This window comes from Elephas maximus, chromosome 8, assembly GCF_024166365.1.
Source record: "Elephas maximus indicus isolate mEleMax1 chromosome 8, mEleMax1 primary haplotype, whole genome shotgun sequence".
NCBI classification, from domain to species: domain Eukaryota; kingdom Metazoa; phylum Chordata; class Mammalia; order Proboscidea; family Elephantidae; genus Elephas; species Elephas maximus.
Genome location: NC_064826.1, coordinates 38,413,348 through 38,485,436, shown reverse-complemented (window position 1 = coordinate 38,485,436; position 72,089 = coordinate 38,413,348).

The window sequence follows — 72,089 nt, the reverse complement described above, 5'->3', positions numbered from 1 at the left end:
CATAAAATTGAGTTACATATTGGTCAAGTTAAGTGAGGCTCTATCGTTGTTTATAAATTTTTTAGGATGTTTTCTCTTATCAAATAGTGCAATCACACCTAACCGATTTGTCATTTCGCCTTAGCTGTCAAGATTCTCTGATCTGAACTCAACGTCCAACTGCAATAATTAAACGGCACCACTAATTTTTCTGCTCTATTTAACAGAAACTTAATCATGTTGTCATCTTTTTTGGTCCTGTTTTTATCGTGTTTATTCTGAAAACCTTTCTCAAATCGTTTATGGAAATAAATGAGGTATAAATGTGAACAAACAAGTAAGAGATCTTATAGTAGTTTCAGAATGGTTCAGACAATGTAAATATTTTAATTTCTTTTCTCTGAAGCTAATAAATGGTTAATGGGAAAAGAAATTTCACAAGATAAATTCTGAACCTAATTTTTAGATATAAATTCATGCCTGCAGTGTTTCTTCAAGTTCTACTAAATGAACTATGCCAATTTTCTAGTAATGTTTTCCAGTTTTAATGAGCCATTTACTAGTCCCATTCATATTAAAACAGCAAAGACCCACAAAAGAAATTAATTTCAAAGTTTAATTGAGCTTCCATTTACAATTTACCTAAGAAATAAAATACCTATAAGATATAAAAGATGAAAAGTAAAATATTGTTCGATAACCAGTTAGAAGAGAAAACTTCAACTTGGAATTTTAAAACAAATCTAATGATGTTTCTGCATATTTCAGAGAAATACCTTTGAAATATCCAGATATAGAAGAAGGTAGATATAATCACAGGATGGTAAAGATGATTCACTATCAGAAAAGGTCTTTATCATTTCAGGGAATTCAAGAAAAGCATACGTTAACTTGAATATTCATGAAAAAAATATTTCACAAACAAGCAATAAAAGGAACCATTCATAACTAGATAGAGTATCTCTCAAGACCCTACAGAAAATACCATAATTAAACTAAAACTTTAGTCACATCATCAATAAAGCAAAAACAAGACAAAGAGAAAGAGAAAGACAGCAATTTCAGTGCTTCTATTGCACTGGAGATCCTAGTCAATGCCACAAGACTATAAAAAACTTAAAATTATATGAATTGTAAAGCATTATCTATATCTGTAGATGTTATGGCTGCCCAAAGAGAAAAATCTAATAGAATCTATAGCAAAGTACTGGGGCGAAGGGGTGTGGGAGACTTCAAAAAGTACTTAGTTGTAAAATTACAAAACAAAACGTACAGACTTCCTATATAAAAGTAATAAACAAGTCAGTGTATTTTTTTAAATAAAAATATTCTATACACAGTAACTACAACAACAAACATGGTATGTAATATATATAGGATATACGTTGTACCTAGGAACATATGTATACCTAGGAGCCAAATATATTCAATAATATTATGGAGAAAATTATAAAATATTAGATCTACATAAATAAAAACCTATTCCATATGCACAGATGGGAAAATATTATGAAGATAGCAAATCTATGAAAAATAATATATTATTTCAAAGTAATTCAAAAAAGTATACAAAAACGGTTTTTTTGTGGGACTTAATAATTAATTCCTGGAATTCATGTAGAAGTATAACAAAGATACCTTAGAAAGAAGTATGAGTTAGTAAGATTTTTACCACACGCTGAGACTATCATTATTGAAACAGCATGGCACTGGGTCAGAGACTGACCGGTAGACTAACAGGACAGAGTAGAGAGCACAGAAATGGATCCAGGCCACCACGGACACTTCAAATATGGCAGAGGTGGTGTTGCAGATTGGGGGGAAAAGCAAATCCTCCCTAACACCAATCAGAGAAATCAATTTCTGACTGATTAGATCTAAATGCAAAAAAGTAACATATGTAAAAATATCTTTATATTATGGGGTAATAAGAATCTCTTAAGCAAGAAAAATATCTTGTATCTTTAAAAAAAAAATTACATTCAAATCAGAATTTTTGTACAAGAAAACACATGAGCAAAAATAAAAGGTAAGCTACATACTACAATCTATTTTCAGCGCTTACAAGGAACAGATGATTACTACCCAGGATATAAAAGCACACCTACAAATTAAAAAATAATAATTAAAAAAAAGCTTAAGTAAATGGAAAGATGGAAATAGGATATAGGATATAAGATATAAACAAACATTTCACAGAGGGAAAATATAGCCAATAAACATATGAAAGACGCTCAATCTCAGCAATGATTGGGAGGATGTACAGTAAAAATCCCAGGAAAGGCCATTTGGATAGATTGAAATATACAATCTAACAATACCAATATAATCTGATAATACATTCATATAATACCTTTGAGAGTGTAAAATAGCAAAATCAGTTTTGAGAATAATTTGGCAATATTCAGTAAAGTTGAAGACACATATATCCCAGACCCAGCAATTCTACTTCTAGGTATATACCCTAGAGAAGATATATACAAGACGGTCTCGACACTGTTTCTCATAACAAGTGGGAACAACCTAAGGAGCCATCAATAATAGAATATAGAGCATACTCATTAATGGAATACTACACATTCTACAGGAGCCCTGGGAACACAACAGTTAAATGCTGGGCTGCTAACCAAAAGGTTGGCAGTTTGAATCTACCCAGTAAGTCCAAGGGGGAAAGACTTGGCCATCTACTCCTGTAAAGGTTATAACCCAGTAACTCAGTGCCGTATAGCCTAGAAAATCCTATGGGGTAATTCTACTCTATCATATTGGATCACTATGAGTCAAAATCGACTTGACAGCACCTAACAACATACATCCAATAGCAAGATCAGAGCTACATATGCTAATATGGAAAATCTCCAAAGCAATATTGAGGGGGGAAAAAAATTTCAAAATCATACAAAATGATCCCAAATATTATGAAGTTTAGAAACATGAAAAGGTACTACACATTTCGTTTAATGATACAAATATATGTATCAAAATATTTTTTAAAAATACACACACACGGAAAGGATGAACACTAAATTCAGAATAATAATTAACTCAGTGGGGGGAGACAACGAGCCCTGGGTGGCACAGCAGTTAAAGTGATCAGGACTAACCAAAAGGTCAGCGGTTTGATACCTGCAGCTTTCCGGGAGTAAGATATGGCAGTCTGCTTCTGCAGAGATTCACAGCCTTGGAAACCCTCTGGGGTCACTAAGAGTTGGAATCAACTAGACAACAGTCAACCCAAAAAACACCAGACAACAGTAGGTTTGGTTTTTTTGGTGCAGAGGTTGGGAGTGACAGGTAGAGCCTCAGGAGGAGGTATGCAGGGAGCTTTAATCACCTCTGTAATATTGTCTTTCTTTAAGAAAAGCAGCAAGTATGGCAAAAAGTTAAAGTATGATAAAACTGGGTGGTAGGTACACAGATATTTATTATTCTCTATAGTTGACATTGTTTTTAAAATATTTTCTAACAAAATTTTTTAAAAAAGATTTTAAAAAATCCAATTAAAAACAGTGAACTCTATGAAGTTCAGTTCAACCCTCTTACCCAAAAAGGAATACCAGAAAGAACTATAACAAACCAATGCTTAATTAATTTTTATAATATCCAAACACTCTTTGCTATTGTAAACTCTTCAAGATCCTTTTTCATTAATTCACACCATGTACTTCAGCCTTTTGTATTATTAATCCCAGCATATGATTATAGATTAGTCAGTCAACTTTGTTTCATAACATGCTTAGTTACCCAGCAAATCTCCATTCTCTGTATTGTTTTGCCTTATTTCTGGCTGTAGGGTTTATTTAAATTGTTTCCTGCAGTTCTACTTGCTGCTGAAAATTTCATACCTGGCTTGGCTGGTATTCATTAAGGCTAAAAAGGCATTAACTTTCACGGTTACAACAGAATTCTGAGCAACACAAGACCTCTGATGAGAGCGCAGCTCCTATGGGTAGTTGCCATTTCTTCAGTTGTACAGTATTTTTTACCTAAGTCAACAGCCTGTGCAGGCATCTTATGATACAAAATGATAACAGAAACCTGCTGCATACACTACGGAAAGCAATGTGAAATGTCTTTTACATCGTTACAAGAAAAGACATAATGCTCTACAGTGGAGGAAGCAAGGTAGAGAACAGAGCATTTCAGTTCTCTTCTGCCACTCACTCCCCATGTGGCCTTCGACAACCCACTTCCCTTCTCTCAACCTGATGGGGACACTGCCCTGCCAATCTCACAGGACTGGTGAGGGGCCTGAAGGAGATGATGCGTGTGGAAGTGCTGTGTGAATAAGGCACACAAAACCACAAAGAGGGACTGTCATTATTCTGATACTTTCTGGACTAAAGTGTATCTCTGCAAAATGAATACGCTAAAATTCTCAGAAACAATTACATTATGGAAGATTAATTTAGTGGCCTTAGCCAGCTACGGCTGTTCTGTTCGTGAGTGAATGTATCTATCACCGGAAAGCTTACATGAAAGGATAAGCAACTATTATATTAGTTCCCTAGGGCTGCTGTAACAGAACACCACAAAGCAAGTGGCTTTACAGAACATACATTTATTGTCTCACAGTTCTGGAGGCTGGAAGTCCAAATCCAACTGCTGGCCATATGGATTCCTTCTGAGGGCTCTGAGAGAGTAACTATTCCATGCCTTTCTCCTAGCTCCTGGTGGCTCCTGGTAATTCTTGGCATTCTGGGCTTGCAGTTGTGTCTGCCTCCATTATCACATGGCTGCTCTTCCTTTGTCTATTTCTGTCTCCCTGTTGGTTCTCTTTTATAAAACATCTCAGGAGTGATTAGGATCCACCCTGCCCAGGTATGATCTCACGTTAACTGATAACATCTTCAAAGACCCTATTTCCAAACAAGGTCACATTCACAAGGCTTAACATATATTTTGGGGGAACACAAATTCAGTCCATAACAACTGTTGATATTAAAAGTAGGGGACCCACGGAAGTTGAAAGAAAGCGTCTTTCAAAATTATGAAAGGATTAAGTTAAATGGTCATTACAATTTGTGGGCAAAAATTAAGGTGGACACTAGCTGAAAGTGGGTGACATGATGAAGAATACCAAGCATCACTGACCCCTTGGGTCCCTGAGAACCTTTCAGGAGTCTGTGAGGACAAAATGATTTTCAAAATAATACTAAGATATTATTGACCATTTTTGCTGTGTTGATATTTGCATAAATAGTACAAAAGTAATCTCAATTACTATGTGGAGAGAGGGGAAGTGGGTTGTCCAAGGCCACATGGGGAGTGAGAAAACTGCTGGTGCCTTAGCACAAATCAAGGCCATGGCACCCACTGCAGTAACAGTGATATTCTTCATTAGCACATACTTACAGTAAAACAAACAAAGCTTGTTTTATTTAAGAATGCCCTTCATGAAGCAGAAGAAATTCTTATTTTTATTATATCTCATCCCTCAAGCTCAATTTATTTTAATATTCTATGTGGCAAAATGGCAAATTCACATAAGCATTTACTGCACATTGAAGTACAAGGGTTGTTTCGAGACAAGCAGTTGTGTGGTTACTTTAGTCATAAGCTGCACTAGCCACATTTTTCATGGAACACCATTTTCACTTAAAGAAGCAGCTGACAGACTACAATTACTCAGAGCTGAGTTTTTGGCAGACATTTTCTCAAAAGTGAATTAAGTGAATCTGTCGCTTTGAGGAAGTATTCATTGTCAACGATAATGTTAAAGGTTTCAAACAAAAATTAGAAGTTTGAAAAACTTCTTTCTGCCACTGTGAGCTTAACAGCTTCCCAACATAATGATTTTTCTAATGAGCTCAGTGGTGATATTAAGAAACATGATTTTTTAATTCTGTATAATGAAATGCATTAAAATTTGAAAGATCTACACAACTCAGTGCAGTGCACCAATATTTTCCAAATAACACAGTACGACACAAAATTATGCAAGGGTAAAAGATTCATGCAAAGTACAAGAGAGAACAATGGCTTTTAAAGCAACAGAATACAAAAAGTTCATTGACGTAGATTCAAATTTGCCATTTAACTAATCTTTAAGTACCACTTGTTAAGTTTTTGTGTAGTATCAAAGAAGTCCACTACTATCCAAAAAGACTTTTAAAATACTTTTCCCCTTTCCAAATACATTATTTCCTTCTCCTTATATGCTTCAACCAAAATAAAATATTGCAATAGATTGAATATGGAAGCAAATATGAGAATTTAGCTGTCTTTTTTCTTTTTTATATATAGGGTCACTATGAGTCAGAATCAACTCAACTGTAGTGGGTTCAGTTTTTGGTTTGGTTCTGCTAAGTCAGACATTAAGTCCAAGCCAAAAATCCATTGCCATCAAGTCAATTCCAACTCAAAGGAAACCTACAGGACAGAGCCCCATAAGGTTTCCAAGGCTACAATATTTTCATAAGCTGACTGCCACATGTTTCTCCCTCAGGCCAACTGTTGAGTTAGAATCACCAATCTTTCAGTTAGCAGCCAAGTGCTGAAACACTGCGCTACTAGGGCTCCTCTAAAGAAATTTGCAAAAACATCACTCTTCACTATTTTTTTATTTTGGAGATTATAGTTACTTTTTTTTTTTTTTTTACATAAACTAATATTTATCTTGAAATAAATTGGAGTTATATTTTAAAAATTAATTACTTAATATTTTCATAACTTATCCATTCTAATTTCTAAATCAGGCAAATATCAATAGATATAACCCACATAAAGAAATGGTTCTTGTAGGTCTCAAAAATTTTTAAGAGTATAAAGTACATCCTGAAACCAAAAAGCTTGAGAAATTTTGCCTGAGAGCAACGTTTTTCAAACTTTTGGTCATGATCCAGCAGTGATCATGAAATCAATCTGTAGCCTATCAAAAATTTAAAAAAAAAAAGAATACATTGGAGTAGAGTGCAGTAGAAAAGGAAAGCAAATTATCTAATTTCATCACATGGTTCCTTCCTTAGCTAGACCAGTGCACAGGCTCCTGTGTCATTTTGCTTCCAACAGATAGCACCTGTAAGTCTTCTTCAGCAGACTGCCCTCAGGCTACTAGAGCCTCTTTCCCCACTTGTGGGGAGCATCCTTCTTTCCACAACCATCCCGCAGTCCTTAGTCAATGGCTGACAAGTATGGACGTATTAAAGTCCAGCTCATTTGACCTGGGTTGGGAAAGACTCATAATTCATACTCCAAAGCTCCCATGCAGAATTAACTTTATTAGACTGCCTAAAATCATACCTCTTTTTCCCCTTCTCTATCTTCACCCTTTCCATCACTCTCTAATTGGTTTCTCAATTTCTTAACAAATCCTTTACAAAAAATTCTCATCTCAGGGACTACTTCTGAGAAATTCAACCTAAGACAGCTAACAAAAGTTATTCAATTCCTTCAACATTGCCATTCTTTGGTTTTCTGGTAAATAATCAGTTTGATTATCATGGTAATGGGAGGAGCCCTGGTGGTGCAGTGGTTAAGAGCTACAGCTACAGCTGCTAACCAAAAGGACAGCAGCTCGAATCCACCAGCTGCTCCCTGGAAACCCTATGGGCAGTTCTACTCTGTCCTATAGACCCGCTATGAGTCGGAATCGACTTAACGGCATGGGGATTTCTTCGGGTAATGGGAGGGTTAATGTAAAACTTCATTTTATATCAACATAATCATAAATAATTTTGAAGTAGAGAAAGGAATACATTTTAATTCTGCCAACAACAACAAAATTTTAGTTATGAATCTTTGGTTCATTTTTCAGAAAGGGAATTATTAGGTGTAATTTTTTGACGATTTTAACATTCTTCTAGAAAACTAGGTAGAAGGAAAGGGATATAATGTAGCAATACTATGATAGGATGGAATGGAGAGAACTACATAGGAAGAAATGAGCAAGTTAATAGGTCGAGGTAATAATCAGAGGAGAAGAAAACCAAAAATGTCAGTAAAAGTAGGGGTAAGGGGGAATAACTGACGAATTTATATCTCAGATGAAATGGCAAGTAGCAGAATAAAAAATTAAGGCAATAGATGAAAGGGAGAATGGACACAAAGAAAATATTAAAGTTAAAAAAAAGAATGCAAGTTCACATTCAATGGTTCCAGACATTACTAGCCACATGGAGTACCTGGTAGCTCCACTAATGCCTAGATTCACCTTGCAAATGGCCATACAGTACTCCATTTAGACTGATAAGCATTCCTCTCACTATTCCGCTAGTTCTGCCTCTTTATCGCCTTCCCTTTATTGTACATTTCAGCTGTTCCCCAAATCATTACTTTAAGAGACCATAACTTCTGCCTCCAGCCGATACACATTCCCAAAATTCAATAAGCAAAGAAGAAAGTAGGCTATATTACTGAATTTCTACCTGTTTTCCTTTAGGCTTAGACTGTAAGGGCCAGTTATTTTTGTAGCACCCAAGAGGAAACACTCGTTACAAAAAAAACCTGCTCTATATGAAGCCGGAAACCCTGGTGGCATAATGGTTAAGTGCTACGGCTGCTAACCAAAAGGTCGGCAGTTCAAATTCACCAGGCGCTCCTTGGAAACTCTATGGGGCAGTTCCACTCTGTCCTACAGGGTTGATATGAATCAGAATCGACTCGACGGCACTGAGTGTTTTTTTTTTGGTTTTCTATATGAAGCCATAAAATACCTAAAACTGCCTTTGCCAGTTACAACTGATGATGTTAAAAAGGAATCCCAAGGCATATGTAGTGTCTACAAAAAGTCAGTCCCCTATAAAGACAAAAACTGATTTGAAATATTTAATCAATCTGCTGTTACAATTCTGTATGATAATCCAGGAAAAAACCACCTCCAGTACCACATCTGATGATCAGGACATATATTCTCAGTAGGTATCTCTTTTTACTTATAAAGAGTTACCAATAAGGCATTCTTAGAAATAGAATTCTAATGTCTACAAGAAAAAACAAAAATATATATATATATATATCACTTGGTAGCCCATTTTAAAGTTAATCCAAAGAGGTATTTATAGCACTTCAAGTAAATCAATACCTTGGAATGGTACTAGAAGTTTGTCTACTATTAGTTTGTTTTCTCATTTGTTGTTATTTATTACAGTTCATAACATGACAATGTTTAGTTTCAATAACAGGTAGATATTTCTGGACTTTTACCCCCCATTGAAACCTTGCTCCAGACCACAAAAATCTATAAAAAACCATGTCGGCATTGGCTTCAGATGGACTAACCAGGAGTCTCCTCAGTAAGGGATTATCTACTTTTGAAATATTTTTATCTCAGAGTTTAACAGGAAGTTTCTGGGACATAAAGTAATTCTCTTCCTCTAAGTTCAAGAGAAAATACTAGCTGTACGATGACAGTGTTATAAGTAGAAGTCATAGAATAGAAAGGCTGTAAAAGTGGGAATAGGAACACTTGAGAGGTGTGTGGAATACAACAGAGTACTTACCTTGATAGAGGCATTTCTATCAATAGTAAAAGGATCAGAGTAGGTTATCATTAAAAAAGAGAGACTCAAAAAGAAAAAATTTTTTTTCAAGTAAAAAAAAAAGGTCAAAAATCAAAAAGATCTCAAATATGGAAGTAACTTCTAAAAACCAGGAAGCACTGGACTCCAAGCATAAGAACTAAATTACACAGCTATCTGATAATCCTTGGAACCAGGTGGCCAAGATTAGTCTTATCCCACAGGTGAGCTCTCTCAAGAGTATATTGGAAGTGTAAGAGGACTGGGAAATAAACTGAAGTTCACAGGTGTATTCAATCCAGAAACTGACCATACCTCTGGTGAGTATGCTGAGGTTTATATAAAATATCCCATCTTGGGAAACACCAGCTAAGTTTTGTATGAAATGTACACATAGTTTAGAGTTATTTGCGAAAGGAAGAATTATGATTAAATAAAGCCTCTGTTCTTACGGATATCAATCTTTAAAAAGAGATGTAACGAAGGGCTTTAACCATCTCAGGTAAAAGGTATTTTAGTATGGTATAAAAAATTTAAGGAAAAAAAAAAAAGTCCATGGACACATGAGAACAAAAAGTAAAATAACATAGTTTTCAAAAAGGACCAAGAAATAACAGTAAACATTATGGTGCAAAAAAGGTAAATCAACAAGTGCTGGCGATGCTAGTTTTTTTAACCTCTTACTATTAATATCATTCTAAGCTGATTTTTATATCTGAAATACTAACAATTAGCCAACAACAAAACAGTTTACAAACCTTTCAATTCTTCTACTCAATTACATTTATTACAAAAAATAACTTCTCTCTACACTGATACAATTCAATTAAAACACTAATACTTAACAATTACATTTTATAATTCTTTTAAAAAATACAATAAATTAAACAATCCTTAATTTCCTTTTGAAAGGAAATACTGAGATCACTGAAAGCACTAAACCATGGGAGAGAAGCTGTTAGGCTAGCAGGTGATACACAAGCACCAGTTATGATTTTATCAACTCTAGGTATGAAAATCACAATCAGGTGATCAAGGTAACTGCTTTTTCTTAGGGTCAAAATCATCCTTGGTTTCTGCTAGGATGGGTACTGCTGAATGTGCTACCACTGCTCCATCCATCTTTTCCCAACTTTATAGGTTAATCTGTTGTTTAAGGGCTGAACTTCCCATTGGGCATGACCTCAACATGGAACAAAAGTGGACTTAGTGAAGAATTTCCAGGGTGTTTGACTGAAAGAGAAAATGAATTATTGCTTATGGTAAAATACTCCGTATCATTAGCACACACCAGGCTTTTCCATTTCAAAGGCAAAGTGTTGATAAGCTTCAATTAGAGAGTTTTTTTTTTACCATGAAAAACGATTCTAAATTCTGTCTAAATATGTGGAAAATGTTACATTAGAGAAATGTTCAGAAAAAGCCCAAGTGTAAAGAACTGAAGATTATGTAACCTTTGGTACAAATCTCTGTGCTACATTTTCTCAGCTCTTCGATGTAATTCCAAAAAAGACTCTGGACAGTGTGTATGGGCTAGCATATGGTTTATTTTGAGCTTTATGGAACAACAGGGATTTTCAAGCTTTAACAAATTCCCAACCATAACCACACAAGATCTCTTTGGACTTCATCAAATAGAAAACAAACAATAGTGAGTTTCTGGGGTGACAGAGACTTTATTTATGACAGCATAGAAAAAATGTGTACCTGGGGCATTTGTTTTAATCATGAAAGTGGGGCAGCTAGTGCTCAGCATTATTCATCACTGGATCATTTCTACAACCAATTTATAAATGTGAAGGACAGCTTCTTGTAAATAATTCATTTCTTCATTTCACAAGTACCTACCTAAGATTTGGTGTCAACTCTAACAACAGCTGGTCTTCCACACTCTACAGCGCACAACAGTTTGAGAAATAAAGAGATTTTTAAAGAGAAAGAAATGCAAAAGAAAGATCAATAAGATGAAGAACTAATTTTATTCCTATTTATAAGACAGTTTTGATATTACTGATGATATACCCATAAAAGTGATGATATACTCATATGCTCACATACAATGGTGTTTTTCAGAAAACATTAAATAATTAAACCTCTTAGTTTATATTAAAAAAAATAAAGGTAGAACAATTCTAGCTCTGTATCACAGTAATTTTTAGGTTGAGGTAGTATTTCACTGAATCACTCACTCAGTTTTTCCATCAAATATTTATTGACCACCACCCAGGTACCAGGCTCTGTGCCAAGCACAGAAGATATTATAATGCTGTGAAACTTGTTTTCATGAAGCTATCAGTTTGGTGAGGGGGTGAAAGACAAACATTAATCAAATACTCAAACTATTAACTGTCTGATTACAAACTGAGGTACGTTTTGAAGAAAGGAGCACAGATTTGGAGTATTTGTAACAAAAGGACCTGTCTGAGGCTTGAGCTTACTAAAGAAGGGTAATACAAGAAAGATTTCTTTGAAAAAGAAATGCTTGAGTTGAGAGCTAAAGAATAGGTGCAAGTTAAAAAGGGAGAGGTCTGACGAAGGCAACAAAATGTACAGAAGCCCTGTAATAGAAATGAACAAGGCATCATCAAAGCACAAAAACAAAAAATAAGTCAAGTTAGAATATAAACAGTGTAGTAAGCAGTAGTTCCAGATGAATCTGAAAAAGATTTCTACCTGAGATAACGTGGCTGACTAACAATCTTGGGAAGACCTTCAATGGTCACACAAGTAAATCCAGTACTAACAATTTTGGCTGCACTGTCGGGCTTGCAGCAAGTAAAAGATATTTCTATGCAGCAGAGAAGAGAAAGGAAAAGTTACAAGCTGAAGCCAAATCATGTGTATTGAGACGCACACAGAAAATGTGGGATTACCTTGGGGGCAGTTGGCAAGATCCATACTATAATCATGAGTCTAGGTCCCGGGTCATATGCAAGCAAAGTGGAGAAGTTTAGCCTGAGACTCCCAATTTAAGGGTGAAAACTCAGAAGGGCCTGATGGTGTCCCATATGAGTAGAAACTGGTTTGGTTTTAGGCTTTGGTTTATAAAATGATGTTTAAAAATAAAGAAAGGGATGGATTCAAATGATGAGCAAGCAGTGGTAGACTTAAAAAAAAATTGAAAAAACAGAACCTACAATAAGAATTATAATTGTTAAACAGAACAGACACAACAGAAAAGAGAATTAGTAAACTGAAAGATGTGAGGAAATTGCTAAAGAATGCAACATGAAGAGAAATAGGTTTAAAAATATAGAAGACAGAATGACATAATCCAACCAGAGTAGCAGAATAAGACGTAAGAAGAATAAGAAGAATAGATGGGTAATATTTAAGGGGGAATGACTGATAACTTTTAAAAACTGAAACAAAATCTCTCAAACCAAAAAATCTACATATTCAATAAAGATAAAGCATCCCAAACTGGATAAATAAAAACTCTGTGCTTAGACACGATTTACAGAAACTGTATGAATAACAAATCTTAAAGACAGCTAAAACAAAAAAATACAGATTACCTAGAAAGAAATGATTAATTACACTGACTGCAGATTCTCAGCAGCGACAATCAAAGCCAAAAAACAGTAGAATACCCTTATTGTGTTGAGAGCAAATAACCAGCAACTCAGAATTATATACCTAAGATCTCAGGAGAAATGAAAACACCTAGAAATGAATAAAAAATAAGAGTTTATTATCAACAGATTTCATACAGTAAGATGACTCCAGAAGGACTGTTTCAGATGAGGAAAATGGTAAGCAAATAAAATGGCAGACAGGTACATAAACCAAAGCAAAAATATATAAATTAATAATAATAACACCAAATTTGTGAAGTTTATAAAAATCAGGACTAAAAATATTAGATAATAATATTAATTGGAAATCCCTGAGTGGTGCAAGTGGTTAAGTGGTCAACTGCTAATCAAAAGTTTGGAGGTTCAAGTCCACCTAGAGGTGCCTAGGATGAAAGACCTTGTGATCTACTTCCAAAAACCAGCCAATGAAAACCCGATGGAGCACTATTATACTCTGGGGCCAGAAACAACTCAATGGTAACTGATAATAGTAACTGAGGGTGACATATGGTGATCCAAGTTAAAATTTTTAATGTCTTAGTATGTCTGATGAGGAGACCAGGATGCTGTTTAACTTTAGATATTATTAAATATATACAGTAAAATATCAAGAAACACATTAAGATAGAATCGGGTATAAAAAGTACACACATGTACTTGTATATATGATACACACACACATACACACACACAAATCAAGACAAATCAGAAAAAAAGTAACACTCTAGAAACAAATCTAAATCAAATGTATTGGTAATCAAAATAAAGACAAAAGAACTAAAAAGTTTTTTAAAAATTAATTTCCAATGAAATAAGGACCTGAATGTGAAAAGAAAATCATTAATAGCATTAACCATAGAAAATACTGAAAAGTTGAATGACATTAAAATTAAGAACTTCTTTCACTGAAATAGATGATTAAGAAAATAAAAATACAAGCCACATACAAGAATATTTCCCCAGAACATATACACAGAAGTTGTATATGTAAAAAACTACAAATCAAGCAGAAAAAGACTAACAACCCAAAAGATAAATAAGCATAAGACATAAACAGGCATTACAAACAAAAGGAAACACATCTACTTCATAAGCATATTTTTAGATGATGCTCAGCTCATTACTAATGACAGAAATGAAAATTAAAACCATAATATATAATTTTCTATCATTGTACTTACAAAATTAAGAAGTTTCACAATACCAAGTTTTGAATGAATGGGAACACAAACAATGTAAACTGTTGCAACCCCTGTGAAAAAAATTCATCCCTAAATTTGTGAGGATGAACAAATAAGCCAATAAGTCCACTTCCAGGTTCACACCGTAGATTGTACTTACACACCTGGAGGTGGACAAGAATATTTACATCAGTATGTCCATAAAAGCAAAAGAACCAGAAAGAAACTAAAGGCCCAGTGGCTGGACAATGATAAATACATTATAAAACATTCACACTGGAATATTTTAGAATGATAAAATGAATGAACTCACGCTGTACAGAAGAACATGAATTAATTGTAGAAAACAATGTTGAATGGAAAAAGCAATGCATAAATTATTTGCCCAATATGGTATCTTTTTTATAAAGTTCAAAAGCAAAAATCTAAATAATACATTTTTAAAGATACACAAATACACACATATGTGATAATATTAATTTTTTTCAAGTAAAGGTTTGAAAATACACAAACCTCAGTGGTTACATCTCAGCGAGAACAAGACAGTAAAGGAACACACAGGTAGACATGTTGCTGTTGTTGACTTCAAGTCTACTTTGACTCACAGCGACCCCATGTGTGCAGAGTAGAACTGTTCCACAGGGTTTTCAAGGCTGTGACCTTTTGGAAGCAGGTCACCACGTCTTACTTCTGAGGTGCCTCTTGATGGATGTGAACTGGCAACCCTTGGGTTAGTAGTCTAGCACTTAACCATCTGCGCTACCCACGGATACCTTACATGTGGATATTAAAAAAAAAGAAAAGTTGCTGTTGAGTGAATTGGGACTCATAGCAGCCCTATAGGACACAGTAGAACTGCCCTATCGGGTTTCCAAGGAGCAGTTGGTGGATTCAACCTGCCAACCTTTTGGTTAGCAGCCAAACGCTTAACCACTGTGCCACAGATTCATGGTGCTCAGTTTTCTTACTATGTTTTATAACTTTCATTTTTTTACACATGTAATTTTATTTCAAATACTACATGAACACAGGGAGAGGAGAGTAAGGCTGGAGAGGCAGGAAGGGACCAGATCTTACAGGACCATTTAGGTCACATCAATCATTTTGATCTTCATCTTAAGATCCATGAAGTCAATAAAGGCTTTTCACATGGGGGTGAATTTTAATTCTAAAAACATCACTTTAGATGCAGTATGGTAAAAAGCTAAGTGAAGCTGAGTCGATGAGGGGACACTGATTAATTGACGACTGCAGTAATCCTGGGCTAGGAGGTATCACTGGAGATGGATGGCAGTGGACGAAAATAAGATTGGACTTGGTGGTGGAATGAATATGAGGGGAGAGGCAGCAAGAGGTTTCAACAATGAACTTGAAACTTGCAAATCAGACAACTGCATGAATTGTGGTATCATTCACTCAGACTGGGAACATGGAAGGGTACCTGGTTCAGTTTTGAACAAGCTGAGTCTGAGGTATCCAAGTGAAGATGTGAAAGAGAAAAATTGAATGTTTAAGTCGGGACCTCAGAAGAGAGACCTGGTATAGCAATCAGAGAATGCGGCAGAATGATAAAAATATCGTTTTTAAAGATAATATCCTTTATAAAAGATAATATCCTTAACTGAAAATTATACTTAAGAAATATGAATTACATAATAAAAATTTAAGAAATATTTACGTATTTTAAATCTCTTAGGTCAACCCATAATAATATTCGATTGGACACTTTATCCCTTTGGTTTGTAACAATAAAAAAAAAACTACAGTGGAAAGCATTAGGATTAACCCAAACTCTTTCACCAGTTTATCAGATTAGTCAACTGGTCATTTATCTGAATTTGGAAGGAATGAAAGAGAAGGCATTTAAATTTTATTATGGGGAAAGAGTAAAAACATTTCTTAAAACTGGGCAGCAAGACTCTTGAGGGTGCACAATGATGAAGAACCCAGACAGGTTAGGAATGAACTTGAAACTGCAGTCACCTCCAGAGGTGGGTGGTGACAGGAAAGGGTACAGCACCATAGATCAAATGTGGATTTGCCCAGTGCCAATTTCCTGCTCAGTACAGCTCTATGCAGAAGTTAACTTAGGCCATATTAGTGGTTGTTAAGTGGCATCGAGTCACTTCCAACTCACAACAGCCTTTTATGTACAACAGAAGGAAGCACTGCCTGGTCCTGTGCCATCCTCACGATCTTTGTTATTCTTAAGCCCATGGTTGCAGCCACAGTGTCAATCCATCTGTTTGAGGGTCTTTCTCTTTTTCACTGACCCTCTACTTTACCAAGCATGATGTTCTTCTCTAAGGACTGGTTCTTCCTGATAACATGCCCAAAGTACGTGAGACAGTCACTCCATCCTTGCTTCTAATGAGCGTTCTGGCGGTACTTCTTCCAAAACAGATTTGTTTGTTCTTCTGGCAGTACATAGTATATTCAATATTCTACACCAACACCCTAATTGAAAGGCACCAATTTTTCTTCAGTCTTTCTTATTCATTGTACAGCTTTCACATGCATATGAGGCAACCGAAAACACCATGGCAGGGGTCAGGAGCACCTTAGTCCTTAAAGTGGTATCTTCGCTTTTTAACACTTTAAAGAGGACTTTTGCAGCGGATTAGCTTAGGCCGTACTGTCAATAAAACTGTATTTATTTTATTAGAGTCAGTTAACAAACAATTGTGGACAGATAGTGGAAAGAATAAAGTACCCAAGCAACACAGAATTTCAACTCGCCTTGAGGGACAAAAACATTCTCAATATAACACTCAGGACCATAAGGCAGAATTTCTATTGCATTGGTTTGACAAATGAATGCACCTAGAATAAAGTATAATAAAATAGGTTACAAATTTAGATAATGAAATAGAAATGGAATTACACAAGTTACAAGTAAAAAATATGCTTCCAGCAGCTCCTTCTGACTAGAATATCTAGGTCATTTCATTAGATCAAGGATCACGCTGTTCCCTGAAAGAATCACACTTGTGCACACACAAAAACCCATAGGTAAGCATATCTTTTGTTTCACTTTAGCAGAGTAGAACAAAAATCTTGAAAAAGACTATGGTTTTTCATTTTGCAAGAAGATAACTCAATAAAGGAAAAGTGGAAATTGACCCTGGCCTGGTTTATTAAAGACAACGTGGTAAATAAATATTGACATTAATAGAGATTATCCCAAAACAATTTAATCAACACAGGTAAGAATTCTTTAAAGAACTACAGCTAAGTAAATAAATGGTGTGTGCCTCTGTGCCTCAGATACGTGCATATACAAAATGAAAATATTTACAATACCGAAACCAAGAATTGTTTAACCTGTAAAAAAAAAACCCATTGCCGTTGAAGGGATTCTTATTCATAGCAACCTTTTAGGACAAAGTAGAACTGCTCCATAGGGTTTCCAAGTAGTGGCTGGTGAATTCAAACTGCCAACCTTTTAACCACTGTGCCACCAGGCAATCAGATTATTTGATCTATTTTTGCAATCATTTAATAGCTGACAACAAAACATAACACTAATTTGTCTCATTTTTCAAATGATTTTAGTGAATTATCCTGATCTCTTACACCATATATTTTCTACCACTTGTAACCAACATACGTACTTAAGAAACCTCACCTCATACTCTGAGAAAACAAAAATAGTCAAATAGCACAATCCCATATTGCACCACTTTTGCCTTCACTCTTAACCATCACATTGATATTTGACTCTTTTGAAAGTCAAGCTCTTTCCTTCCCCAGGGTACATACACACACTCTTCTCCCAAATCTTTACCAGGCTGAATAAATCTTCCACATCCATCAAATCTCTGCTGAATGTTACGTCCCCAGTGAGGCCCTCCCTTCTTGCTCATTCTAAAGTAGGTTGCTGTATTTGTACAAAGCAAGGTCATGTATATTCCATAGACACATCCAGACTCCCTGACGGACTGAATTGCTGGACTGAGGTCTGTGGGAACTATGATCTCGGGGAACATCTAGCTCAACTGGCATAACATAATTCATAAAGAAAATGTTCTACATTCTACTTTGGTGAGTAGCATCTGAGGTCTTAAAAGCTTGTGAGTGGACATCTAAGATACCTCACTGGTCTCACCCCTTCAGAAGCAAGAGAGAATGAAGAAAACTAAAGACACAAGGGAAAGATTAGCCCAAAGGACTAATGTACCACAATTACCATGGCCTCCACTAAGCTGACTCCAGTACAACTAGACGGTGCTCAGCTACCACCACTGACTGCTCTGACAGGAATACAAAAAAGGGTCCCAGACAGAGCTAGAGAAAACCGTAAAACAAAATTCTAACTTACAAAAAAAGACCAGACTTACTGGCCTGACAGAGACAGAAGAAACCTTGAACGTATGGCCCCTGGATACTCTTTTAGCTCAGTAATCAAGTCACTGCTGAAGTTCACACTTCAGCCAAGGATTAGACAGACCCATAAAACAAAATGAGACTAAGTACCAAACCAGGGACAAGGACTACAAAGCAGAAGGGGACAGGAAAGCTGGTAATAAGGAACCCAAGGTTGAGAAGGAAGAGTGTTGACATGCCGTAGGGTTGTTAACCAATGTCATAAAACAATATGTGTACTAACTTTAATGAGAAAGTTCTGTAAACCCTCATCTAAAGTATAATTTTAAAAAAAAGTTAAAAAATAAAGTAGGTTACTGCCTGTCTTAGTTATCCTGTGCTGTTATAACAGAAATAGCGTCAGTATATCACTTTAACAAAGAGAAATTTATTCTCTCACAGTCTAAGAGGCTAGAAAAGTCCAAATTCAGGGTGCCAGTTCCAGGGGAAGGCTTTTTCTCTCTCTCTCTCTCTCTGCTCTGGGGAAAGGTCCTTGTCATCAATCGTTCCCTGATTTGGGAGCTTCTCGTAACAGGCACCCCACATCCAAAGGACACACTCCCCTCCTGGTTCTTCATTCTTAGGGGTAGGAGGTCCCCCTGTCTCTCTGCTCACTTCTCTCTTTTATATTTCAAAAGATACTGACTCAAAATACAACCTAATCTTGTAAATTGAGTCCTGGCTCATTAATATAATTGCCTCTAATCCTGCCTCATTAACATCATAGAGGTAGGATTAAAACACACAGGAAAATCACGTCAGATGACCAAATGGAGAACAATCACACAATATTGGTGCCCTCATAGCACAGTGGTTAAGAAGCTGTCTGTGAATCAAAAGGTCGGCACTTCAAATTCACCAGCCGCTCCTTGGGAACTCTGCTGGGCAGTTCTACTTTGTCCTATAGGCTCACTATGAGTTGGAATCTACCCAACAGCAGCTTTTTTTTTTTTTTGGTTTCCCAATACAAGTGCCATAATGTTAAATGGCACAGGTCTTGTCAGTTTGTTGTACTACAGGGGCTTGCATGTTGCTGTGAAGCTAGAAGCTGTGGCACCGGTATTCAGATACCAGCAGGGTCACCCACGGAGGACAAGTTTCAGCTGAGCTTCCAGACTAAGACTAGGAAGAAGGAACCAGCACTCTACTTCTGAAAAGCATTAGCCAGTGAAAACCTTATGAACAGCAGCAGAACATTGTCTGATATAGTGCTGGAAGATGAGCCCCCCAGGTTGGAAGGCACTCAAATGGTGACTGGGGAAGAGCTGCCTCCTCAAGGTAGAGTCGACCTTAATGACGTGGATGGAGTAAAGCTTTCAGGACCTTCGTTTGCTGATGTGGCACAACTCAAAATGAGAATAAACAGCTGCAAACATCCATTAATAACTGGAACCTGAAATGTACAAAGTATGAATCTAGGAAAATTGGCAATCCTCAAAAATGAAATGGAACGCATAAACATCGATATCCTAGGCATTAGTGAGCTGAAATGGACTGCTATTGGCCATTTTGAATGGGACAATCATACAGTCTACTATGCTGGGAATGACAACTTGAAGAGGAATGGTGTTGCATTCATCGTCAAAAAGAATGTTTCAAGATGTATCCTGAAGTGTAACGCTGTCACTGATAGGATAATATCCATATGCCTACAAGGAAGACCAGTTAATATGACTATTATTCAAATTTACACACCAACCACTAAGGCCAAAGATGAAGAAATAGAAGATTTATATCAGCTGCTGCAGTCTGAAATTGATTGAACATGCAATCAAGATGCATTGATAATTACTGGTGATTGGTATGCAAAAGTTGGAAACAAAGAAGAAGGAGCAGTAGTTGGTAAATATGGCCTTGGTGACAGAAACAATGCTGGAGATCGAATGATAGAATTTTGCAACACCAACGACTTCTTCATTGCAAATACCTTCTTTCACCAACATAAACAGCGACTACTCACATGGACCTTGCCAGATGGAACACACAGAAATCAAATTAACTATGTCTGTGGAAAGAGACAATGGAAAAGCTCAATATCATCAGTCAGAACAAGGCCAGGGGCCGACTGTGGAACAGACCAGCAACTGCTCATATGCAAGTTCAAGCTGAAACTGAAGAAAATCAGAGCAAGTCCAGGAGAGCCAAAATATGACCTTGATTATATCCCACCTAAATTGGAGACCTTCTGAAGAACAGATTTGACACACTGAACACTAGTGACTGAAGACAAGTTGTGGAATGACATCACGGACATCACACATGAAGAAAGCAAGAGGTCACTGAAAAGACAGGAAAGAAAAGACCAAGATGGATGTCAGAGGAGACTCTGAAACTTGCTCTCAAACATCGAGCAGCTAAAGCAAAAGGAAGAATTGATGAAGTAAAAGAACTGAACAGAAAATTTCAAAGGGCCTATCGAGAAGACAAAGTAAAGTATTATAATGACATGTGCAAAGAGCTGGAGATGGAAAACCAAAAGGGAAGAACACGCTCGGCATTTCTCAAGCTGAAAGAATGAAGAAAAAATTCAATCCCTGAGTTGCAATAGTGAAGGATTCCATGGGGAAAATATTAAACGACACAGGAAGCATCAAAAGAAGATGGAAGGAATACACAGAGTCATTATACTAAAAAGAATTAGTCAATGTTCAACCATTTCAAGAGATGGCATATGATCAGGAACCAATGGTACTGAAGGAAGAAGTCCCAGCTGCTCTGAAGGCATTGGCAAAAAACAAGGCTCCAGGAATTGATGGAATATCAATGGAGATGTTTCAACAAACAGATGTAGCACTGGAAGTGCTCACTCATCTATGCCAAGAAATATGGAAGACATCTTCCTGGCCAACTGACTGGAAGAGATCCATATTTATTCCTATTCCCAAGAAAGGTGATCCAACCGAATGTGGAAATCATAGAACAATATCATTAATATTGCACGCAAGCAAAATTTTGCTGAAGATCATTCAAAAACAGCTGCAGCAGTATATCGACAGGGAACTGCCAGAAATTCAGGCTGGTTTCAGAAGAGGATGTGGAACCAGGGATATCATTGCTGATGTCACATGGATCCTGGCTGAAAGCAGAGAATACCAGAAGGATGTTTACCTGTGTTTTCTTGACTACGCAAAGGCATTTGACTGTGTGGATCATAACGAACTATGGATAACATTGTGAAGAATGGGAATTCCAGAACACTTAATTGTGCTCATGAGGAACCTTCACGTAGATCAAGAGGCAGTTGTTCAAACAGAACAAGGGGATACTGATTGGTTTAAAGTCAGGAAAGGTGTGTGTCAGGGTTGTATTCTTTCACCATAGCTATTCAATCTGCATGCTGAGCAAATAATATGAAAAGCTGGACTATATGAAGAAGAACGGGGCATCAGGATTGGAGGAAGACTCATTAACAACCTGCGTTATGCAGATGACACAACCTTGCTTCCTGAAAGTGAAGAGGATTTGAAGCACTTACTAATGAAGATCAAAGACCACAGCCTTCAGTTTGGATTGCACCTCAATATAAGGAAAACAAAAATCCTCACAACTGGACCAATGAGCAACATCATGATAAATGGAGAAAAGATTGAAGTTGTCAAGGATTTCATTTTACTTGGATCTACAATCAACAGCCATGGAAGCAGCAGTCAAGAAATCAAAAGATGCATTGCATTGGGTAAATCTGCTGCAAAGGACCTCTTTAAAGTTTTGAAAATCAAAGATGTCACCTTGAAGACTAAGGTGCGCCTGACCCAAGCCATGGTATTGTCAATCACATCATATGCATGTGAAAGCTAGACAATCAATAAGGAAGACCGAAGAAGAATTGATGCCTTTGAATTGTGGTGTTGGCGAAGAATATTGAATATACCATGGACTGCCAAAAGAACGAACAAATCTATTTTAGAAGAAGTACAACCAGAATGCTCCTTAGAAGCAAGGATGGTGAGACTGTGTCTTACATACTTTGGACATGTTGTTAGGAGGGATCAGTCCCTGGAGAAGGACATCATGCTTGGCAGAGTACAGGGTTACCGGAAAAGAGGAAGACCCTCAACGAAGTGGATTGACACGGTGGCTGCAACAATGAGCTCAAGCATAGCAACGATTGTAAGGATGGCTCAGGACCAGGCAGTGTTTCTTTCTGTTGTGAATAGGGTCGCTGAGTCGGAACCGGCTCGACGGCACTTAACAACAACAACAACGTTAAATATTCATCCCTGTTTTATCTACCAAGAGTGACATATATGTCAAGGGTTTGATAAGTATTTTCTGAATGAATGAATAAATAGCTGAAATAAAATAAAGTCAGGGAAGTTTGAATAAATATTCATTATAATTGTCACTAAAAAGTTCTCTAACTATAGGCTTTTTGAAAATAACTAAAATTCTCCCCTGAGATTTTCTCAAGGAATATCATATGATATAACTGTCAAGTATAATCATTTTTTCTGTAAGGTATACTGCCAAATTTCAGCGTGCTATATACGAAGTCTGTTTGAATTCTAGGGCAATTCAAAACAGAAAAATAGGAAAAAAGGTTTTCAGAAATAAAAATTCCTACAAAACAAAATTACTTTCACACACAAAAATTCAATATCACACATGATGTAAAAGGCAAGTTCAAAAAATGTGGAATGTATGAATTATGTCTAGTTTTACAATTACTTTCTTCACGATTGTAAGTATAGACCAAACCAAACCAAACTTGTTGCCATCAAGTCGATTCTGACTCATAGCGACTCTATAGCAAGCCTACAGAACAGAGTAGAACTGTCCCACAGAGTTTCCAAGGAGCACTAGGTGGATTTGAGCTGCCAACCTTTCCTTTTGCAGCCAAAGCTCTTAACTACTATGCTACCAGGGTTTCCAAGTATAGACAAGTATCATGAATTTACATATGACACTTTAACCAATTAATCTTCTTATGGACTTCAAAGAAAAGTCAGAATATAGAATTTTTGCCAGTATACTTATATCTGTGGTCCTAGAAGCAATTTATAATGTGTGGAACCAAGAGTCTTCAATTTGAGGAATTTACAAACACCAGTACAAGTAGTCAACAAGTCGCACAGAAATGCATGTATTTTTCATAATCAATTCTCCATATTGACTCATTTTGAGACAGAAATTGTAAATGAGGAAAAACCACTTAATGATATACGAGCTCTGGAGCTATCACCCAGAGAGAGCCAACACAGTGTGAATCAACACAGACATCACAGATGCCCTGGAAAGTTGGGCTCTGAAGTCTGCTAGATCTATCTCTGGAATTTTCAATTTTCCAAGCCAATACATGCTCTTTTTTTTTTAGATTTTCAGACTCTTGCAATCAAAAGAGAATAACTAATATGGTTATGAATTGACTCTGTAAATCACTCTTCGTACCCCTAGTGGTCAATTACTCCTTCAGTCCACCCTATAGAATGTTTTTAGAAGGATAGTCCTAAAAATCAAAATTTTATTAGGTCACTCATTCTACGGTTTCTTATTGCACATGTATACTCTATGGATAAAATGTTAACTCCATAATCACCTCCCTGCCTGACAATTCTAATTTGTATACCTTGTAAGGCAACAATTCTGAGCACTGACTGTTCCTCTGTGCCTAGAATTCCCTCTTGGAAAAGTTAACACCTCTAATAAGGAGTCACCTTATTCCTCAAGCTGCACTGGTGCATTATCCTGCTCATAACTCCATCACAATATATATTCTACTGTGCTATGGTTGCTAACCAAAGGGTCAGCAGTTCGAATCTGCCAGGCGCTCCTTGGAAACCCTATGGGGCAGTTCCACTCTGTCCTATAGGGTCGCTATGAGTCGGGATCGACTCAACGGCACTGGGTTTGGTTTTTGGTTTTGTATTACAATGTCTGCTGCCACCCATCCCCACTAGACTGCAACCTGGTACTCATCTAGGGGCTCAAAGGGGACCTTTTCCAGATCTCTGGAGTCCTCACTCTATGCAGCTCTCTTCTTTCCAGTGCTCTAACGTGCAAGCTGTAATCACCTTAACCTCCCCAGGCTTCCAACTCTGTTTTGTCAACTCAGGGAGACTACCTGATTTCACTCAGATTCCTTTTCCCTGTGCTGGGGTCTGGGGAATCTCTAAAGGCAATAAGCTGGAGCAGTCACAGGATTCACCTCACACATTGTGTCTGGTCTTTTGAGCTGTTTCAGACTGGAAATTAATTCAGTCCCTATAGCTTCAACCTGGCGGAAATATTCTAATACGATTAAATGGGCTTACTTTGGGCTTAGAAAACAAGAATCTACAACACTGATGTTTCTATAACTTGGAATTTATGATCATTTTAAAAAGGACAAAGAATAGATAATTCACAAAAGAAGAAATATAAATAGCCAACTTGAAGGAACAGATATTTCTACCATCAGCTTAATGCCTGACACATAGTGGGCTAAAATAAATGCTAAATATTGTATAACTAAGTCATGAAAATAACTCAATTTCTTATTTTGGTATGATCAAAATTAGAAAGGATAATTCATTAAAAGAAACTGGAAAACAATGCTAGCCTGCACTTTAAAAATTAATAATATAATTCAGTTTAATATTTTATAGAAGTGTTTCATAAAATTATGTATTGTATCATGTTCCAATTCATAGGAAGAGCCTTTTCTAGTGAGGTTTTATAGTTCACCAACAGTATATTCACATATATTCTAACTTTCTCTAAAACAAGATAAATAAGAGCTGTTACACGTGTTACACGACTCGTTCTTTTAAAGAAGTTTTTATTTTGTCAATCACCTTGTTAACACAACATAATTTTAATAACTATGCATTTAGGCAAGATGAAAAATAGAGGAAATAGACAAAAATAATTTAAAATAAATAAAGCATTACTATATGACTATATTTCCTTGTAATCACAGAAATTATGATTTATAAATATGTATGATTTATTTCTCAAAAAAAAAAAAAAACCAAGGTGATTTAAAAACTAGAAAACCTGGTGGGATGGTGGTTAAGAACTCAGCTGCTAATTAAAATGTTGGCAGTTTGAACTCACCAGCAGCTCCTTGAAAACCCTGCGGAGCAGTTCTATTCTGTCCTATAAGGTCACTATGAGTCAGAATCAACCCAGTGACAACAGGTTTGTTTGTTTGTTTTGGTTCATAGGGTTCACTTGGTCCAATCTGCTTTTTAAGATCTATATGCTTGATCCAGAGAAAAGTGCAGTAATAGCAGTCCTCTTAGCTCATGAACTCTGAAGTAAAATAGCCCTGAAGACAGATCCCAGCACCGGCAATTATTTATCCTCTCTAAATTTTAGTTTCCTAATCCATAAAATGGCGATCACCACACCTATCCAATGAAGTCGTTTTAAGGATTAATCAAAGAATGCACATAAGGAACCTAACATAGTATTTGGCACAGATTTACCTGTTAATTCATTATGGTTGAGATTATTTCAGCTAAAAACAAAGTTTGTTTGTTTTGTTTTGTTTTTTTAATATAAACTCCTAAGGTGCATAGTCTTATACCCTGTTCCCCAATGCAAGTGCCAGGCTACTTGAATGTCAAGCAGTAGCTGCCAGGCTTGCCATTATGATTGCTTATAAAATGATAAGGGCAAGCTAGGTGGGCTTAAAAAAAAAAATTTTTTTTTTTTTTCTCAGAGTAATTGGAAAACAACCCTGTGCCTGGTGGGAGAATGTAGGCTGGAAGCTGGGAAACAGATGAGTGAACCAGAGGCTGAAGGAGTCAGAAGAACCAAGGTTTCAGGCTGTGGAACCTGTGAGGATTCAAATTCTGTCTCCACCAGTTCCTTTCTGTTTGGCTTTGGACAAGCTAATTAACCCCATAAAACCAAAAAATCCAAACCCAGTGCCGTCAAGTCGATTCCGACTCATAGCGACCCTATAAGACAGAGTAGAACTGCCCCATAGAGTTTCCAAGGAGCGCCTGGCAGATTTGAACTGCCGACCCTTGAGTTAGCAGCTGTAGCGCTTAACCACTACGCCACCAGGAATTAACACCATAAAAAAGAAAATAGGTAATAATAATTACAACAAATGTCATTTAGATTTATTGACTTAAATACCATATATCAGAGACTTACACTCTGCAAGCACTCAATAACTCTTAATACGAAAACCAGGAGGACTGGAGAGGTGGAAAGCATCATACACAAGATGATGAAGACAGATGCAAGGAAAGGGTAGCTTCCTTGATCAGTCTAGGCCAGAATACCAGCAGCTGCCTCTCTTTCATGACTCCATCCCAAATTACCTAAAAGCAGACCTTTGGCATGATAAAGACCTCTGAGAAGGTATGATATCCAAATGCAAAAACAGCTTTCATGATATACACTAAACTGAAAGTTGACCAAATATAGACATGCTACGTGGAACAATGTTTGTCTAATACTCTCTCTTAAGGCAAGGGTTCTTAAATTAAGTCTAGTCGATTGGGGTAGACAACACACACACGCACAGGATGCAGAATATCAACCTGATGAGAACAACTCTTTTATAAGTTCTTATCTCTGATGATAGCCTGTAAAACGCAGGAAATCTATTCCCACGTTCTCAGCTGCTTGTATTTCACTGCCAAGTCCCCCATCAATTTGGCAATAGATGAGAACAGTGATCGCTGAGAAAAATGTAGGAGAAAAAATGAGCCAAATCAACTGATTTTGTTTCTATAATCTATTTAATTTACACAATGAATAAGCTTACATGTTCTTACTAAATGTAATTAAGTGATACTTTTTAATTTGTTTTCTTTTTTTAAAAAAAGAGGTCTTTGTAATAAAACACATATCATCCTTAGGAAAGAGTGGTAGAAATAAATGCTAAGGTAATAGTTTGGGATTCCCATTCTATTTTTGCAATAATAAATGTTCTGACTTTGACAATGAATAGATATCCTCATTAGTACAATCAAAATTCAATTTGTACAGTTTTGGTAGTGTCCTTTAAGGAAACAAAGTGCATCAAAATATAGAATGTTTCCAGGTCTTCTAGTCAAAAGTCAATGTTACACTAGGCCATAATGAATGGCTGCTTAAAACAGACTAAAACTCATCATTCCTTTAAATCTATTCTTCTAGCAAGAGTAATTTAATAACTTGACTTATTTAAGTTTGCAATTTGATTCAGCTATACAATCTAACCATGGTTTGGAAAGCATTTTACACATAAAGAAAAAAAAAACTGTCTTCATTAGTGTTACAGATATTTATAACATAGCTGATTTTTAAAGGAAGGACAGAAACTGCAGTCAATTATTAGATACAGATTCACACCTGTTGTCTGTCATGTTTCAAACTCCATAGGTGTGAGATTTAGTCAAGGCAAATGAAAATGAAGAAGGACCAGCTGCAAAAAATGGTTTTGTTCTGATACGGTAATTAAGCGGTAAAACTATACAATGTGTTGTATCTATGAGAATCCCATTAATTCATGTCTCAGACAGTCCCATTTTCTTTTAACAGATTTTGTTGCTGTCAAGTCTGTTATAAAGGCTGGTACTTGTAGGTCTAGGCTACTGACCTAATTTATATTGGTAGTCTTTCCAATTACCTTTGCTAAATTTCTCTCTGAAGCATACTGCCTAATGTCAGAAAAATTAAACATTATCATCCTCATTCCAACCCTCACACGTAAGTCTCTGCCACACTGTGTGCTGTTTATCAACATCACATTAGACATCAGATCTAGTCAGGTAATATGACTAACCCTGAAATGCTACAAACACCGAATGCTTTTAAAACACACACCTGAAATACACGTGGTACAATAATACGTCAGCACATCAAACCCTGGTGAAGCCAACAGGGTCGTGACCACGCACTTATTTGAAACACCTTAATAATATCTTATGTTTTAATAACTGAATTATACAAATACTTAAAACATTCTTATTTTTTTTTAAAAAAACTATCAATCTGATATAATTTTAAGTATTATCAACAAGACTGAATCCATCCAAAACACCTGTATATGTACTCCAAGTCATTATGGATGTGCCTTACTGAAAGTTAAAAATAAATATTCACCAACAGACACTTCAAAAACACATCGTTTATATGTCAGGAAGTACATAATTCTAGTCCCACTTTTAGAGATCTCAAGATTTATCAGTTGAGTTCATGTTTTTTCTTTCTAAGCCTTGTACCTTATTCCCACTCCGCCTTGTTTTATTATAATGAATAGGGCCTCTAGTACAATATCGAAGATAGGGACAAGAGTCGGCATCTTTAACTTATTCTCAACTTTAACAGGAATGTTTTTAAAGTTTTACCATGAAATAAGATCTTTTTTCTCCTCTAGATTTTTCATATACTCTGACTCTGTGGTAGAATTCTTACCTTCCATGCAAAAGACCTGGGTTTAATTCCCAGCCAATGCATCTCATGCAGATACCACAAGTCTGTCAGGAGGCTTGTGTGTTGCCAGGATGCTGAACAGGTTTCCACGGAGCTTCCAGACTAAGCCAGATTAGGAAGAAAGACCTGGCAATCCACTTCCAAAATTCAGCCAGTGAAAACCCTATGAATCACAATGGTCCTATCTACAGTCGATCATGTGGATGGTGTTAGACTGGGTAACATTTGGGTCTGCTGTGCATGGGGTTGCCAGGAGTCAGGGGCCAACCTGAGGGCAGTTAACAACTACTTCCATTTCTAGTTACCAACATGTTGTTTTTTTAACAAAAAATCATGTTGATGTTAAAAAAAAAAAAAAACACATCATTTTACTGGTACACCAATGTTCACTGCGGTATTATTTACAACAGCAAAAAGGTAGAAACAACTCAAGAGTCCACCAACAGATGAAATGTATATTCATACCATGGGATAGTATTCAGTCACAAAGAGAAATGAAGTTCCAATACATGCTAAGACATGGATGACCCTTGAAAACATGCTGAGTGAAATAAGGCAGTCACAAAAGGACAAATATTGTATGATTCCATTTACATGAAATATCTAGAATATACAAATTCATAGGGACAAAAGGTCATTAGCGGTTACCAAGGGCTGGGAGGAGGGGAAAATGGGAAGTCATCGCTTAAGAGTTACTGGGTTTCTGTTTAAAAACATTTTGAAAAGGACAGTGGTAATAGTGGCACAACATGGTGAATATAATTAATGTTACTGAATTGTACACTTAGAAATGGTTAAAATGGGAATTGTTTTATTATATATATATTTTACTACAATAAAAGTTAAAACACATACGCATCACTGTTTTCTATTATGTATCAAATTTAAAATATGATTTTCTTTGTTAAAAAAATATTCCTACACAAGATAGGGAAAAACAGGTAAAGATGAGCTTTGCAACTAGATAAACACAGGTGCGAAATCTGGCTTTACAACTTACTAGCTTGTGTGATATGGGGGCAAGTTTTTTTTTTTCTGTTAGATTTCTCACCTGTAAAAATGTAAATAATATTTACCTCAAATTAAAATTAGTAACATGTGTAAGTATCTAGCAAAAAAAAAAAGTTTAAAGAATGAATGCCAATCTATCCTATTTGGCAAGAACAAACCTATGCATAAACTTATTCTGAACAATATAGTATAACTGACCACAGCAGCACGGTTTGTATCAAGGAGGCTAAATGCTACTTATTATTGCTGGTAGCACAACGGTTAAGTGATCAGCTGCTTGCAGTTGAAAAGCTGGCAGTTCGAATCCACCCAGTGGATCCTCAGGAGAAAGGCCTGGCAATCTGCTCCCATAAAGATTACAGCTTAGGAAACCCTATGGGGGCAGTTCTACTCTGTCAAATGCAGTTGCTATGAGTTGAAAATCGACTTGATGGCACACAACAACAAAGACATTTGCAGTTAAGTACCAAGAGCCAAATGTATACTGTGCCTTAACTTTCCTATTTATGTCACTGAAGACCCAGAATATGGTATTACTGCATTTAACCTGACTGTAGGTTCTTCCCAGAAAACTTCAAGTCAGTGTGTCCTCAGGTGAACTGATCACCCAGAACAAGGATTACCTTATGTTTCAGATAAGAGCTATTACCTTCACAGCCAAAGTGTACCCATAGCCACAAAGGCACTTATACCACCGAAGATGAAAATACTAAATTTTCTATGTTCCCAGATGAAAGATGTGCACCAGGGTTGTACCCTTTCACCATACTTCTTTAATTTGTATGCTGAGCAAATAATCTGAGGAACTGGACAATATGAAGAAGAACAAGGCATCAGGATTGGAGGAAGACTCATTTTATATACATGAGACAACCTTACTTGCTGCAAGTGAAGACTTAAAGCACTTACTGATGAGAATCAAAGATTACAGCCTTCAGTATGGATTACACCTCAACATAAAGAAAACAAAAATCCTCACAACTGGACCGATAAGCAATATCATCATCAACGAAGAAAAAATTGAAGCTGTCAAAGATTTCATTTTACTTGGATCCACAATCAACACCCATGGAAGTAGCAGTCAAGAAATCAAACAACATATTTTATTGGACAAATGTGCTGCAAAAGACCTCTTCAAAGTATTGAAAAGCAAAGACGTCACTTTGAAGACTGAAGTGTGCCTGACACAACTTACAGTGTTTTCAATCCCTCATATACACATGAAAGCTGGAAAACAAATAAGGAAGACCAAAGAAGAACTGATGCCTTTGAATTATGGCGTTGGCAAAGAATATCGAATATACCATGGACTGCCAAAAGAATGAACAAATCCATCGTGGAAGATGTACAGCCAGAACGCTTCCTAGGAAGGAGGGTGGTGAGACTTTGTCTCACATACTTTGGACATGTTATCAGGATGGTCCAATCGCTGGAGAAGGACATCATGCTTGGTAAAGTAGAGAGTCACCAAAAGAGAGGAAGACCCTCAACAAAATTGATTGACAAAGTGGCTGCAATGATGGGCTCAAGCATAGCAATGCTTAGAAAGATGGTGCAGGACGGGGTAGTGTTGTACACAGGGCTGCTATGAGTCGGAACCAATTCAATGGCACCTAACAACAATGACAGATAATTTATGGAAATAAATCAAAAACTTGAAACAAAATAGAGTAAATACATTTTAATGGGAAAAAAAACACATTTTTACAGTCAATAAAAAGAGGTATTTGCAGGTATTGTAAAGGTATTTGCAACCTGTAGCAAAAACACACTGTTAAATTCTTAAAATGTCCGAATATTATAAGTGAAAAATATGATTCACCTGACCCAACCATGGAAAATGGCCTTAACCAAGCTATGAAATAGGTTTCTTTCCAGATCATGAGGAATTATTCACCTACAGGGTTGTGCATCTGAGAATTGATTTTTTTTTTAAATGGAGACTAAAATGAAGAGAATAATTCAGAAAATAGAATATTCATTTCCCCATAAACTTCTGCTGAACACACTTTAGGGAAATAGAGACAACAACAACCGAGCAGAACAAGGGCAGGTGTATGTTGCTCAGTGATCATTCGGTTCAGCAATAAATCAGTCCCTTTTAGACTCTGATTTTAACATACAGCTGAAGTATATCAGCTAGGAGAGAATCCAATCTCTTCCAAGATTATTTATGACAAAGCACTCCTAACTGAAGTCCAATTTGTTTGTGGAATTGCAGTCATTCAGTTTCAACTAAACAATAAATGAATCTGCCTTTCATCACTCCAACTCCAGAGCATAAAAGAAAACAAGAGAGAACTGCACAGCAATGCTTCACAACCCAAGGGCCCAGTTAAAGGAACAGTGGGAAAAGCAGTTTCTGGAGTGGTGAAAAAGCCAATGGGCTACAAAGTACAACTAATTAACCTGAACTGCCTACGTATTTTTTGCATGAGCTGTACTTCACCTAGCGAGCCATTCATATCACACAAATGAGCTTGCTGGGGCCTTTGCACAATCCCTCTTCATTCTGAAGACCTCGTACATCAGTGAATTGCTGGACACGTTAGATGGCCACTGTCAGTATTTCACAACCAAAGCATTCAGCACAAACAGTTCATGACTATTGATTGTTGTTAGTTGCTGTCCAGTCGATTCTGACTCATGGTGATCCCATGTGTTATAAAGTAGAACTGTGCTCCATAGGATTGTCTTGGCTATAATCCTAACAGAAGCAGATTGCCAGGCTTTTTCCTCCATGGCACTTCTCAGTGGGTGTGAACTGCCAGCCTTTAGGCTAGCAGTCCACCACAAATATTTTGGGCCACTCAGGGACCTGAATATTGATTAAAAGGGAGCAAATTTGGGGGGCAGAAAACAGGAAAGTGATTTTTGTAAAGTTAATGGAAATAAATTTTAAAATATTCTTAAACTAGTTAAGGTTTTAGACTCTAGCATACTGTTATTGTTCAATATGACTCAGATATTTAGACACAATCTATTATTTGGTATTCTACTCGTATTTATTAAATAATTGGTTACCTTTACTAAAAAATATAATAATCCGTTTTTGTGCACTTTTCTTGTGACCCATATGTCTAAAGGTGAAAAATACTGTACTAAAAAGTAGTGCCTTATTGTCTTTACCGCAGGTAAATGGCATTTGTCTTCAGAATAACAACAGGGATTTTTGAAAATGTGGCATGATATTGCCTCCTTGCTCACTGGTCATTTGGTCATTCCAGAAATACTTGCTACTCTGAATACGAAATATTTATTATATGCCAAATTATGAATTATTTATTATGCTAAAAGTATACTCTATCTCCAGTCATTCTCTATCTGAAACTTTTCACAGAATTAAAAACGGTGATATGACTGAACCATATTCATAGGCATGTACACTGTACTGGTAAATTCCCAAGTTGTCGAAAGTTGATATTCGTGCATGAGTTATTCCAACAGCAACAATACATCTTAAAGTATTTCATTTATTGAGCTGCAGTCCTACGTGGCAGGAAAGTTATAAGGTTTAGAGAAGTAAGAGCTTCAACTCTATACTCTCTGCTTGCTGTTGTTTTAACTAAATACTTACAAACATCTTCTAAGAATATAAAACTAGCCACTGTGGGGGGGGGGCAGTAATATTTCTCTTGAAATCCCATCTTACAACTATAAATGTTACACCACTGTGGTGCCTTTTTCTGCATGGGTTTCATTCCCTAATATAAGAACTCATGTCAAGGCCTAATTAGTAACCTCTCTCCTAAGAGAATACTCTCATATCTGTGAAAACTATGACGTGAACAGAAAAGAGAAACAGGTTGATTTAACCAAGGGAGAAGAAATCATTTCTCAGAATACTACCAATCATCACTTCTTACAAGAGGCAGTGAAAGAGTATAAAGGATGGTCCTCTCTATTTTAAGCCAAAATGCAGATTCTTTTTCACAGGAATGCATTCAAACGAAACAATACCTGGTGGTAGGTACCCTCAATCAACAAACAGAAACCAGCCTGAAGTGAGTGAGTGTGTGTGTGTGTGTGTGCCGAGCACACACACGCATGTTTGTGTGTGTGCTGGGGCTTACTATTCGAAACAATCCAACGAAAAAAATTCTGAATAGAATTATATAAACTCAGACTAGGTAAATGGGTTACACAAGATATAAACTATTACGGTGGGTGAAAAACCACTCTAAATATTTTCATAAGTATGTTTTAAACAGTTGTCACATGATTTGAGAAGAGAAGGTCTAGTGGCATAGCCATTCGAAATGGGAAAACAGGCAGGGAAAAATGTGGGATGGAAGGCAGAGAAAGAAAAGAATACCAGCCTGCAGTGAAAAATATTTGACTTCAAAATTATATTAGGCTTGAAGCCAACATAAAATTGGGTTTTTTAAATATTAAAATTAAAATTCTATTTTTGAGAACCTGCGAAGCATTTATTTAACATTAGTAACGTTGGCACAATATGCAGATAATTGTTCGTAGATACATTTTGATACTGTTTCAGATGTATGAACTTATTTTTTTCAGTCTGGAGCATTAGAAAATGGTTTATTTTAATGAGTATTCTAAAACCTTAGAGTCTTGCTGGACACTACATTTATAAAGTCATTAGGTTCTAACAGTGACACTGTCATTATCTATGAGAAATAAAATTCAGTTCAGAACTATATAAAATGCCTTTTTAAGTTAAAAATAAAATAATGGGAGTTATAAAATTTCATAGATTTTACTAATATTGCCTGGGCTTCCCCTAGTTGCTCCAAATATTTTTATCTTAAATGGAACCTACGGTAAGAAAGAGAATATGGAAGATAAAAGACCCAGTGTAATTCAATAAATTTTTATGTGATAAAGGTTTCACCTAAAGTATTTATGGGGGGAAAAAAATCTGTCATTCCTCCACTAAAACTGAACATTTCCTAACTGTAAACTACCTAAAGTTCAACACTATGAGAAAATGATGACATGCCATGTAAAGGAACCCAAAGGCCTTAATAATCATTTACCCAGTCAATGCTCTGGGTACAGTGCTAGGCATGGAATGCAGCAAAAGGGGGTGCCTGCTAGTCTCCAGGAGTTCACAGTCACGTGGGGTAGACCTGCCTCAGAAGAGTCAGCCTTAGAGAAGGCTGAGCAGGAGAAAGGAGGACTACTGATAAACCAGACAGACAAGTCGGGGAGAGTACTCCAGCAAGTGGCAACAGAAGGTACAAAGGCTCAGAGGTGAGAGGAAGCTGGATGAGATTCTGTGTAGCCCTAGGGGGCTGGCAGACAATAAGCTCTCAAAAGAAATGCCAGCCAGGTAGAGCTCATCAAAAGCAACAGGGAAGATCTGAGGAGGGGAATCACTGGGAGCGTTTTTTAATCAGGGGAATCCAAACTGAGCTTTAGAAAGATTATATGAATTGGGGTCAGTTTGTTATCAGAAAATCACAAAATATGTATCAATGTGTATTAAGGCTCTCAAAGTCTGCTACATTTAAGCTTTACCCAAAGTCAGAGAATTATTTAGCCCAAGGTTCACAAAGTCAAACGCTTAAAAAAAACATGCAATAATGTAAATAAGTGAAGGTCCAATGGGGCCATTAGTAAACTGATGAGGGCATTGATAACTTAGCCCCAGAAGGTGACTCTTGGCAGAGGTGTGAGCGCAGCGCTGCAAGACTCTTAGGTGAAGTGTACTGATTTTTAAATAACAGCAACTAAATCAATGTTTTTCAAAACACTGATGTGCCTAACAAAATGTTTGCAGAAAACGTCTGACTCTAGGCAAACAGATTGCAAGGCTATTTAAAACCAATTCACTAAAACAGAATTCACGTATCGAGTTACCTCTGATTTGAGGTAAGCATTTTTTCCCAAAAACCCTGATTGGAAGAGATTTCTAAGTGATAAAGGCTTTAAAAAGTGTGCTCTGGTGGCTATGAATGTGGGGGGAAAGCAAGTTAATTCGTTTTCATTTGAGGTGAAGTCTGTTTTATTTTTGTGTTTTGCTTATCTCAAGTAACATGGATGATCCCTGGCATTCTGGAATGATCCTAAAAGTCTTTGTATATATGCAAATCTACAAAGGGAAAAGTTTATAAATATGGGCCATAACAAACACAGAATATTTTTGTTTTCAATCCCTGATTTGATAAACAGAAATGAACACAAGAACACTATTTCAGGGATGAAAAACTCCTCTGAAACAGTACATTTCAATACTACTATTGTATTCAAAGTACTGTTTTTAATTCTCATAGTGGACTGTCAGTGTACCCAGTATCTAGTTTATCGGATAATTGATAAGCCCAATGTACTAATATTTTATAGGCAAAATTTTAAAAAATACATTAAGTTACATACAAATGCTTATCTAACCCATATATATTGCTACTGGAAAAAATCTTCAGCTCTTTCTCAATACTAAACTTTACATAACAAACATATATGTAACTCTAAAATGTAATTCAATCAACATGATGAGAAAGCTTTTTTAAATATCTATGATCCCATGCCGATATAACCATCTTTATATTTTTAATTTATATTTCAAAGTAATACATCAGTTAGTTCTGGAACAATGGAAATGCCAGTTCTATACCAATTCCACCTCTACCACAGGCCCTGCTATTAAAACTGGCACCAATATCTTTTTTTAGCACTTCCCACAAGGACCAATATGAATAACTATTCTGAGAGACTAATTTTCCTTCCAAAAAGCAATGCAAATATCATAATCAAAGAAAACTAGTAAACTTCAACCACAAATGGAATGTCATCTTTTCCATGAAGCTAAAATGCATGCTCAAAGATATCAAAGTACAATACTGACAGACCCAAATTTTAAACAGTGTTAGAAAACTACGAAACACAAAATTAGTGACACAAAGGAGTGGCAAGTAGGGAGAGAAAGGATGATGGTGATCATTCATTTTACAAAGAAATTCTCTACCTTTAAGAGATTCATTATAGGATTTATAACGATAATAATAATCTATTACTGATGAAGACTTTCACATGTATGTCATTTTACCCTAACAAAACCTTGTGAATCATGGATTTCAAACACAAGTTTGCAAGGGAGGAAAATGAGGCTCAGGGAAGGTAAAGGATCTATTCAGTAACTAAAAGGTAAAAATAGAAGAGTCAGAGATATGGGAGCCACAACTTGAATCAGAGTCTACTAATTCTAAATCTCATACTTTGGCTTAAAACCAGCTGCCATGGAGTCAGCTACAACTCATGGTGACCCCATGTGTATCAGAATAGAGCTGTGCTCCATAGAGTTTACAATAGCTGATTTTTCAGAAGCAGATCACCAGGCCTTTCTTCTGAGGCACCTCTAGGTGGAGTCAAGCCTCCAAATATTTGATTAGCAGCCAAGCTTATTAACTGTTTGTACTACCGAGGGACTCCTATGATTAACACGGAGCATCTGTGGGACACTAGTAGTGCAGAGAGTATCCTTTAATAATTATTGCCCACACCAAAAGCATTGCTTAAAACATTCCAGTTCTTTTTCAAGGAAAGGTTATCTATTTTTATTCTGCTTCTAACCAAAGAACAACTCCCACATACTAGCAGTAAAATCTGTATTCTATTGTTCAAAGCCACAATTATCAAACAATGTTTCTGGAAATAATAAATGCTTTTAATTTTTTGCTATTTCTCAGAGATATTCAATAAGCTAGAACATTCTAAAGCCTCCTCATTTAAAGAATAAACCACAAAAAATTCTCTCTCCTGAGTGAAACTGAAGCATAGAGATTTATATAACACATTGCATGTTGTTTCTTTGGAAAGTGAGATTATTTTTATTTAAAACAAAAGAGTCAGCTCCTTGGTTTAGATAATATTCTAGCAACCTCATTTAAAATTAAAAAAAAAAAAACCTTGTCTGTGCTTTTTCCTTGTTTTAAACTACCGTGCTAATTAAGTCTTTCAATACAAAAACATTTATTTGCCAAAGGCACAGAGCTTGCAAAATGGCATATGTAAATTTAAAACTTCATTTTGCTTTCAAACCAGATTAAAGATTCCTTATCTGCAACTGATGCATATATTAAATTTTGAATTTAAAAGATAATTTTTAAATCTAATATTCAATATTTTTTACAAAGACCACATTCATAACTGTGCAGAATTCAGATGTCGAAAAGAAATGCAGTCACAATCTTAGCACTAACTTGGTTAAAAGTGTGACTCTAGGGACATGTTGTGGTTCGCTATATAAGATGGCACACATTATTTTCTTCTCCTAATTAAGTTTGGAAACCAGCTCCAAATTTTAGACTGTATCAAAGAAACACCCCACTGAAGGAGGATTAATACACTAAACAACACTCCAGGTTTACAAATAAGCTGTTTCATTTTGAAAAGATATTTGCAGCTTCTCTTTCTCAAAGTGGCTCATCAATAATTCAACCTACTGCCCTCAGTCACCAAATTAAATTATCATATACTGTGAATTCACTTCCTCTGAGAAGAAAGTTTCCAAAATACTTAAACTGTGATAAAAAAGAAGGAGAAAATGAAGACAATAAGCAGTTTTAGGTACTTAACTAAAAACTACCTGAATAGACTGTCAACTCTAGAGAGCTTTCTCAAAATAAGATCAATCTATCATTCTTGTATTTACTTATCTTAAACTACTGCAATGCAATGGATCGCTTTTGTGTGGCCTTTCTTCCCATGGTCTTCTAACTCCCGCCCAAGTGATTAGGCAGGACTGTGCAGATATGGTAATTGTGGCCCACCAAAGGGATTGGTCACTTTTGCCATTCTGCTGGGCTTGAAGTGAGCCATCTAGAGGTGGGAAAGAGAATCCTACCACCACCAAGGAAGAACAGTCAGGAGCCAGCACAGCCTTTGGACCTGGGCTCCCTGTGCTGAGAAGCTCCTAGAACCAGGAGACAGAGAGAGAGAACTGGTGGCAGAGACCTGGCAGAAGAAGACAATGTGGTGGGCTTCCCGGCCCACAGAGAGAGAAAGCTGAGTGCTTCTGGGCAGAGGCTGAAGGCCAGGGAGAGGTGTGCCTTTGAGAACAGCTGGGAGGAGGCTGCCCTAATGGAAGACCTGTATCCTGAGTGTTCCTGAGCCTGAATCGTAACTGTTACTTCCCTAATAAACACCATAATCATGAGTATGGTCTGTGAGCTCTGTGTGGCCATTGCTATAAATTATCAAACCCAGCAGAGAAGTAGAGAGTGCCATGGAGGGATGCTTGGTGTCGGAATTGGTAAAGATGGCGGAGAGAGGAGGCATGTCTGACCTCTGCGCCATAGGAATCAGCCTTGGGCTGTGGATTTTGATTTTTCTTTCCCCTGGTGAAGTTAGAGGAGGTCACACTCCACCCTTATGCCACTTTTTTTTTACAACTGCTTACATTTTTATAAAGGTAGATTAGACTCAGCATTATATTCCAGAGGAATATCAAAACAAGTTTTTCTTTCAAAGAATTTATTATATAATGATCTTAATTCAATCCAACCAGAAAGAAACAAACAAAAAAAAGATTCTCGGATTCTCTATGGAAAAAATTACAACAAAGACTAAATTTGGTTGACAGTGTGTTTCACATGGAACTCATAAGAATTCCTACGGAAAGCTGTCATTTCTCTTACTAAAAAAGAATAATATAAACAGTCCACATTATCTATTAATACGAGTGGTTATTCAGTTATTTTGTTTTAACTGAAAATTAGTCCAACAGCCTATCACTCCATAGGACAGAGTGATTCAGGTCACCGGTTACTAAATTAAACATTTTCTGCTTTCCCTGCATCTCATTAAACATGTGACTGCAAGTTTAAATAACCCAGTGCTTTCATTTGCACAGCCACCCATTTTGTTACTGTTTACAGCAACCTAATTTGGCACATAGTAATTCAGGCAGCATCAGTTTGAAATTACACTGAAGTATTAATTTTTAATATAATTGCATTCTTTCGTTCAACAAAAGCTAGTTCATTGGGGATTTTACTCAAGTGATTCTTCAATTATTATACAATGCAAATTCTTCTACGACTTTATACCTCTCTCTGCCCTACTGATTCATTTCTCTATAAATTAAAAACTCATTATGAGCTTATTTAAATTAGGCTATTTGCTTAAACAACACAATGAAGGATTATATTAAGTACAAAATACATCACCTATACATCTTTAAAGCACCTATTCCGAAGGACACTTGATTAAAACATTAAGGAAGGCATGTACTCTTGGCACAATGATATATAACTACTAAACCACCCCCCAACTTAGTATGAATGGTAATAAAGAAATTCTTGGAACATCATTAAATAATAACAAAGAGTTGTCCATTTCTATCACAAATTTGAATGATGCAGACACTTGGAGAAATAAATCACAGATCAGTTACCAGTGGGGTGATCACAAAGAAGTACTATTTTAATGCTTGAGAAGAAAAAAGACAAACTGGTTGAAAACAAGAAGGCCAAGGGTAAATATAAAAAATGTTCACAAAACAAGAGAAAAGGCCTTTAATCAATCACTAGTTACCTTCCATTTTGTTCACGCATGCTTGCATATTTTCTATATGGTGGTTCATACTATAATAGTCCCATTTAAAATATTGGCTTTAGAAAGAAAAGAATGTGCCTTATAAGCCATTGTAAAGCATTTGACTTTTACTCTGAGGAAGACGGAAAGTCATTGAAGGTCTGGAGTGAAAACTGACATAACTGTGACTGGTATTTTGAGAAAAGACTACAGGGGTCAAGGGCAGAAGCAGGGAGACCAGTTAGAAGGCAGTTATAACAATGTAGGTGAAAGATGACGGTGGCTTAGAGAGGTAGAGATAGTAAAAAGTACCTGCATTCTGAATAGATTTTGAAGCAAGAACCAAATGGATTTGCTGACAGGTTGAATGTGGAGTATGGGAAATAGTGAGGAGTCAAAGATAACCTTAAGATTTTAGGGCTTAATACCTGGAAGGATAAAAAAGAGAAATGGGAAAGGCAATAGGAAAGTACGTTTGATAGCAATGATCAGGAGTTCTGCTTTGAGTATTTCAGGTTTCAAATCTACTTAGGCTTCCCAGTGGAGATGACAAATGAACAATTGGCTATATGAGTCTGGAGTTCAGGAGAGAAGCCTGGGACAGAGATATAAATTTGGCAGTAATCAGCATACAGGTGGTATTAAAACAAGGAGCCTAGATGACCACCAAGAGACAGTGTTGGTAGAGAAGAGGTCCAAGAATTGACCACTGAGGCTCTCCAGTAATTGGAGATCAGAAAGATGAAGAGGAACAAGCAAAAGAGCCTGTGAAGGAGGGACTAGTGAAATAGGAGGAAAATGAAGACAGCAAGTCTTCACCGGAAGCCATGTGAAGAACATATTTCAAGGAAGAGGGAGTGATCACTTGTGTCATTTTGACCGACAAGAAAAATAAGAATAAAGATTTGTTCATGGGATTTAGAAACATGTAGGTCATAGGTGGAAACCTGGCGGTGTAGTGGTTAAGTGCTATGGCTGCTAGCCAACAGGTCAGCAGTTCAAATCTGCCAGGCGCTCCTTGGAAACTCTACGGGGCAGTTCTACTCTGTCCTATAGGGTTGCTATGAGTCGGAATCAACTTGACGGCAGTGGGTTTGGTTTTTGGGTTTAGGTAACAGGTGAACTTAATAAGAAGAGATTAGATATTTAAAATGTAGAACACACAGATCATAGATAATAATGGTTCTTAAGGTTCTGGATAGGGTAGGTATCCCTGGGTAGGTACTGGCATATTCACAGACACAGTAAGTAAAGTCATGATTCTTCAGGCTCAGCTTTACAGTGTAAAAAAAAAAAAAAAAAAAAATTTTTTTTTAATTAAAAATCCCAGTTACATGTCTAACTAATACAGTATTAACACTGTAGATGAAATAATAACATATTAACACAGAAAACCTAAAAAAAAAGTCTCAAAGCATAAAAATTCATTGCGTAGTTTACCTCTTCTAAAAAAGAGATCTTGTTAATCACTTAAATAAGGGTATTGGGGTCACCTACCATCAAAATTATCTTAAATTAAAAGGCTCTTCCCTCTAAGAGAACAAATCCAGATTTGGGTCAACAAGCTTGCCCAATACTGTAATACCTTGGATGGGAAAGATACTTCCAAATCCTTTTTGCCAGAAACAACAGATAGGAATTTTGTTCGCTTGTCTTGTGTTGTTTTATATGGACCCTCATGGCAAATGCACTTCTGCAAAACTTGCCCAGCAGAAACTACTCCTCCAAGTGGGATTTTTTTTAGGCTGCTGCTCAACAGAAATCTAACCTATGGATCGGGAATTTAGGTTTTTTTTCTTTGTTTTACCAATTTTACCAACAATAACAACAAAAAAAACATTGTTGTCAATTCCAACTCATAGAGACTATTTAGGACAGAGTAAAACTGCCCCATAGGGCTTCCAAAGCTGTAATCTTTACAGAAGCAGACTGCCACATCTTTCTCCCGTGGAGTGGCTGGTGGGTTCAAACCGCTGACCTTTGGGTTAGCAGATGAGTGCTTTAACCACTGCCTACCAAGACCCTTACCAGATACCAACATTAGTCATAGTCAATTACAAACCAGAAACCCATGCAAACAGACCAGAAGCAGCCTGACTAATCACAGGGAAGAAGAGATGGTGAGGACGGCACCCAGGGCAAGCTCATGAGGTCAACTGGGAGCTGTCCTGCTATCCTAGTGCCAGGGACATTGGGTATGGAAGCTGCTATCCACTTCCTGGCTCTGATCACTATGAAAGAAACAACTGCTACATTGTGCTAAATGTGGATCAGGCCTGCAAACAGGACTAAATCTCCTAGTGGCATGTCCTCGGTACCTACGCTCTGCATCATGGAGAAGGGCAGGAGCCCACGGGCAGGACACTGATATCCTGAACTGACCCTATTAGATTCCAATCCTTTGTTACCTAAGTCTTCTACACAAGTAAGTAAAAGAGTTAATTATTCAAAGCAAGTTTGTTTACAGATCACTGGAAACAATTATCAACTTGATGAGCTTCAGAGAGCTGTGGGATAATTTCGTACTAATCTAAAGAGATAGACAACATTTCTAAAACGTTGCTTATTTTAGCAGGAAACAGTTTAAGGCAGATTCATTTCCACATGGCTCAACTGACAGCCAGCTTCCCACATAAATTCACGTGAGTATATTCTCTCTCCAACTGTCCCTGGGCATAAAATAGACTACATTACCGAAAGCTTTTTCCTATTTGAAATATATTTTATTAAATATTTTCCCCCTACGCCTTGGCTGCATTTTTATAGGCAGTATACGGAACCTAAACTGAAAACACAACTTTTCGTTGAGATTTCTGATTTTCAATGGAATCTCATAAATATCATTTGATTCAATCCAACAAACACTATGGGGCAGCTTCCATGTTCCAGGACCCATGCTAATAAAAAGGTGATTAAGAGTCAATCTTACCCTCAAGGAGCTAATTGGATGGCGGGGGCGGGGGGGTGGTGGCGAGGAGAAGGGATAGGAACATACTTTGTGGAGCAGACATCATTTGTGATGAACTATGAAGGATGGCTTAGGTTTCACCTGGTAGAAGAACATTCCTAAAAGAGGAAGGCATTGAGTGTTTAGGGATCAGTCAAGGCAGAAGGAAACATGGAAAGTAACCGGCGATGAGTCCAAAAGCACAAGGGCCTGAATGTTCTGGGAGAAAGGCTGTAAGTTTCTGAGGGGAGTGACATGACCAGGGTTTGATTTCTTGAATATCAGGGCAGGAGGCAGGATGCCCTAGAATTTGAGAGAGGGAGAAGGGAAGGAGAAAAGGAAGGGGGAGGGAAAAAGGAAAGGAGATACAGATTTTTTAGGCAGACCAGAGGGTAGAGTCTACATGGCTAGGTAAACGACTGGTTACTCGTTCAGTGAGGCTTCCCTGACCACCCTATTTAAAACTGTAATTCCCCACTAACACACACACCTTATGATTCTTTTCCATTTTATTTTTCTTGATAACACTTACCACCAGCTAACATATCACATAGTCTACTTGTTTATTTAGTTTGTCTTCCTAAGGTTCATGAGAGCAGGCATTTTTGTCTGTTTTGTTCATTGCTGTGTTCCTACCACTGCAGGTACTTACTAAATATCCATTGAATGAATGCGTGAGTGAATGAATGAATAAAAAGTTCCCAATTCTATACACTATTCTCTAGGAATAATATTACTTATCATCCACGAAGGTGTTGGTTGGGTTATTAAAAAACGATTCCAAGATAGGACACAAATTGAAATGAAAGCTGATGGTGTCATTAACAGACACCATGGAGTCAAGGTTTTATTTTCTGAATCATAAGACTACAGAGTATCATAAAAGAGCACTAGGGTCAGGTCAGGAGACCTGGGTTCCATCTCCAGTTCTGGCAATAATGACATCTGTCAGTTTAAACAAACTTATTTCTTCCATAAACTGCATTTCCCTCGTCTGTAAAGCCAGGGCTTAGTTGAATTTATAAGTGTTTCAGGTGGGCCACACATACCCACTGTAGGATTAGACAAGTTGCCAATTTAATTAGCCAAGGAAATGGAATCTTACCGCCAGATCTAAGAAATGGCTGCCCAGTTGCTAAAGGAAAGGTTGGTGGTTCACACCCATCCAGTGGCTCCGCATGTGAAAGAGCTAACGCTCTGCTCCTGCAAAGACTACCCGCTGCTGTGGAGTTGATTCCAACTCACAGGGCCTCTGTAAGACAGAGGAGAGCTGCCTCACAAGGTTTCCAAGGCTGTAAATCTTTTCAGAAGTAGACTGCCACATCTTTGTCCCACAGAGGGGCTGGTGGATTTGAATCACCGACCTTTTGGTTAACAGCTGGGCACTTTAGCCAGTGTGTCACCAGGGCTCCTCCTGTAAAGATTACAGCCTAGAAAACCCTATACCTAAACCAAAAAACCAAACCTACTGCCAATGAGTCAATTCTAACTCATAGTGACCCTGTAGGACATTGTAGAACTGTGAAACAGGGCTTGCAAGGAGCCGCTGGTGGGTTTGAACTGCTAACCTTTTGGTTAGCAGGCAAGCTCTTAACCACTGCACCACTAATGCTCCAGAAAACCTTCTAGGGCAGTTCTGTTCTGTCACATGGGGTCACTGTGAGTCAAAAATAGACTTGCCGGCATCTAACAATAAGTGCCCTTTATACATGTGGTTACAATCACTTTCACAGAAAGAACTTAAACTGCTATAGACATCCTTCCATTTAAAGGGATGTTTACAAAAGCAGCTCTTCTCATTCTGGAATCACACTCAGCACAAACAAGGCCACAGCCTCATCCAGAAGGAGAAATCAGAATTAGAGCCCTGGTGTCCTTGATCGATCTCTCTGCTCTAGCTTTGCAATGGTCCAGAAAGCCATCTCAGACTGATTTAATACCCTACAATACCCTATAATCCCCTATAATCTGAGTAGAGGAAACCCTGGTGGCATAGTAGTTAAGAGCTATAGCTGCTAACCAAAAGGTCAACAGCTCAAATCCACCAGGCCCTCCTTAGAAACATTATAGGGCAGTTTTACCCCATCCTATAGGGTCACTATGAGTCAGAATTGACTCAACAGCAATGGGTTTGGTTTTTGTTTTTTGGGGGGGGATCTGAGTGGAAGAAGTCCTCTAAAATTACTTTTAGTGTTAACATGACATATTTCTATAAACGTTTACAGGCCCTTACCTAGTTGTGGAGCTGATAACCTTCTTTCCATCTAAATACAAATGCACCATCAAAATATGTATGGTCCCTGGTCTTGGGGAACATCTAGCTCAACTGGCGTAACAGTTTATAAAGAAAATGTTCTACATTCTACTTTGGTAAGTAGCATCTAGGGTCTTAAAAGCCTATGAGCAGCCATCTAGGATACTCCACTGGTCTCACCCCTTTGGGAGCAAGGAAGAATGAGGAAAACTAAAGATACAAGGGAAAGATTAGTCCATAGGACTAACAGACCACATCTACCATGGCCTCAACCAGACTGAGTCCAATACAACTAGATGATGCCTGGCTACCACCACCAACTGCTCTGACAGGGATCACAATAGGGGGTCCCACACAGAGCTGGAAAAAAATGTAGAACAAAATTCTAACTCAAAAAAAAAAAAAAGACAAGACTTGCTGGCCTGACAGAGACTGGAGAAACCCTGAGATTATGGCCCCCAGATACCCTTTCAGCTCAGTAATGAAGTCACTCCTGAGGTTTACCCTTCAACCAAAGATTGAACAGGCCCATAAAACAAAAGGTGACTAAAGGGGCACCACCAGCCCTGGGACAAGCGCTAGAAGGCAGGAGGGGACAGGAAAGCTAGTAATACGGCACCCAAGGTTGAGAAGGGAAGACATGTTGACATGTCATGGGGTTGTTAACCAGTGCCAAAGAACAACATGTATACTAACTGTTCAATGAGAAAGTAGTTTGTTCTGTAAATCTTCACCTAAAGTACAATTACAAAAAAAAAAGAATATGTATGGTCCCCCCAGATAGACATTGTTTTAAGCATTGAAAAGAAAAACAGTGATTTTGAATTAGGGGAATTTGAGCTAGTTTGAGTGAGTAATAAAAATAACTATGAAGTTCTTTGGAAATTTAAAGTTAGTGAGATATAGTACATGCATTATTTAAACATACCCTATTTTGTTATTGTTTAACATTTGTATCATAGTTGTTAGCATTATGGGCCGTGTGCTGTAAGGGTGGTGGGGGAAGCAGGCCATCTGTTTCACTGCTAGAAGTGCTGGTCTCCAGAGGTCACTTAATGTGATTATAAGCATGGCCTCAAAGGAAACAGGGACTCCATGTCTTTAAGAGGCCAGAAGCTCAGATGTTAATTCTTCCAATTCTCTCGCTGGTCTACTGAACAACTTCTGAGCTAGAGATTCTTAACCTTGAGCAATCTCTTTAACCCAATCTTCAGCAGACTTGATAAGGACAAGACATTTTTCTCTTCCTGGCTTTCAGATTGTATCACATTTTTTTCCACATACTATTCTCCAGGGTCGCTATGAGTCAGAATTGATTCCACAGCAACAGGTTTTTTTTTCAGATTCTCTAGGAATAATATTACTTATTATCCACAAAGATGTTGGCTGGGTTAATTAAAATATGACTCCAAAACAGGACACAAATTGAAATGCTAAATAATGATGACCACTGACTCATGTCTATGAGTTCAGGAGTCATTATGTAAAAATAGCCTCAGTTCATTCTTCACACCATTACAGAGTATCTTCTTCATAGAGGACTAAGTAAATGCTGGTCCATTCATGCCTAGGTATTTTCATATTTAAGTATAATAATTTAGGGAACACTTCTAATCGTCACCAATTACTGATAAAACTCTAGCCTTTTTAAAAAGCAGAGGAAGTAGCCATCTATAAAATTTGCTTTAGAATTAGGTCTCTGTCCCCAGTTTTGTCACTCATCAGACACCCCACCATAATGTTTTATATTTTACCATTAGAGATTTATTCCTCTGTGTTACTATTATTCTCCACAGACATTCTTTTAAAAAGCTGATATCCCTGGAAGATGTAGGATAATATTAGGATGCAATCAATCACTAACACCTCAGTGTGAACCTCCTCCCTCCCCTCAGGCATCAGGAACTCAAGAGTATTAGGTATTTGGGAGCCAGGAGGGTTAGAAAAGGGAGGTAACAGATGTCTAAGACAAACTTCACCTATTTCACGGTTTTTTGCCCAGGGCAGGCTTCTAGTAATAGGTTTTAGCTTTGGGAGAACACAATGGCAAAAAAGTAAATTCACTGATTCAAAAATTCAACCTCTACAAAAAAAAAAAAGTGAAAACTGTGCCCTTAAGGTAGAGATATGAGCAAAACTTCAGATTTCTATACAAATTACCAGCTTTGCTGATCCTTGGTAACTTGGTGGCATCTGCAAGTACTGGCCTTTCTTTATTGCTTCCAAAGCAGGCAGAGCAAGGCCCAGGGACCACATAGGGCACAAAAGCAAGAATCACACAAGGGAAGAGGAACCCTGGCTCAGAGCACAGGTTTCAGGACTACCTTACCTCTACCTACAAAGCTGCCAGTGACTATGACCACAACCCCAGTCGTGATTTGATTACTCCACAGGGTAGACATTGTGGAAATGATAGAAGCTTCAATGGCAAAATTTAATATTAACGCAACATCTGCCCATTTAAGAAACACCTTTATTTGATTCGCTTTCTTGTCGCAATAAATAGCAATATATTTCAAGTTGGTGCATTATTTTATTATTTCATCATGCTCAAAAACTACATAAATAAGCTTTAAGAAATGCTATCTATCTAGGAAAAAATATCATTCACTGGGGAAGTTGAACAAAAGGCAAGGTTTTGAAGTCAAATCAAGTATATTCTTGAAAAGCATGCAAGTATGCAAATAATCATAAAATTAAAAAGCAAAAACAAAAACTATATGCACTTGATATATATTATGGCTTCTCTCTTCAGAGAGCATCACTTTTTTCATCTTATAGCTTAAGAATAAAGGACACATTTACTTTAAATGACTTTGTAAATAATTATTTTAAGTATTATATAATGAACACAGTACTTCTCTCTGAATATGATGTTAAACACAAATTTTAATTTATGACACGTAGTACAGTTTTAAAAGACAACCAATAGCCAATGGAATTATGTGCTTAAATTCATCTTAGCCCCACTTCCCCCATCTGAAAGAAGACTTACGGATGCAAACACACTACATAGAAATACTTTCCTAAAGCGTATAATCAGTCACTTAGAAATGTACCTGGAGCTGCACCATCCATGGCTCCTGCACCTTCTCTCAGGGAAAGTACATTCATTCTTCCCTTTCTAACCTCACCACCTTGGGCTGGATCCCACTTATTCTCCCTTCCTAGGGACCTTCTTCCATCAGTGTTTCCTTCCCTCTCCAGCGTCTTTAATCCGTCCCTCTCTGTTGCACTTTTACATAAGCACATAAATAAGTTCAAGCCTCTTACAATTTAAAAAATCCTTCTCTCACAGGTTCCCATTTCCTAACGACCTCTGTCACTTTTTTCCTTTACTGCTCAGCTTCAGCTGACATCAATCCCACACTTGCCTGCCCCCAATAACCCTCTCAAAACAGTTCTAATCAAAGTGACCAGTGACACTTTGATCAAACCCAATAGACACTTTTCATCCTTACTCAGTCTCTCTCTAACATTTGACAGTGCTGGTCACTTGTTCCTATTTGAAACTCTCCCCTACCTCCAGTGCTTCTCTGTGATTTTTCCTAGGTCTTTTCCCAATCCCATACTCCTTATAAGCATCAAACCTCTTTTTTTTTTTTGAAAAATCAGACCTGTTTTGAAAAAGAAATAAGCAGAGATAGATAACCAGACTTCTTTCTTGAAGCCAAAATCTGAGAGTCATCCATGACAAGTCTCAGGCTTGTCCCTTCCAATATACTAACCAAATATTGTGTAGCCTAAATAATCTTTCTAAAATGCAAAATTATTTTTAAAAATCCTTATATAACAACGCAAAGTCTTCAGGATAAAGGTCAGATGTTTTGGTTTTGCACAAGAGGGCATTCGCAATCAGGTATATACTGATTTCTCTAGCATCAATGCAGGTGCTACTCCTTAAGCACCCAATACTCTCATCATATCTTGGACAATCTGCCCTTCCCAGAATGTGTCATGTTCTTTAATACCTCCAGATATTTACCATTTACACATACTGTTTTCTGTATCTAGAACACCTCTCTCCACACTGGCTAACTCCTCTTGTTCTTCAAGGTTTAGCTCAAACATCACTCTTTGGTATTTGCATATTGTTAAGCAATGCAAACCCTACTACACCGTATGTGCGTGTGTGCACACGTCTTACACACTGACCTGAAACTTTGCTTTTCTTAGTGCCTACTATTTACTACGTAGCTGCCGAACAAATGGGAACAGGAGGAAATTAGCTTACTCCTTATTTAAAAAAAAAAAAAAAAAACTTCATTGGAAGAAAAAGTGTCAAGTGAATGTACTATAGCATATAGATTCCATTACTTGAAAGTTATCATAACCTGCCTCCCATTATGATAAATAAGCTCCAGCATTGCCTTAAAGAAACCTCTTCAGCTGATGTTTTTCTTTTTTTCATAATGTTCAGTATTATTCTTGAACATAGTGACAGAATGCAATCCCATAACCGAAGAGTCTAAATGTGTTACATTTGTCATGAGTGTTGTATTTAGCAACTTGAATTATTTTTATGCAGACACAGTCCATCCATTATCGCATATATTTATCAGAGTTCATTACAGAAGAAAAAATATTTTTGCCTTTTAAAAAATATGAAGCACAAAAGAATCCTTATGCTATTATGTGAACAAATTAACTGTCAAAAGCAACTTTAGAAGGCTTACCAAATAACATCCTACTCTTTGGGAAGTAGTTTCTAAGGTAAAGAGTTTAACCAAAGTTAACGTCTACATGATACTTATATTTCGATAATTTATGGACTGTATATGTGACCTGAAAAAACCTTCATCTAATGAAATCATGAGTATTTATCTGATTATTTTCTTACTCATAGCATTTTTCTTCAGTTCTCTAGACAGATATAATAATTGGCTTTCACTTATGCATAATAGAATGGCATCTCTAAAAAGGGAGCTTACTGTACATGAGCAATTTAATAATAAATCCCAATACAAAGTACAGTCTCAGGACCCCAAAAAGCCAGCTAAGACATGCACCACTGGCATGCTCAGCTGATAGAATGGCCAAAGGTAGAACAACATAAAGTTTATCACAAAGACTACTTTTGGAGGAAAATAACACAAACATACTTAAGCCCTATACTGTCTTTTTTTTTTTTCCTCACTCTTTTTTACTGCCTCAGACAGTGGTTCTCAAGCTTCAATGTACATCAGAATCACACAGAAGGCTTATTAAAATAGATTGTTGCTGACAGAGTAAGTTGGGGCCTGAGAGTAGTTCCTAGGTGATGCTGATGTTGCTGGGCCACGGCCACACTTTGAAAGCCGCTGGCCTGGGTAACTGCATCCACACAGAGGCCTGCCAGGATCTTCCACATGCAAATGACTCAGATCTCCATTTCCATATCAGATCCCCCACTACCCAATTGCCTGCTTTGGTGTCTTAAGGGTCCTGAATGCACAATGTCCCACATTGAACTTCTACCTGAAACCTATCACCTCTCAGAAAAATGGCATCACATCTAGCAAATTGCTCAAGTACAAAGCTTAGAAGTAGGTCTTAACTACTTTCTGTCTCTGGCCACAACTAATCAATTGACCAAAAACTACTCTATACCTATACTTCTTTCCAGTCAATACACTTCACTTCATCCCCACTACTACCATGACCTAAGCCAACACCATCCCATGTTTGCACCATGACAATAGCCTCCTAATTAGAACTCCATTGCTACTTTTGCCCCTTTCCAATCTTTTTTCCTCAGTGCAGAAAGAGTAATCATTTTAAAACAGAAATATGGTGATCTTAAAACTTGCCAATGATTTCCTATACCTTTTAGAACAAAATCTAAAATCCTTAATGTCTCCCATAGGAATCCTCTTTAGAAGCAAGGATGGTAAGACTTCACTTTGCTTACTTTGGATGCGCCATCGGGGAGGATCAACTCCTGGAAAGAACATTATGTTTGGTAAAGTAGAGGACCAGTGATAACTAAGGAGACCTTCCATGAAATGGATTGACATAGCAGCTGCAACAATGGGCTCAAACATACCAAAGACTGTGAGGACGGCGCATTAGATCACCATGAGCTGGAGCTTACTTGAAGGCAGCTAACAACAACAACGTATTTTCAGGCTCATCTTGTGTAAACTCTCCCTGCTGGTCATGCTAGCCTTCCACCACAGCTTGTTTTATCTCACCTATTGTTTTTGTTTATGCTGGTGCCTCTATATATCCTCAACCTTGCTTTTTCTAGCAAATTCCTCATCCCTTGGACATAAGCGTGAATGTCATGTCTAATGGCAAGCTCTGATTCCCCAGGATAACTTTAGTCACTATTATGTTTCCACAAAGGAGCCCTAGTGGGACACCAGTTAAGTGCTCAGCTGCCCACCAAAAGTTTGGCAGTTCTAACCCACCCAGTGGCTCTGCAGGAGAAAGACTTGGCAATCTACTTCTGTAAAGATTACAGTCAAGAAAATCCTATGGGGAAGTTCTCTGTCCTAAGGGGTTGCAATGAGTTGAATCTACTTAATGGCACCCAACACTATATTTTCACAAAGCATCTTACACTGTCCCTTTATTATAACTAATCACATTTGGAATCACTTGTTCATTGTGTATCTACCCCATTAGTTAAGCCCCAAGGAGCTCTGGTGGCACAGCAGTTAAGCGCTAGGCTGTTAACCGAAAGGTAAGCAATTCAAACCCACCAGCTGCTCTATGGCAGGAAGATGTGGCAGTCTGCTTCTGTAAAGATTAAAGCCTTCGAAACCCCATAGGGCAGTTCTGCTCTGCTCTAGAGGGTCACTATGAGTCGGAATCAACTCAGCAGCAACAGGTTTGGTTTTCGTTAGTTAAACCTCGAAAGGAACCATTACATCTTGTTCATCATTTTAACCCCAAGGTCTATTACAGTGCTTAACATAGCAAGTGCCTCAAACTAAGCATTCTTTGGCTGATACATACCAAACTGTAAAACTTTTGATGTGTTAATAGAGATACACAGTGGACAAAAATAGAAATGAGCTGGCCAACTTCATTGTAAAATCCAGCCTCAGCTTACTTCCAGAGCATAGTCCTAACCTTTTCAACTGGGTTCATTTAACCCTGCTGTTTGAGCCCCAAACCCTAGAACCAAGGCTAATCCTTCGGCAGAAAGAAGATAAATACCTCCATTTGCTCGGCAATTCTCTTGAACTGGCTTAAACACTCTAGCCCAGCTTTGCAGCAGCCAAGCATCTATACAGCTGTCCTGTGACTATTTATTTCCCTTATACCCAGCTCTCTATGAACTCTCTAACACTGTGTTTCAGCCTGACTCCCCAGTAAGCGTTTTCCTGATTCGAAACTCAAAATACATCTGAAACTCAATTTCACTAAGATGAAATCCAGGCTCTCCCTTTAAAAGCTCTCCCAACAAACAGCCACCTATCTGAAGCTCCCAATCACTGGTGTCACTTCCTCTCCACTGAGCATCTGGCCTACCCCAAATGGACACTTATGCAGAATCAATATAGGCCTTCAACAAGAGTTACACTGCTAATCGTTTCTCCCCACAGACTCGTCTCTCAAACTGGAAGCTATCTACAGAATCTGAGCCTCAAAACTCATATCTCGTTTTTGTTGCAAGATTCTTACTTCTGACCTTCATATAGCCTCTGGGATATCCTTAGACTCTCCATCCATTCATCCAAACACTTATTGGAAGCCTACTGTGTGCCAAGTACAATGCTAGACATTGACAACACAATATGAAATGAGACATGATCCTTGTCCTGTAAACAGATCACTTCAGGTTATAATTTACAAGTATGTAAAAAAGATGCTTTAAGAGTCCAAAGAAGAGGAGCTAACTCATCTATATGTCTCCCTGGAGGAAGCAACCAACCAAAACCAAACCACTGCCCTCAAATCCCTTCCAACTTACTGCGACCCCATAGGGTTTGCAAGGCTGTAAATCTCTACGGAAGCAGACTGCCACGTCTTTTCCCAGTGGAGTAGCTGGTGGGTTCAAACCACTGACCTTCTGGTTTGCAGCCAAGCACTGTAACCACTGCACCACCAGGGCTCCTTGGGAGAGGCAACAGTAGAGTCTTAATGGATGATCAGAAGTTAACTATGTCTTGAAATAGGATTAAAAAAAAAAAAAAGGCATTACAAACAGGAGAAACACCTTCAGCAAAATCCAAAACCATAAAATGTCAGAGACTTTGTAGTGGCGTAAAAATACCTCAGTAATGCTGGAACATAAGGTATGAAGCCCCGAGTAATGGTACGTTTGGATGCAAGAGAAAGACGAGTCAGATGACGGGCAGCCTTACTTGACATACTAAGGAGTTTAGACTTTGCTTTTATGACACTTGATACCATTGTAAATTCGTACGCGAAAGACTGACATGGTCAGATTTGCATTTTAGATAGTTTCCTCTAAAGGACCAGTATGAAGAAGAGATTTGAAGGCAGAACGCTGGAGCAGACACAAAGTGGGCCACTGCAGCCAACTCACATATGATGAGGCCCTCAACCAGCAGAGTGGCAGTAGGTGTGGAGAAGAAATGCAGTGGGAAGTTAAAGCTCATAGTCACACTGAATGTCTGGAAAACAAGATATAACACAGAGTAACAAACTCTAAAATAAAGGAAGTGCGAGAGGACAGAAGAAGGATAATTATCCTACCATGGGGGAGGGGCAGCCACAAACAAGGCATATAAGCTTCTGTTTTAAGGATACAGTGAATCCAGGCACGTTACTGTGTGACTTAAGACACAGGGCATACATTCCACCTGATGAGGAACACTTCCTGGTGAAGCTGGGTCTCAAGAGGTTGGTAAGCTTTGGAGATGCAGAGATTGAGGTCAAGGAGCATTCAAGGTCGAGGGAAACTCAAGAGTAAAACCACAAAGGTCCAGGGACTATTCTGAGAACTAACAATTATGTTTGGCTGGAGCCCAGGTGGCACAAACGGAAAGAATGAGAAGGGTGGGACTAAACATAGATATGAGCCTAATGCTGGAGGCCTGGAGAGTGTGTTATCAGTTCGATTTATCATGAAATCCACTTTGCATTAACTACTATATATATTTCTTGAAATTTTTGAAAAGTAATAGCTCACCTAGATTTCCTCCGCCAGCACAAGACTTTTTAAGTCTTTTCATGGGAAGAAAATGTGTTTCTTTAACATTTTCTTTCTCTACACTGTCAAATACTACCCAAAATTATTACTTGCACCTGGGTTTTACCTACACCTGTTTTCTACAGAAAAGAAATAGTGTAAGTCAAAATACAATATAATAGGTAGCTCTAATACATAAAATTAGTGAAAATGATCAAGTAATTCCTATAGGAAAATTTTACAAGCCGCTGATCTGGTAGGACAGCCTCTTAGAAAGCAAAAAGCCATCATTATATAATATGAAACATTAAAACTTTCATTAAAAAGGTTAAAATGAGTCTTAAACAAGAGGTGCTCATACTAAGAATTTCAGTGCTTCAAAAGAGTTCGTTCTAGTTCGAACCCCTACTGTGAATACACATTCCCTCCCCAGGTATACTGAATCAGAATCTACAGTTTAACAAGATCCCCAGGTGATTCTTATGTTTAATAAATTTCGAGAACCACTGCTCTACTAGTGGCTCCTAGAATGGTCCCTAACCAGCAGCATTAGCATCGCCCAGGAACTTGTTAGAAACGCAAATTCTCAACAGGGATTCAAACTGGAAGGAACAGGTCCAAAAGCCTCTATTTCTTTACAGTAACTGAAGAGATTCTTAATTATTTTACTTACTTTACTTGAACCTCTCTAAAAACCTTATTGCCAGTAATTTGGGCTGATGACTGTAGTCAATAAAGAAGAGCCTCGTCTCTAACGCTCCTCCCTCAAAGCCAGTCCCTCTTGTGATTTTCTGATAGGCTACTGTTAGATTCATTTACAGTAAAATAATTACCAGCTCCCTAGGCAAGACACATAGCAGGTTATCTATTGTCCCTCAGAGGACTGTTGGACTGTTCTTAACAAGCATTCTAAATTACAATAGCAGCTTTATTGCAGTTAACAAACAGACAGGAATCACCAATCCAGTTATATCTCAAAAGAGAGAAGGGTTTCCTGAAGTATGCTGCTGTGGTTATTTTCTGAACAACTGTTTTGCAACCCTAAATTCAAAGACTACTATTTAAGCAAATAGGCACACGTCCCAGGAGCAGAGAACACAGATAGATGAGCTTTTCTTTCATGATTCCCAACAGAAAGAGTAACACTATAATGGTTGCAAGAATTAACTGAGTGCAGACATGAAAAGATACCAGCACTCCCCATCAGTATGTAAAGCACTCATGTTTGATCATTTACAGCCCCGCTTGCTTGACATCTCCCAGTCTCAGATCCCAAAGTGGTAGCACAAGGCACAACGCTGCCTCTCCAATTATATTGACATTCTAATCTTGAGAAGTGTCAAAATTCAACTTGGCAACTTTCCAGCCTATTTGAATTTGTTCATGTTTGGAAAAATGCAATTGCACTGTGCATATTCCTAGGAATCCCATGGAGGTTCCAAGAGGATCTGCTCAGAGGACTTAAGGAATACAGGTCAGTGCCTGTAAGTCAATAAAACCACACTGCCCACTGAGGGTGAGGCCTCTAATGAAACATGGACATCATCTAAAATCTTCTTTCTCTGCAAAAAAAAAAAAATAGTAAGGCCCTCTTACATAAACAGTTCCTACCAACAAACCCAAATATTTCCAGAAGAACCAGCTTGTTAAAAAGTTTATGTTCTAGATTGAATTCCTATTGTTTTTGAGCCAGAATTACTATTCCCCACTAGCAGTTCTCTACTTGAGCTACTTCCTATAATTACTTCACCCTCCAAAAACAGTTGTGGAGGATTGGTGAAGGCAAGCAAGCGATTATATTCAAAATTTAATAATAAAAATTCCATTTTTAACAAATCAGATGGACCTTATTTGGTCTTGTGTGTGAGAGTGTGCAAATTATTCACAAGGCAACATGATGAAGCTTTGACACACACAATGCTCCCCAACCTTTTCCACCCTGGGCATCTAGAGAAAATGGTATTCTTCTTACAGAACATGGGTAAACATACAAACCTGCTTACGCAGCTGGAGGAGGTAACCGGCCTGAGGGCTTCAGCCACTTTCCAAGTCTTCTTCTCCCACTCTAACCATTGTTTTTTGTAAAATGACACATTTTCATTGGAAAAAAAAATCCATCAGAAGTAACGATTTTAAAAATTGAATATCACTTGAAAGCCCACCACTCAGAGAGAACCACTGTTTATACTTCAGTTAAACATGATTCCAGTTTTCTCTCTAGGCATATACACAGACATGCAAGTGAGGCACACGTGCTGTCAAGCTCTATAAAAAGGCATGGTTTTTATATATGTTGTATTAAATCTCCAATTGAAGACTTTTTCATCTTTAAGCTATGAATTTGAAGATGAGGAAGGAAAATATAATAGTCTTTTATACATATTTTTTCATTTTCTGGCTCATATACTTTGTTCTTGCTCTACCTTTCTCATCTGTGCCCATGATTTAGTTTTTATGACCAAAACTACTTCCTTGGAATCTATGCCTACCTTGAACCCAGCAATTAGACGAATACCTCAGGTCCAATTTTCAAGATATTTTATTCTTCTTAATAGATCTAGAAATATTCATTTTTAGTGGCTTACAAGTCACTAAAGCTAATTTCTACAAGTTTCTCTGGTTGGCAATAGTCTGTGTATATTGTCACACATTGTGATTGGCAGGAGGTGATGCCATCCAGGACACCATGTGGAAAAGACAACCGAAAGCTTTATGTTTGGAACCTCTGAGAATCTGCCCTATGCGTCTCTTCACTTGGCTGGTTTTAATGTGTATCCTTTCACTAAATAAAACTGTAATTGTAAGTATAGTGCTTTCCTCAGTTTTGTGAGTCATTCTAGCAAATTATCAAACCCAAGGGTGGTTTTTAGAAACCCCCAAATTTGTAGTCAGCAAGTCTTGGGCAGACTTGACAGTCTGGACAACTGTTCCCTTAACCTAGAGTTTGGCTAACCAGGAACCAGCTCATCCTCCTCCTTCAGATCTCAGCTCATAGGACATCTCCTCAGAGAGGCCTTCTCTTACCACCTACCTTCACTTATCCCGTTACTGTGTTTGTTACTGCCACACCACTTATCACAATGTGAGAATCTCCTTTATTTATTTGTTTACTATCTATCCCAACACATAACAGAAGGTCCAAGAGGGCAGGGACCTTGTCTAGCTTGCTTACCCTTGATATACAGCACCTAGAACAATGGGTGACACATAGTAAACACTCAGAAGGTATCTTTGGTAAGCAATAAAAGGAATAGCATGGAGGCACTGCTTTCCTAGGAAGCCTAGTCTGGGTAGGAGAGCGCAGAATGACTTCAAAAAGTCACAGAGAAAACAGATACATTTGGAAGCTATTGCTTTAAACTCGTGAAGAGTGTTTGTGATGATTAAGACTGTGTGTCAACTTGGCTGGGCCATGATTCTCAGTGTTTTGGCAGTTGTATAATGTTGTGATCACTTCCTTGTTGAAATGTGATATGTGATCACCCCCATGACAGAATCTGCTGAGTGGTACCAGCAGGGGTAGGGCCTGTGGCAGCTCACCGCCCCCTCAGTCTTCACCTCTCCACCTTCCTCTGCTTACGTCCTTCCTGCTCTTCAGGGCTTTTGCTTATTCCAGATCCTGCAGTTTGCTCCCATTTGTCTGGCCTCCCGTTCTTGGGACTTGGACTGGGGGCTTGCAGGCTGGCTGTCTTGCCTGCTGGTCTTGAGATTCATTGATCTGCACAGCCTGCAGTGGCACTGCTCTCCAGCCTGCCCATCGTGGGTTCACCAGCCCCTGCGCCTACTTGCACTGGGAGAAGTTCCTTTCCTACCTCACAGACTTGGAACATATAGCCTCCAGGGGCCACAAGAGCCATTTCCTTGATATAAATCCATATATATATATATATATATTTTTTTATACACACATATACATACATATATGTATGTGTATGTGTGTGTAAATGCTTTGCTGGTTTTGCTTGTCTGGAGAACCCAGCCTAAGACAGTGTGCAAAGGCCTGGATAAGAAGTGAGTTAGTAAGAATAGCAAGAAAGGGTGAATTTTAGACACCTTAAGAAGGTAAAGATAACAAAGTCTGGTGACCCATTACACCCCCAGGATACAAGGAACAGAAATGTTGACAGTCAAGGAAGATACCGAGCTGTATAGCTCAGGTTACGTGCCAGACTTCCGTGGCATTTAGAGTCCACAACTTCATAACTCATTTCTGATTTATCCAACAGTAATCAAAAAAAAAAATTTTTTTTTTTTTAATCAACTGCTGAGCGCTCAGCAGAGATACTCAGGAGGGTTACTGAGCTTCACAGAGGTGCCACCAATCGGACCAACGCAGGAAGTTATTTTTGCCAAAACTAAGCAGACATAGTATTATACTGATGTTTATCAGACAGGATGCTAGACTGAACAGGTGTGTGGACATACTGTCTACAAGTATTACATAACTGGGAGAGAAACACTCTGCTGAAAATCAGAGACAGGGACTGATGTGAACTGGCACCAAAAACAAAATCAAAGGAACAAACTTTCTCATAAATTATAAGACAGATCAGGCAGAGCAGTACACAGCTCTCCTGACAGTGACAGGCACTGAAAGGAGACCACAGGAATGGTTAAAAAAAACAAACTGGGGTTGCTTTATAGGCAGTATGCGATGCTGTGAAACTGTAGCAATAAATTTGTCATATTTGTTGTCAAGTATTTTAATGTTATTTCGATTCTTTTTTTTTCAATTTAGTCAAATTACTCGATAATTTCAGTATTCAAAACTGCGTCCCAAATAGATATTTGACAATTGTTTACATTCAATATTCTAATTAGTAAGAATATTGTGTTATTAAGTACTGAGCAAATAAAAATGAACAAAACAGCCTCATAAGGTTTATAAAACTCATCAGCTATTAGGGAACAAGGACCCACACACACAGAAAATTATAAAATGTGCTATAATAATGCTAGCTGGGAGCTAGAAAGGAGCGAAAAAGAGCATGGAGAGAGTAGACAATTCTAACCAGGAAAATGCAAGAAAGCTCCACATAGCATTAACATTTAAGGTGGATCTTGAAAGAGTAATATGAAGTTATCTGGCAAAGACAAGGAGAAAGAAGTCTACCAAAAGCAGGGCAGTATGACAGTGAATAATACATTCTGGAATAACGAGAAGTTTAGAGTGTCCAAAGTCCCCAGAGGAGCCCAGGTGGCACAATGGTTAACCTGGCTGCTAGCCTAAAGGTCGGTGGTTCAAACCCATGAGCTGCTCCACAGAGGAAAGAACTGGAGATCTGCTCCCATAACTATTACAGCCTAGAAAACCCTATGGGGCAGTTCCACTCTGTTCTACACGGTTGCTATGAGTCAGAATTGACTTGATGGCACACAACAACAGAGTGCTGGGAACACAGTAGAAGGTTGGAAGCGGAGGAAGATGACTTGGAAAGGGAGGCCAGTGTCGGGTTGTTAACAATCATGTCCACTATTCTACAGAGTAGAGGCTTTATTTGGGGTGATAGGAGATCATTTAAGGTTGGTAAACACAGAAGCAACAAGATCAAATTTGTGTTTTATATCATATTCTCTCTCACAGCATTCATGTACATCACAATTTCTCCTCAGTGTATAACACAAGTCTTTCAAGTTGGGTAAAATATCCTGTACTCCCTCTGGCCCCTCCATTGTTACTGGCACAATGGTGGGGACATTGCAGGGATTTCATAATAGATATTTTTTATTACACAAACAGGACAAATCGTCTGTAGACATTTTGCCCAGACACTGAAGAATTCTTCTTTTATTTTTTAATTCAGTTAGCCTTGCTGGCTAGTCAATATAATTGAACAAATTACAACTGAATTGTGTTTCCTTACCCATTAATGCCACTAGGAAAAAAGTCTTAACATCCTTGTCTCTTTCTTATATGTGGCATTTTTTAAAGCAACGATCCTTAATAAGAAATGAGACCAATTAAGGTTCCAGAATCTTTGCTACTGTTTTTTATATCCACAAGAAGGTAAAAGCCATCTGCAGCTAAAAACCATAATAAAATCTACAGCACAGCAATGTGCCAAATATATAAAGTTAATTGTAACTTTACTAGGAGAAACTGTAATGAAATAAAATCACAATGAGTTAGAAGTTTACTAGCAAATTTAACCTGAAAGCATAAAGCCTTACCATTCGTTACGAAAAAACTACCTCCCCTCTCATAAGTATCATGACACAAATGGGACTGGGTCAGGGGAAAACACAGGGAATGGATAAAAGGATAGCAGAGCAAAAACCAAAAATTTCATTTGATCCCCTATCATCTCAGTTTCATAATTTTGCAAAGCAAAGCTTCATAACCTGAAAACAAAAGCAAGTAACGCAGGTGACTTAGGGTGTTCAAAGTTAAAGGATGAGTAGAGTAAGGCAAACAGTAGGAAATCAAAAGGAAAAACCCAAGTAACTGAAGGTAAAAAGATAAACCCAGAAATCAATGAGAAAAGTTGTACCCAGTTTTATGATGAACAAAAATACATATGCAAAGTACAAAAATAGTTAAGAAAACATTTTTCCATTAAATGTGACACATAACCATAAATGCCTAAGTATACCTAACATGTGGAGGGAAAGACCTAGGCTTCCGTAAGATCTAACTAACCTATTTTCCAAGGGATCCATACACTGAGAAAAATATGATCAAGTCTCACACTAAAAAGATTTTTATGACCAAGTTAATATGGGATTGTAGGTCTCCAAATGCATACAATTAATCCAAGGCTTTGCCTAATATTATTATTCAATGTGGCAGCCAAAATGAGTATGATAAATAGGTTCAGAGTTTTAAAACGCTGTAAGTTTTCTGCAAAAACCAATAATTAAGTTAGCAATATCTGCCTAATTTTATATTGGTCACAGTTAGCTAATTGATGTAGGGAGAAGGAAAAAAGGCAGCAATCAACAGGAATTTCTCTGATAGAGTTTAAACAAGTCTTCCTTAGAGACCCTTTCTAGAACTGTGCTTATTTAACAGGTTTATAAAGAAGTATGGAGTGAAATCTACAGCTCAGCACATGGCAATAAGTTCAGCGAGACAGTGGAAGTTCAAGGAGGGGAGTTGATAGACTGCAAGAGTGTGCGATTTTATGGTTGGACAGAAAATTGCAGATAAAGAGTAACAGAGTTACTCTAGTAGGCTCTGAGGAAAGAAGAATAAAATGCAGCTCTGTCCTAGAAGCTCAAGTCTAATAGGGAGAAACGTAAATGACTACCTGCAGTCAATGAAATGAGGACTGATAGGGCCCTGTGCCCAGAGTTCATAAGTCACAGGGATGGAGGAACTGTGATGAGGGGTCAGAAAGGCTGCACAGGTGAACAGGGGCATTGTGAAGCATGGGGAGGAATCTGCAAGGAGAGCATCAGGTGACGAGTGCCTTCCAGGAAAAGGTATCAGTTTACCCGATGACAGTGAAAGGCTTATAAGGAAGAAGGATGGAAAGGTGAGCAGGATATAATGCCACAGCCTAATGAACAACCTCAAGGTCGTAAGATCTTCTAGATAAGATACACTGTGAAAAGACAAAAAATAATAAAATAATAAAAAGTCACAATTTAAAAAACCATGCCTTTAGTAATGTTTTCTTGGGGAATATCTAATTGAACTTGTGAACATCCAAAGAAAAGGCATTAAATGATCAGAAAGTGAAGGGAAGAAGTTAATATATAAAGACAAACTGCAAAGATTAAGGTTCTAAAGTTTGGAATGGAGAGGACTGAAGTCTATCAAATCATGAATGGCATCAACAAGGGCTTATTCTCTAAATTTCAGAACACTAGCTTAAGGAGAATCCTTGAAGTTTGAGGGAGAAAGAAGGGTGGAATGCTACTTCAAACACCGGGTAGTAAAGTTATGGAGCTCAGTTATCTTCAACTGGCAATACAGAAATAAAAAACATAAACAGACTTAAAATTGTATTCATCCATGGTCACTAGAGCCATACTGGAATAATAAAATAAAACAGTATATTCAGCAATCAAGTCATTCCTTAACTTGGAAGGCTGGCATATCTCATACTACCCCAAATTTGTGCTTTAACACCCATAGTATGGGAATTCACCTTAACTTCAGAGCACTCTAAGAGGATTTTTAAAGAAACCATATAGACTAAATTACTCAGGGTGCATGTTCAAAATACACATGCCCCAATCTTGATACACTTAAAAAAAAAATCTAAAGACAGGGTTTGAGTATACATACTTTGAAAAAGCACCCCATGTGATTCTGGAGCATATGAGAGTTACTGCATTATATAATTCCATTTTCTATACCTAGAATGAACTTCCCCAAGGTAGGCTTGTACTGGTAAAAATTTGACTGTTTCTTCTAGATCAACCTAATTTCATTTCCAGATCTCACCAACCAGGATTCATTTATCTCTCCCCAAGACTTCCATAGCATATGAGAGCCCTTAACACAGTCCTCATCCATTTCTGAACTTTAAATAAATTTATTGAAGCTAGGAACCATACTTTACTCATACTCAACAGTATCTAGAGTCAAGCATATTTACTTAATGCAGAAATATTCATGCCTATTACACACAAAGCACTGTGCTTAATATTTCTACATAGTAAATAAGTGAGACACCCAACCTCTACCTTTAAAGACTTTGTAACTGGTAGGGACGTTAGACAAGTAAATAAGTGACTACAATAAAAAATCAAGAAGATACAATCAAAACATCCATTCGTTTTGATTCTCATTCCCTACCTCATTCCAAATGGATTGTGACAGCTTCCAGAAATACATATAGTACAGCACTAAAATGAATATTTATTTAGAAAATACAAGGAAATAAAGAAAAATAAGTCAGGGTGGTTCATACACACACACAGCATACACACAGAAGTTCAGCTAGAGATGGTTAGTGAAGCCGTTAGAATGTTCTCAGCAATAGTCGCTCGAGAGAAGTCCAGCTTTTTCTGACACTGAGACCTTTGAGAACTTTCTTCCATGAAATGTTCCTATGGCAAGCCGTGTGTAATGTGGGACCATCTCCTCACCCACTTCACTGTGATGAATGCACTGATGACCTTCCTGAGGCTGCTTATTAATAATGATCCTCAATTTGGCAACTGACATAATGTCAAATTATAGCTCAGTAAAAGTATTTTCAAGGGAGTCAAAACACAGGAGGTCTGTGATGATTTGGCCTGAATGAAGAAAAAAGAGCTAATCTCTAAGAGAATGGATGGGCTGCATATTCCTCAGAAATATTTTACAATTATTATTTATCAGGACTGAGTTTTGATAAGGACAAAGCAGCACAGAGTTTGAGATTGTGGTCTCTGAGAAAAACGGGAGGATAAATATTCTCTGTGGTGAATTAAGGGCATATTCAAGAACTTTGATAATCATCTGACAGCAGCTAGAACCTTGCATGATCTCATGAAAACCTAACAGTTGCATGTGGACACAGAGGAAGGAAACTCTGGTGGGATAGGGTTAAGAGCCATGGCTGTTAACCAAAAGGTTTGCAGTTCGAATCCACCAGGCAATGCTTAGAAACCCAGAGGGCGGCTCTACTCTGTCCTATAGGGTCACTATGAGTCTGAATTAACTTGATGACAACGGGTTTGGCTTTTTTTTTTTTTTTTTTAATGGGAGGAAGATCATGATTTTTCTCAGGAAATTGTCACAGGTCCTCTTTAATTCACCGAATACATCCAACAATGAGTGACTGAGGTCTTAAGAGTCTTAGATTATGGTCAGAATGATTTTAGCATATATAGTTTTCAAAGTAGGCATTACCAATCAACATGCCGTAAAAGACTTGATAAGGTATCATTAGAATAATTCACATTGAGCAATGTTAATTTCAAGACATACTGACTGCAAAATGTACTCTCCCAAGATAACTAAATGAGATGACTTGCTCTACAGGGTTGTTAGCTACAAACCAATGAAATATTTGGGAGTGTAAGGTATTGATTTTAGAGCAAGTGCTCTAAAACCATTCTTACTGACAATAATTAGATTATCAGAAATAGTTCTTTCTAAAGGCCAACCCCAGTCAGTGGTAATAAATCCACAGTACCAGCATAAGGAAAAAATTATTTTTATTTTCTCTATGGGTGAAAAAGAGAGAAAGAGGACATATATCCTGCTCACTTAGAAGTGTATCAAGCCATTAAGACACAAAATGGAGCTTCAAACATATTCCTGCTTTACCTGCTCAAAGCATTAACTAAGCTGTCAGTAGAACATTTATAGACCCTGATTTTGACTAAACGTGCCATAACTGGGTGGAGGAAGGCACCTATATCATGGATATAGATGTAACTTATAGTTTTCTGCTCCACAAAATCAATCTCCCCTCACAAAAAAAAATCTAATAAACAAAGGCTGCATTTTTATAAAGATATTTCCCTTGAGGTATTAACAATGAAAATGGTAAAAGCTGCTTGCCAGTTTTGTTCAAAGTTGGCATGAACTTAAAAGCTCTGATAAATTCCGATTTGGGTCCAGAGTTGGGGAGATGGATCGCTATCCTTTAAAAAATGTACAGACTCTAAATCCAATCACACAGAACCAAAAGTGTGGAATCAATGAGGGTGAAGGACAAAAGTCAGCCCTTTGAAATAGCCCTCAAGCAGTTTTGCAAACAGGGAAACTTCAGTGGGCTTCCTCCTATGTAAGGGATAGTTACAAACAAGGCTTTGAACCAGTTCTTTCCAGTTTGAACCCCTGCTGAGAATTTGCCTTTCCATCCCAGATATACTGAATCAGAATCTGCATTTTAACAAGATCCTCAGATGATTGTTACGCATAATAAATTTTGAGAACCACTGCTATACTAATGGTTCTCAGAACTGGTCCCTAACCAGCATCATTAGCATCACCTGGGAACTTATTAGAACTGCAAATTCTCACAGGGGTTCAAACCTGAATAAACCACTTCAAAGCCCTGGTTACAAGAAACTAGCAGAAAGAAATTGTGGAATCTATAAAATTTGCAACATTTGATCTCAGTTCATGAAGCTTGGAAATATATACTATCCAAATTTCAAACAAACAGAATCTAGGTTTCCATAAACTCAATAATCAAATGCATTCCATACGTAAACATATATTTAAAAAATTGACCACCTTACATGTCTGAGAGTCACATGAAGATGTTCCCTCAATTTATCCTGGACTTTTTGGCTTGTTGTTTTTGTTGTTACTGTTGTTTCTTAGGCACTGAGATATGTATGTTAAACAAAGTGCTATAGGAGTTTGGAAGAAAGGAGCGTTCACATCCAATTGTAGATAAGCAACCTTGTGTAGGAATAATGGTGTGTCATTTTAGGGTAGACAGAATTTTATCAAAAGGAAGAAGGTATGCTAAGAGAGGGAATTACTATTTGCCTGGACTTAGGGTACTTGTTAAGAAGTAGGAGAAGGCCTGGAAAGGCAAGTTAGTGGGAAATTCTGAGTGGCCTTTAGAGTTAGGTAAGGTCTACTGCTTCATTTTAAGGCACTGGCAATCATGTTGAACTGAACCTGAACTTGAAATTCCAGCACCAGAGAAGTATCCCAGGTTATTCTTTTGGTGATTTCAAAGGAATATGTAAATCAAAAGACCAATTATGGAAATCTTAGGGAAGAAATTCAAGCTATGGCAGAGTCCCAGAAAGGAAGTTTAAGCATCCTACAAAGGCTTCATGCAAAAAATGAAAATACACCTATCTCCTGTATTCTTGGTTGTTGTATCTACACTTCGGTGTTCTGTATCAGGGGAATTTTGATGTTGACACAGCCCCAGAATTTATGCAATTTTAAAAGCCATGTGAATTAGAATGTTATTAATGAACATAATACCAGTGCAGTTGAATCTCTCTTGATATCTATCACCTCAAAGGCAACGCCTTGAACTGGGTCCCATCCTACTCAAACACATACTCTTCTATAAATCTCTAACTTACACCCTATCTCTTAAAGTCTTCCTCTCCCCAGCCCACTGCCACACAGAGAAAACAAGAATATAGTTCAGTTCCTTCCCATTAAAGAGCAATAATTCCTCTTCATTCTTAATTTAGTTTTAAAAGAGCATTTCTTCAAATACAAAGGTCATGCTATTGACCCACCATCAGTGGATCACGTGCATTAGGTGGGCTTTCTGGGAGTGAGGTTGTTGAATCCTTTCACAGTTCACTGCCTAGTGCCCTTCGCAAAATTCACTCATGTACACAACACGCAACATGAGATGAAGTAAAAAGTGGAAGAAATAGTCTTCTCAATTATGTAGTTGTTATATTCTTTTTTTATTATTATTCTGCTCATATTTGTATAGTCACTGGGATGTTTTAAATGCATTCAGAACTAACTTTAAAATATAATTAGTGGTTATTAAAACATGATTGACTTCCTTGTAAAAAGAGAACTTCTTTTTAAAAAGAGAATCATTTTAAAATGATTTTAATCCCGCAGGCTCTATTTATATCAGAGGTCAGCAACCTTGTAGGAGTAGTGTGCCAAAATGCCAATTCCTGCTTCTGACAAGCAAGGCAGAAAGGAGGTGGAAGCCCAGAATAGACAACTCGAGAATATCTGTGATGCATACATACATGAGGCCCTCCTGACAAATCTATCAGGAATTGAATTTTTGACCCAGTAACCTCCCTTTTTTGTGCTTCATTTTCCCCACAGCACTTCTGCTATCCAATAAACTATATATGCTATTTTTTACCCACCTCCTCAATTAGAATCCAAGCGCCAAGAGGGAAGAGATTTTTGTGTCTTTCATTCTTCCAGTACCTAGAATAGTGCATGGCACATAGCAGGAGTTCAGTGAATACCCACGGAAGAAAAGAATGAAGGAAGGGAAGGTGGCAGGGAGAAAAGGTGGGTGGGAAGGAGGTGGGGAGGGAAAATGGGTAAATAATTCAAAGAAAGATCCTATAGGAGCTAATTATCTACATGTCATACCTTTCCATATTATTTTAATTAACAATCACCCCATTCCTTAAAACCTAGATGAGACCAGCCACTAAGGGAATAGATGTTTTTTGTCTGGGTAAAAAAAAGCAGTAGAGAGGCACAAATGATATTTTGCAATTCTAGAGTAATGAAATCAAAAGACAGCTTTTGGGGAACAAAAAAAGGGGAGGGGAGAAAAATAAAAATGGTAGTCCTTTGAGATGGCCAGCTCACATAATCTCAATGCCTTCTTTCACAAAGGTCAGGGGCCTCCTGAGTCTTGGCTCACAAGCATCTCTGAGAGTCCCTGACTGGTTCTACCAAACTGGCTAGACTTACCATCATAACAGGAAAATGCCTATCATTCAGCCTTACTTTTGAAGGACACTCTGATACTTCAGTGAAGGTCAGGGAGAAGGGGTCTAAAAAATATGTTTCCCTTTAAACCAGGAAAAAGGGTAATGCAACTTTTCCCTGTCTTTTTATCCAAAATCCATCCACCTGAATCCTGGCAGTCTACACATGAAATTAAACCTATTTTAAAAAAATAGTAAGTCTTTACTGAACAAGTCTCCACTAAGGTTTCATCTGCCTAAATCAATCCTGTGGTGATTTAAGCTCTTTCTTGTTTGTCCCCCTGCAGTGAAGAAAGAACAGCTGCTCATCATCACTCATCTAATACCCTTTCGCACACAGTGAAAACCAGGAAAACAACCATATTCGAGAATGCCTGTCAAAAGACAATTCCCCTGGGAACCACTCACAGCCTCTGTGTCTATGATTTTACTGAACTTGAAGACTATAATTAAGTCCCTATTCAGCCTTCACTTCTCTAGGCTAAATAAACCCAGTTCTTTAGACTTTCACCACAGAGCAGATTTCTCAAACCTTTTAATAATTTCTGTTGGATTCCTCTGGATTCTCTCCAAATTCTACATAATAAAAGTCATGGCCAAGGCTGCAGGAAAAAAGGAGAATTGCCTGGCAGCTTCTGAATGTTATAATCTTGCACTTGTACAATTTGTTTTTCCTCCCTATGTGGATTACCCTGCACACAGCTCTGCTGAGCTATATGCTGTTTACATTTACTAGTTCTTCCAACTCACCATGATTATTTTTGAACTGTAATCCTTTCCTCACTCCGAGTTCAGGCATCTTAGCCTGGTTTGCTGATATTGACACATTACGTGCTACAAATGAAAATGAAAAAACACCAGGCTAATCACTGTGATCTGGGAGTATTAATCAGAACCCACTTTCAAGAATTTCTCAGGGTGAGCCTAAAATGAACTGAGTTAGACACCCTCTGTTTGAATTTCAACTCTACCATCTACTAGTTTCAGAACTGTTTGGCAAACACTTAACCTTTCTAAGGATAACATGTGGAGTCCTGGCAGCACAGTGGTTAAGAGCACAACTTTTAACCAAAAGGTTAGCAGTTTGAATCTACCAGCCGCTCCTTGGAAGCCCTATGTCTTATAGGGTTATAGGGTCACTATGAGTAGAAGGTGACTCAAAGACAAGGGTTTTGTTTTTTGTTTTTTTTGAGGATAACATGAGGATAATACTGCTACTTCAGAAGACATCATGAAAAATGAATTGAGCTAAAAATAATGAGTGAAAAAAATGAATTGAGCTAAAAATAATGAAATCACTATGGCAGAGTGGATAACTGATATGTGTCCATTATTTTACTTTCTAAAAAAAAGTCTTAACTACTTAAACTACTTTTTTGGTCTTGGTAAAGACCAAGAGGGCTCATTCTTCTTCAAACTAAAACTCAATGTGGAGGATAAAGGGCTAATCAAAACAATAATATGTCAAAAGTCTTAACTTTCAGCATGTATTTCACCATCCCCTCTTTTTCAGGCAGGGAAGCATCAGGGACATGGACAATGGACAATGGAAAATAAGCAATGGTGCCCAGGTAAAAAGTGCAAGGAAACACCACCCTAGTTAGGCAACAACCAAGGAAAAAGGAAATAGGTATACAACTGAATTTGACTACTTTTTGCAGTGTAGTGATTGAGCATTAGGTCAAAAGTCTGTTCAGATCTAAACGCTAACATTTCATTTTGCAAAAGGTGAAGAAAACTTGTTTCAAAGATAATCAAAATATTAGTCCTATTTTTCAATCACTTTGAAAACAATTTATGATTACAATATTTCAAAAAGGGTTTCATATATATTTTAATGTTAAAAGGCTACATATCATTTTAAATAAAAAATGAAAATTTTTCTATTTTTTTAAAGAAAGATTTAAACTAATCATAACTAGAACACAGTAGAGAATTAATAATGTATTTTCTCTCATGACTTCCTTGACATTTGACCGCTGAGTGGGGAAGTCAACTCAGGTGGACAACAAGAGTTTATTAACTCCTTCACAGGAATACTATAAAAGTATAACCAGTATTTGACTAAACACCTTTAGATACACTTCAAAAATTGCTAGTGAATTATTTAATCTGTGATTTAAAAAGATATCTCAACAAGGTGGTAAACACTTTCAATCTATTTTATCTTATGTAATTTTAGCAGAAAAAAATCATGTTTATAGTATGAATAAATACGAGAATAGCTAACATACAATGAGTTCTTCCATACATAAGACACTCTCCTAAGAGCTTTACACGGCTTACCTCAATTAATCCTCACAATAACTTTATCACAGAAGGATGTGGAAACTGAAGCACAGAGAAGGTCAGTCACTGCTCAAGGTGATGCAGCTAAGACTGATCCTTAGGGATATCTGAATCAAGATATTGTTCCCAGCTCACTTTTGGTCATGAAATAAAGTTTGTAGGTCATAAGTGGCATTTCTTTTGATAGAATAGGATGGGATGTGATGGGAGAGGAGGGGAGGGGAGGGGAGGGGACAAAAAATAAATTGTTTCGATAGACACTGCTTTAAATCGCTGATGTTATACTAGAAGTAACTAAACACCTAGGAACATAGAACTACAAACTTTTCAAGGATATTCAGAGATCATTTAGCCCCATTATTCTATTTCATTTCATAAATGAAGAAAGTTTGGGTGACCTACCCATAGTCATATGGCTACTTGGTGGCAGTCAAAACAAAAGTCCAGAACTACTGAAGTTATATTGATTTGATAGATACATTATAAGACATACTTCACTTTTGGTAGTGAAAAGAGGGTACTATTAATAATTATGCCAAGAATACCAAGGCTGTATGGATTTAGAAACAAACCAAAAGTTGACTACAAGCAAACATGATGAGAAATTTTTTTGCTCAACAGAAGAGTTTTTTTGGTGCTGCTGTCAATTTATAGCAATAGATGCACACATCAAAAAAGAAGGGACAAAATTAAAACATTAGCAATATAATTCAAACAAACAGAAAGAAAACAACAAAAGAAGCCCACAGCCACCAGAAGAATGGAAATAATAAAAATCAGAGCAGAAATAAATGAAATAGAGAATAGAAAAACAATAGAAAGAATCAACAAGACCAAAAGTTGGTTCTTTGAACGGATCAATAAACTTGACAAACCACTGCTCAAACTGACAAAAGAAAAACAGGAGAGAACGCAAAAGAACCCAAATGAAAAACGAAATGGGGAACATTACAACAGACCCAACTGAAATGAAAAGGATCATGATAAAGTATTATGTAAAACTATATTCCAACAAACTTGAAACCAAGAGGAAATGGACAAATTTCTAGAAACACACTACCTACCCAAACTAACACAAACTGAAGTTGAAAATCTGAACAGACCCATAACAAGAGAAGAGATTGAAAAGGCAATTAAAAAAAAAAAAAAAAAAAAACTCCCAACTAAAAAAAAAAAAACCCTGGCCCAGATGCCTTTACTGGAGAATTCAACCAAACATTCAGAGAAGAGCTTACACCAGTACTGCTCAAACAATTTCAGAACACAGAAAGGAAAGGGTACTTCCAGATTCATTCTATGAAGCCAGCATAACCTTGATACCAAAACCATGCAAAGACACAACAAAAAAAGAAAATTACAGACTGATAACTCTCACAAATACAGATGCAAAAATTCTCAACAAAGTTCTAGCCAATAGAACAAATCATCATATAAAATAATCATAATACACCACAACCAAGTGGGATTCACACCAGGTATGCAAGGATGGTTCAACATTAGAAAATCAATCATTGTAGTGCATTATATAAATAAAAGAATCACATGATCACCTCAATCCATGCAGAAGAGGCAGTCGACAAAGTCCAACACCCATTCCCGATAGAAACTCTCAATAAAATATGTATAGAAGGGAAATGCTTCAACATAATAATGGGTGTCTAAACAAAACAAACAGCCAACATCATTTTTAATGGAGAGAAACCGAAAACATTCCCCTTGAGAACAGGAACAAGACAAGGATGCCCTTTATCACCACTCCTATTTAACACTGTGCTGGAAGT